The sequence below is a fragment of the Monodon monoceros genome, unplaced genomic scaffold (assembly GCF_005190385.1).
Source record: "Monodon monoceros isolate NGI ecotype Baffin Bay Population unplaced genomic scaffold, NGI_Narwhal_1 Super_Scaffold_20, whole genome shotgun sequence".
In the NCBI taxonomy this organism is placed as follows: domain Eukaryota; kingdom Metazoa; phylum Chordata; class Mammalia; order Artiodactyla; family Monodontidae; genus Monodon; species Monodon monoceros.
Window position 1 is genome coordinate 136,176,289 of NW_021703777.1, and position 56,644 is coordinate 136,232,932.

Here is a 56,644-nt window from a genome sequence, read left to right on the forward strand (position 1 = left end):
GCATGCCGCGGAGCGGCTGGGCCCGTGAGCCATGGCTGCTGGGCCTGCGCGTCCGGAGCCCGTGCTCCGCAGCAGGAGAGGCCACAACAGTGAGAGGCCCGCGTACCGCAAAAAAAAAAAAAAAAAAAGTCACAGAATAGAGTCCCATGCACACGTGGCCACCTGATTTATAACAAAAGTGAGAGTGTAATTCAGTGGGACAGATTAGTTATTTGCTTCTGTAACAAATTCCTGTAAACTTAGTGGCTTAAAACCACCCAAATTTATCATCATAAAGTTCTGTAGGTCAGAAATCTGCTAAAATCAAGGTGTCATCAGGGCTGCATTCCTTTCTGGAGGGTCTAGGAGAGAATTCATTTCCTTGCGTTTTGCAGCTTCTAGAGGCTGCTTGCGTTCCTTGGCTCAAGGCCCCTTCTCCATCTCCAAAGCTGGCAATGGCTGCTTGAGTCCCCTAATACCGTGTCACTCTGATCTCCTCCTTGTGGTCAGACCTCCCTCCGCCCCTCACTTCTTCCTCCCTCTTCCCTTCCTAAGGACGCTCATGGTTACATTGGGCCCAGCAGGATAAACCAGAGCAAACTGCATCTGAAGATCCTTCATATAATCCCTTTTTCTGCAAAATCCCTTTTTCTGTGTAAAGCTGCAGAATCACAAATTCCAGAATTAGGATGGAATGTGGACATCTTTGAGGACCATTATTCCGCCTACAGAAGGGGAAGGAAGATGGTCTTTTCAATAAACGGTGCTGGATCCATTCTGTAACCACAGGGGAAAAATAATCCTTGATCCCTGCCTCACAACACACAAAACAAACACCATTCCAAATTATCATAAACCTAAATGTGAAAGAGAGAACAATTAAGTTTCTAGAATAAAACATGAAAATATCTTCAGGACCTTGGGGTAACAAAGACTTCTTCAATCACAAAAAGCATTCACCATATAATAAATAAATAAATGAACCCCAAAACCAAAAAACTAAAAGCATTCACCAAAAAAGATATTAAAGCATTAAAATCAAGAGTTTCTCTTCATCAAAAGACACCATTAGGAATTTAAAAGGTAATCCTGAATGGGAGAAAACGCTTGAAATGCATATAATCTAAGGGTATACAAAGAACTCTTAGAAATCAAAAAGAAAAATGCAGATGACCCAATGGAGAAAGGGATAAGAAACTAGCCTTACACAGGCGCTCCAGGAAAGAGGAGGTCCAAATGTTCAAACGCATATGAAAAAGTGCCTCCAAATTCTTAGTCATGAAAGGAATGCAAAACGAAGCCACCCTAGGCCCCCACCTTCGGAAGTGATTACCATCACAGTAACCACAGCACCAGGGTCTTCGGGGATGCGGCGGAGCGCTGCTTCCGCTCTGCTGGTGGCCGGATAAGCTGGGAGAAACACCCTGGAAACCACCTGTCAGTACTTACTAATGTTGAACTTCAGCGCACCCTCTGACCCGCAGTTCTACTATCAAAAGCATACGTGTGTGCAGCAAAGCCACGTGTGAGAATATTAATGGCAACGTTAGTCAGAAGGGCCAAAAATGGAGGGTCCGTCAACCACAGCATTGATAAACTGTGGTATAGTCATACAATGGGACATTGCATAGCAATGACGAACAGCAAACTAACGTTACCCACAGCGCTGAAGAATTTCATAGACATAATGCTAAGTGAAAGCAGCCAGATTAAAAGAAAAGTACACACTATTTGATTCCATTTATATAGAGTGAAAGAACAGGCAGAAGTGATTTTTGAGGTGGAAGTCATAGTAGAGTTTATCTCTGAGAAGGGGGGATGTCGGTGGGGGGCGGGTATGGGGAGGCTGCTGGAGGGCTGGCAGCCTTCTGCTCTGACTGGAGTGAGGGCGGCGTGGGTGTGTGTACAGTGGAAAAACGCTTCAGACTGTACACCTGGGACATGGCCACTTCACTACACACACGTTGAAGTAACATTAATTTTAATATTAAAACTTTTAATTTTAAAGGTTTGCAAAAAGATTTTTCAGTAAACCCAGGGTTCTGCTATGAAGAGGCAAGAAGAGGGTGGGTGTCGCTGCGAGGAACCAGTAGGCGCAACCTTGGTCCATGGACCCCATCCTTGGGTTCTCGACTCAAATGCATGTCCCTCCCATATCCAGCCCACAGCCACCATCTCGCTTGATCAGCGCGCTCTGTACACCAACGTGGCTGAGGCTGCTGGGGGAAGGCACGCCTCTCCCCGTGGTGCTCAAAGGCACCTGGCCCCTCTCCTCAAGGACCTTGCCCTCCAGCCTCACCTCAGCCTCTTCTGGGCTCACACCCTACCCCTCGCCTCAGCCCACAGGTTCAAGCCACGCCCACCACCCCTGTTGTAAGCATCCCTCTCGGGCCAGCTCACTTGCTCTGGTACCCCACTCCAAACTCCCTTCAGGCCCAGCAGGCCCCACAGGCCGATAATCCTGCCACCTTCCACTGTCCCAAGCCGCCTCCACCTTCTCGCCCTTCCCCTCCTCCCCAGTTTGAGCTTCCTGATCGAGCCTTATATAAGTCACCCTATTGCACACACACCTTGACCCCACTGTCCCTTTCTTCCTTCATCACACCTCTGGGCCAAACCCCAACATGGTCCAATCCAGTTCTGCTTGCCCTGCACCTAGGCGTGGCTGGAGCACAGCACACAGCCCTGCCCAGGCCTCCTCTGGTACCCTGACCCCTAACCCGATTCCCTAAGCTGATCTATAATCTGAACCCCCTAATTGGGTCCCTAATTTCATCCCTAACCTTACATGATCTCTAACCTGACTCCTTAACCTGATTCTCTAACCTCCCTAACTGGGGCATTTGTGTTGCCTGGACATCCCACCTTGTTTCTCTCGACTCTGTCACTTGTGTAAATGCACAGCGACGAGAGAAGTTTATGTACAGTATGTGGGGATCACAGAGAAGAGGAAAAGAGAGCCGCCCAAAAAGAGAGGAAAAAAAGGCAGAAGGAGTTCATAATTTTAAAACAAACTCGCTGCGCCATGATTCTGCATTCTTCTTGCATGAAGGGACGCAGGGCAGGAAGGCAGCCTTTCATCACTTTAAGGGTGTGCGTGCAAGTCAGCAGGATGCCAGATTTCTACTCGTTTCTTTATACTTATTTTTATAGGCCTGAATGGCTACAGCGAGCATATGTTCTTCTGATAATCAGGAAACCCAATAAAGTTACTGATTGTTGAAAAATGAATTTCTCTAAAACTCCACCCTGCCCAGGTTGCCCAGAAGCCCCAGACACAGCACCCTCACCGCTCTACGAAGACCCGATTTTTGGTTTCTCCTTCCCACCCCACCTGGCTGGGCAGAGGTGAGTCACCCAAGGGCAGTGAGCAGTGTTGCTATTCAAAGTCCTGCAAACAGACGGACACTCATGCCCATTGGTCGGTCACTGCCTGCCTCCTGCTCTGCCCTGTCTCAGGCCAGCTGGAACCCTGAAGCATTATCAGGGACCAGCTTTGATCCTCGGGCCCCCTGTACGGCCTCCCTCTCTGCCCCTCGACAGCTTTGGGACAGAGCCCTCAGGAGCTCAGGGCTAATGTCAGTTACTAGTACTAAGACCAGCATACTCCTACACTTTGGACATTAAAAGTCCCGTCCTGTCCAACCCTGAGCGCCTGTTGGCCCTGGCTCAGGCCTAGCCCAAGGACTGTCCTTCCTTGTGACCCCCCCTTCCCCTCCCTCTTCCGAGGCTCATACAGCCAGGTAGGAGCCTGGCTTTATGGTTTGTTGGCAGTGGGGGCGTGGGTTTCAGGCATCTGTGAGCTTAGACTAGCCCTGCATTCTAAGTCTAGAGCGCTCACTGCCCAGGGCCAATACAGGCACTTCATGTCATCTTTAAAGTGCCCTGCACTGACTGGCGCCACCTGAGGCGGGGACTCCAGGCCTATCCCGGTCCAGCACCTGGCAGTTCTGGCTCAGGGAGGTTCAGGAAAACCACCGCAGGCAGGCTACTTCCTCCAGACAGTGAGGGCTTAGTGCTGCGGGAGCCTCCTAGGGAGACTGCCATCCAAGCAGCCCCTGAAGACGGGCGCCTGCTGCGATCAGGAGTTCCACACTCCCGCACCGCACAACACAGATGCGCGCTGAGTGTGCACTGCAGGACCTCGCCAAGCAGTGCCCTGGGGTCACATCCGCGAACAAGACAGGCAGAGGGCGAGAGAAGGACTGCAAAGCACTTCCAGGAGGAGCAGGGCCTGAGAGCGGCAAAGGCCGGGGGCTGGGAAGCAGGGTGGGGAGTCCCGGGGAAGGATTGAGGTGCAGGCCGGTGGGCGTGACCTGCTGGGGAGGCGACCACGGGGCCCCAGGAGCCGCTGAGCCCCACATTCCCCCAGCGTGCTTTCCCTGCATCACCTCATCGACCCTCCACGACCAACTGACCGCCTTTAGGGAACGGGAAGGTGGGGCCCAAAGATGACGGCTGCCGGGTCTTTCCCGCCCGGGGGCAGACGCTCGAGCGGTGAGCGGCACTGGGGGCGCCACCCGGAAGCCGGGGCCCTCAGCGTTACTAGAGGCGGCCCGGGGCGGAGGCCGACCGGGGGCTCGGCCAGAGAGGCCCGGCCGCCGACGCCCCTCAGCCCCCGGCGGGGACGGTCCCCAAACGTCCCGGAGGTATCTGCCGCCAGTCGGTGCGGGTCTCCGTCCCGCCGCACGCCAAGCCTTACGCAGCCGCCGCCGCCCGGACGCGGAAGGGCCCAGCACGCATGCGCCGCCGGCTCCCCGAGTCCCTGCAGCCGGCACGCTGGGCCGAGCGTCGAGCCGCGACCCAGAATGCAGCGCGCTGCAGGGGCAGCCGCCCGGGGCACGCCGGGACGGGCAGTCCGCGGCGGCGCGGGCCCGCCCCTCACCTGGCCGGCGCCGGGCGCCTAAGGGTCCAATGCGAGCGGCGGCCAGGCCGCCCCGCCCCGCGCCGCCGGACGTCGGCTCCGGGACATGGACGCCGCCGGTGCCGGGTCCTTGAGCTGAGCGCCCGCCACCTGCAACCAACTGCCGTTCTCATTCTTCCGCTGGCGGGCGGAGGCGCCGCGGCCGCCGCGGGGAAGGAGCAGCAGCATCAGAAGGCCGGCGGCCGCCGCGCAGGGCACATGGCGTCCATTTTACTGAGGAGTTGCCGCGGCCGGGGGCCCGCCCGCCTGCCGCCGCCCCGCGCCGCTGCTCCGAGGGGTAAGCGGCCGGCTCTCGGCCGACGACGCGGGGCCGGGGCCGGGGCCGTCTTGGGCGGACCGGGGAGGGCCTCGGGGCCGGCCCCCCGCTACCCCCAGGTCCGGGCGACTCCCCGCTGGGTGGATCGCGGCACTCGGACCGAGCCCGGAGCCGGGGTCACGCCGGGAGGGGCCTTGCGCGGCCTTGCCCGTCCGCCTCGCCCTGGCCGGACGGTCGCCGGGGGTGGGGAGCGGCCGGGCCGTGACTTCCCGCGGGGACCGCATGTGACTCATCCGCGCCGTGACCTTAGTCGCTCTGCCGCCGGCCGCTGCTTCGGGAGCGGGGTTGGGAAAGTTTTGAAGGGAGCGCGCTGACAGCCAGCCCTGGGACGGTGTCGGCGCTCCTCTCGTGGTTAAGCCCCGTGGACCTGGCGCCCACTCGCGAGGACACTCTTGCCCTCGGGCCACGTTCGGGGCTCTAGAGATGGCGGGGGCCACGGCGGGGTCTGGCACACACTGGCGAGCAGAGTCTGCCGGCTTGAAGGGCGGACGTTCCTGGGACCGATACCTTTATGGTGTTACGGGCGTCGTGCAGGGTCCCCAGGCCTTTTCGCGTGGCCTCAGGCAGGTCCCGCTGTACCTGGAGCCTCAGTGACCCTAGCTGTGATACGGAGATCACACATAACGCGGGGCTCTTAGGGGCCCGCATGTAGGGTGCCTGCAGTGACCCTCACTCCATGTCTCTTTTTACGTTAACCTTTCTGAGTTTGTGGCTTGTTATTTGTCCTATGAGATTGAGGTTGTCAAATAGAATTATGTGTTTCAAGGTGTTCACAGTTTGTAAAGGCACCCTGGAAAACACGGTTCTTGTCATTTTTTAACAATAATGGTTGATCAACTGCTTAGACCTTTGGAGCCGGCAGAAGGGCATGAAACAGCAAGCACTCCTTTGTGAACGGTAGTCTGGTTGCCCAGTCCAGCTTTTAGTCCTTCCCTCTGCTGTCAGGGCTCTCTGTATCTCTTGCCTCTTAAGTATGGTGATAAAAATACTTTGGCCACACACGTTTCTTTTTTTTTTTTTTGATATATATATTTTAAAATTTTATTTTATTTATTTTTGGTTGCATTGGGTCTTCGTTGCTGCACGGGCTTTCTCTAGTTGCAGCTAGCGGGGGCTACTCTTCGTTGCTGTGCACAGGCTTCTCACTACGGTGGCTTGTTGCGGAGCACGGGCTCTAGGTGCATGGGCTTCAGTAGTTGTGGCACGTGGGCTGGTAGTTGTGGCTCGCGGGCTCTAAAGTGCAGGCTCAGTAGTTGTGGCACACGGGCTTAGTTGCTCCGCGGCATGTGGGATCTTCGCGGACCAGGCTCGAACCCGTGTCCTCTGCCTTGGCAGGCGGATTCTTAACCATTGGGCCACCAGGGAAGTCCCTCCACACAGGTTTCTGTAGCATGTTTACAGTTTAAAAATCAGCTGAATTTGTTTTGTGGTTGTATCATTCCAGGAACACAGGTGTGTCCCATGGTTAGCACTGTTCTTTATACAGACACTAAGGGGCTGAGTGTTGGTCAGACGACTGATTTTCTGTAGGACCTACAGGGCATCCAGAGCCTGCAAGACCCAGGGCTGGACCGTGGGGAGCCAGTCTCTGAACCCTTGGAAATGAGGCTCCCAGCTGGGTGTGGCAGCCCTTTTCTGGAGAACATTTCCATCGTTATTAACATCTTACATCAATTTGGGTCATTGTCATAATCAGTAAACCAACATTAATACATTGTTATTAACCGAGGTCCACGGTGTATTCAGATTTCCCTTATTCTGCACATACTTTATTCTGATGTCCTTTTTTTGTCCCAGGACCCCATCCAGGACACCCATTACATTTAGTCACCATTTCTTTTTGGTCTCCTGGCTGTGACAGTTTCTCAGACTCTTGATAGTTTTGAGGAAGACTGGCCAGATATACTGTAGGATGCCCATCTATTGGGATTTGTCTGATGTTTCTGTCATGGTTAGACTGGGGTTAAGGGTTTGGGGGAGGAAGACCCCAGAGATGAAGTGTGTCCTTCTCATCACATCTGTCAAGGGTGCCTGCATGTGTTAAGACCATGGCTGTGCTGACCTCGATCACTGGGCTAAGGTGGTGTCTTCTCCAGAGTTGCTTCCTGCCCTTTGCACACTGTACTCTTTGGGAGGAAGTTGCTATGTGTGGCACAGACTTGGGAGTGGGCTGGGACTTGTAGAGGTGGGCTGACCAGATTTGCCAAGGACTGGGTGTGAGAGCAGAGGGCCCGGCCTCTGGCCATTATTGAAACACGGGAGCGCGGGGGAGGAGCAGGCTGGGGGGGGCCGGGAGTTCTTGGAGCTGTTGAGTGCGAGGTGCCCATCGGACTTCTGGGTCTCGTGTATCCACAGGTGTTCAGGTACGGAGTGCCTGGGGAGGATCTGGAGATGGGGCGGGGAGGATCCTCCCTGGAGCAGCTTAGGGAGGAGAACCCAAAGAGCCTGGTGTACCGGAAGCCAGGTTAAGAATGGTGTGGGATAGGAAGAAATAAGTTTGGTCTCTTTTGCCCCATCGTGGGTTCCTGGCAGAGCTCCTAAAACCCTAGGAATTTCTTGAATGATAAGAATATCTTTTGTTATTCATAATGTGTTCCTTTCCCACACCCCAGAGTTTATGCTAATGAGGTACCTGTGATTAGAGGATTGGACCTTCCAGACCCACACCCACACTCCAGGGAGGGGAGGGCGTCTGGAGATGGAGTTCAGCTGCCAGTGGCCAAGGATGTAATCAGTCATGTCTAGGCAGTGAAGATAGGAGCTCTTGAACCGGGAGGCTTGGGGAGCTTTGGGGTTGGTGGCACGTGCCGGTAAGTGGGGACAGAAGCCCCTGTGCTCAAGGACTCTCCCAGACCTTGCACTATATACTTTTCCATCTGGCGGTTCATCTGTATCCTTTATGATAAACCGCAGTAGTGAATAGAGTACTTCCCTGAGTTCTGTGGGCCATTTTAGCAAATTATCAAAACCGAGAGGGTCATGGATACCCCGAATTTGTAGTTGGCAGGAGTGTGGGTAGCCTGGGGACCCCACTTGCAACTGGTGTTTGAAGTGGCGGGCCGTCTGTGGGCCCAGGACTAACTCTGGGGAGTTAGGGTAGCAGTGAGTTGTAGGAGACCCAGCTGGGGTCAGAGTTCAGGGTGGTTGTCGGGAAAGAGACACAGAAGGGCCTCGGGAGGAGGGGGTGGCACACCCACCACCTTCTGTGCTGGGGCGGGGGGCGGGCAGAACCTGGAGCCCACCCCCGGGTTTGCTCTCCAGGCCTTCAGAGTGGGAGGGCATGGGAAGGGGCCGGCAGGGCGGCGTGCAGGGGGCAGGCAGGCCCGGGGGCTCTGGGCGCTGCGGCAGCTGGTCTGGTTGCCGCGGGGCCCGTTTCTGAGTTAAGGTCTCGAGGTGGGGGGCTTCTGTTGGGGGAACAAGGAAGGCGTATCCGCCTCAGCTGGAGGAAGGGCTTGAGAACTAGCGTTAGAGAAAGCATCAAAAGCGCGTGAAAATCCTGAAAACGTGCCGCGCACTCCTCAGTACTGTTTATCCAAGAACTGGTTCACTCTTGGCATCGGTTGTCCTGGCAGTTCTCACGGCCCCCACCGCTCGTGTGGGCAGGGGGTATGTTGGGACATTTGGACGGGGCCCTGGCTTGCTCTGTGTGCTGGGGATCACGTGCGCCCTGCGTCTGCCCGCCAGAGGCAGCCGGGGCTGGTGGGGGGTGGTCCCAGCTGGGGAGGCCTGAAGGGCCGCCAGGGCCTGGGCCCCCAGGTAGGCTGCGTGCGCCCAGGGACTGCCTCCAAGACACCGCGTTCCAGCTGGGGCAGAGCCTTCACTCAGCTTCCGGAGACTTAGCCTACAAAAGATGGTGCCAGTGTGAAGCTCCTGGTTTGAGGCTGACTTTTTTTTTTCTGTTTTCATCGCAGGTCGTGTGGGGGATCGTGCCTGCCTCAGTTGTGCCAGCACCGCGGGGTTGACGAGCTGCGTGTAAGTAGATAAACGTCACCCTCTGCCTGTTTGTAGGTGGGGGCTTGAAAGTGCTCAAGTGACGTGCGACTCTCGGTTTGGGGAGGTGGTAGAGCCTACGTTCCTGCTCTTTGTTCTTTTAAACCTGTATCTTTTCATCTTGAAATACGTAACCACATACATTAGTGAATATTTGGAAAATAAACACTCATAATCCCAGTACCTGTTACAGAAATTATTAGCCTTTTGGTATATTTTATTCTGGTTTTTTCCTTATGTATCTGTTTTTTGAAACATGCAGTGGTAACCACAGTCTGCGTACAGTATCGAGTCTTTTCCACACTCACACAGCTGCCATTTCCAGTGGCTTTTCGTGTGAACACACAGGCAAACCCTCCCTGGCACCGCGCTCGGTCCTTCGGAGAAGGCCATGTGGATGGACCGCTGGCCACGGGGCCTGCCCTGCTGGTCCTGGGGCCATATCTGGAGTGTGGTGGGAGCTCTGTGGTACTGCTGAGAGGCTGGAGGGCTTCCTGGAGGGAGTGGCACCCACACTCCCCTGTCACCCATGGACTTGAGCTTCCCGCAGGGCTGCTGTACTCTCCTCGCCAGTCATCATCCCTGCCCAGCCCCTGAGCTTAGTCTTCTGACGCCCTCACCTGTGTGGTGGGGCACCCAGACCGCTGTCGGCACTGGGTCCATGTCCACTTGCCCCGGGTACCTGGAGTGGAGCTCGTGCCTCTCGACACGCCCGATCCTCCCTCTGTGAGAGTGCTGGGCCCTTACCACCCCTTGTCCGTAGAGCTGTGGGCTCCTCGGGTTTTCTCATTCATTTGAGATCGTTGATGTGTTGCCTCATCTTGGCTATGAAACTTCTGGAGGATGCTCCCTGGGACAGATTTCATTCCCTAAAGCAAACAGTACACAAGCTGTACGTGAAGACTGGATTGCTGTTAAAACAAAAGTGTGTGTAAGCGGATTTCCAGTTTTCTGGCTCTTATACAGTCCTAAAATGAGTAGCCGGGCCCAGCCTTTCCACCCATGAGCAGGTGTCTTCGTGGAGCAGAATGGGCGCGTGGGCAGTGTTTGGCAGGGACACGACAAAGTATTTTCAGAAGCCCCTCCCAGCAGCAGCCTCTGCAGGCCCCCACCTGCTGCCGGAGCGCTCCCAGCCAGCGCTGGGCTTTGATTTTAATTAGGCTCCTCTTCTGACAGTCACCAGACTTTGTCGCCACGAAACCTCTTTTTGTGATGTGGAGGCATTAACGTATGAGTGTAGAACATCTTTACTCTTTCTGGACTTCAGAGTTCTAAGTGAACTCTGTAATCGGCGGCTGGCGTTTCAGGGGCTTGGGGCCCAGTGGGTGGCTGGAAACGGGTGACCGGTGACCTGGGGGTGCGGTCATGGTTGCCGTGTAGGATGTGGTCCCGCAGGGTCAGCTGTCAGGGTTTTTTCAGGAGAAGCTGGAAGTCTGGGTCTCGGTGTGAAGTCTCTGGTTTTAAAGTACTGAGCGCTGAGGCAGGTTAGTTCTGCTGTGTGGCCTAGCTCTTCAGGTGGTGGGGCGGCGCCACACGTGGGTCAGTGACCCCGGCGCTTGCGGGGCTGGCGTGCCTGCCTCTCCTGCAGGGGGCAGTCTGCACCTGTCACTTGCCGGGGGCCAGGCCTCCCCTGCCTCCTGTCTCCACAGTCCTTCTGGACCAACTTTTGAATTATTTCCATTCTAGGATGGTCTTTTGGGGATTGTAACTGGAATGTCGTTAAACCCATAACATCATTGGGGAATATTAACTTTTAAAATCTCACGTGGTCTTTCCACCTGTAAGTTGTTTTCCCTCTTTCGGAAAAGGGTCTGTCGTGTTCCTTATGCAGGCCACGTGCATGGCCTTTAAGACAGTTCCCAGATGCGCTGTACTTGGTGGGGTTGAGGGGGCTCGCTCTTCATTATCTTTTCTAAGTGATTGTTGGCGGCGTGGAAGTTACTGATTTGGGTACGCTTTCTTGTGCCTGGCCACTTCACACAGCTATGTTGATTGTTTTAGCTCTAATTGGCTGCTTAGTGCACAGTAGTGATTTTTTGTCTCTTCCATCCCAGTGCGTTTGCTTCAGTTTTTCAGTTTTCTTTCATCTCAGTAGCCAGCTCTGTTACCAGAGAGCTGTAGTCATTCACGCATTACCACGACAGCAAAAAATAGAGACTCTAGTGTTTTCTAAGTTCACAGTGTTTAGAAAGTTAAACACTTTGATTAGAAAGTGAAACAGTGAGAACTGTAAAGCTGTCGTCCTGAGCTCACACACTTAAGGTTAGGAATTATAGACGAGAGTTGAAGTCTTATGTCAGTCTCAGCATCCAGGAATTTTTATTGTTTATTTTGATCGCACAACGTAAGAAATCTTGAGTCACACAGATAAGTGGTTGTAAGTGGTACTCGTTTGTATTAGTTTTTTTTAACAGTCATTTTGCAATCTCGGGGTTTTTTTATATATAAATTTATTTATTTAAGTATTGGCTGCGTTGGGTCTTCGTTGCTGCACTCGGGCTTTCTCTAGTTGCGGCGAGCAGGGGCTACTTTTGCAGTGCACGGGCTTCTCATTGCAGTGGCTTCTCTTGTGGAGCACAGGCTCTAGGCACGCGGGCTTCAGCAGTTGTGGTGCGCGGGCTTCAGTAGTTGCGGCGCATGGGCTCAGTGGTTGTGGCGCACGGGCTTAGTTGCCCCTCGGTATGTGGGATCCTCCCGGACCAGGGATCGAACCCCTGTCCCCTGCATTGGCAGGCAGACTCTCAACCACTGCGCCACCAGGGAAGCCCTGCAATCTCAGTCTTAATGGAAACAGTCCAGACCCCTGAAGGGTGAGTGGGGGAGTTTCTGATCCAAGATAACATCGTGGACATTGTCTAGCTGCTCTCACCTCCCTTATCATAGAAACAAAGGCAGAGGGGAAGCACCCACAACTTGAATGAGCTGTCAGACCGTAAAACAGCAGGTGCCGAACCCCATTCAGTGGGAAAAGCTGAGCTGATGAGCTGCTTCTGTTTTTAAGCCTCCCTTAGCGGGAGCGCGTGCAAGGTTCGTTGCGGACACACTGAGCTGCTGGTGACGGGTGCTGCCCTCACATGGATGTCCTATGGCCCCAAGGGCTCCAGGTCCCGGCTGAGGGGCATGTTGTCCTGCAGGCAGTCGTGGGGTCCCCTCTTGTCTCTGGGCACCTGCACTTCTGGAACACCCTCTGGGTCGCAGTGCCTGTTGCTCCGTCCCGCCTTCCCTTTCCTGTCTGCCCTGAGGAGCTGAGGGGCACGTGGAGGGTCGGCGTCCTCCCTGGCCCAACCTCAGGCTGCTGTCTTGGCATGCTGTCCCCCTGGGAAAGGGACGTTCCCACGTGTTGGCAGTCAGGGGAGCAGGCACTTCCAGGAGGCTGACGCCTGGGCTCTGGTGGGTCAGGGCAGAGCAGGAGCTGCCTGCTCGAAGATGCTGTCTGTCCCAGCTCCCCGAGGAAAGGCAACAGTGCCCGCGTTAGTTTTGTTATTTTGTGCTTTTGGAATGTAGCTAAATCTCTCTGGCTAGATGGTTAATAGTCTCTCTAACATGCGTGAAGACAGCCAGGTTTGGGGGCCCTGATGGCCCTCGCTGGGTGCGCCCCATGTCTCTCTGCTTGGTCTGTTTTCATGGGTCTCTGTCCTTGCCTCTTGGCTGCCCCTCGTGACTGACATCACACCTCGAGGGAGCCACTTGCTTCCTTGGCAACTGGGCTGGAAAACTGGCTAATTAAGCTTGATGAAGACAGGAGGTGTGGGCATGATCATCTCCCGCTCTGAGAGGTGAGACTGAGGCACAGAGAGTAATGGCTGAGCCAGCGGTGCTGCCGTGCCCTGGGCAAGGCTGTTCCCCAGCCTGTAGGACTCAGGACAGGGCGGGCTCGAGGGACCCGCCTTTCCTGGCTTAGGTGTTGCCTGCAGGGCCGAGGGGCTCGGGACAGAAGAGAGGCCGGCGGGGGATGCCATCTGCCAGCTGTCTCCGCCCATACAGGCCAGAGCCAAGGTGGGCCGTCCCTGCTTGTCCTTCAGCGTTCCCCGTGCATAAAAGGAGCAGCTAGGGCTTCCCTGGTGGCTCAGTGGTTGGGAGTCCGCCTGCCGATGCGGGGGACGCGGGTTCGTGCCCCGGTCCGGGAAGATCCCACATGCCGCGGAGCGGCTGGGCCCATGAGCCATGGCCGCTGAGCCTGCGCGTCCGGAGCCTGGGCTCCGCAACGGGAGAGGCCACAACGGTGAGAGGCCCGCGTACCGCAAAAAAAAAAAAAAGCAGCTAAACTAGACATGTCCCAGCTTTCTTCCAGCCCTGACTGGTGGCTTCTCAACTGCTTTAATGGGGCTTGCTGTGCCCCAGGCACAGTTCTGGGTACTTCCTGTGTATTAGCCCACACACATCCACTAGGGGTGCTCTTGAAGCAGAGAGGTTGCTTGTCCAAGGTCACGGAGCAGTCAGTGGTGGAGCTGGAGTTTGACCTGGGATGGTCTGCTCAGAGCTCGGGTCCTCGCTGCTGGCAGCAGGCCAGGTGCGCAGGGATGACTGGACAGGTGGGAAGAAAATGGGGTGTGTCAGTGATAAACAGCCTCTCAAGTGAGTGGGCCTTTGGCCACCTAGTGGTGGATTCGTGCGTGAGCACGGAGAGGTTTCTGAAGGGACACGTGAGATGAGAAGATTGTGAAACACGGAAGGAGAATTGTGTGGGTAAATTGTTCCAGTGTTGGGTTGTAAGTGGCCTTCCATCACGTGTTGCCATTGAAAGGGGACCTCTTCGTCATGCCCAGACCTTGGGCTGTGCCAGGCCTAGTGGGCACCGAGAGCTGGGGAGGGCCGGGTCCTGGCTGCAGAAACTCAGGCTGCAGCGAGTGACCCTCCTCGAGCGGCTGTCCTGCAGGCAGACACCGAGGACACAGCTGCCTGGGGCCCGGCAGAGCAGACTGGCCTTCTCTGGCGGCCGGGGGTCTGGGCAGCCCTGTAGGCCTGCTATGCTGCCGATGGAGAGGACTCTGAGGTGCCCACTTCCGGAAGCCCCTGCAGCTTCCCGCTGTGGTGTGGAGGTGGCTCCCCACTGGGCCTCGTGGAGCCCATGGTCCAGTGGGAGATGGCCCGCGTGTGAGCATTTGAGAGGGGTGGGCACCAGGGTAGCCCCGCAGGTCGGGGGGCCCAAGGAAGCCCAGGGCGGAGCCAGCCCCTGTGGGGTGTCCAGGCAGGCATGGCTGCAGAGGCTCTGGGCCTGGGGTCTGCCGCCACGCGTGGGCAAGGAGGCCAGTGCGGGAGCCGAGTGAGCCGCAGGGGGAGGAGAGGGAGGCCTGGGCTTTGTGTCCTTTTGCCCAGAGGCCTTCGGTCAGCTGATGCACAGAGCTGGGTCACCCCGATTGGAACATCCTCCCTGGTTTTCATGACAGACTTGCTCAGGAACCACAGGTCTTTGTAGAAAGTCACCTGCTGGGGAGAGGGCTGGCCTGGGAGACCCACCCAGAGGTTGGGTCTGTCTTGTCTGGAGGTGAAGCCTTTGCTGGTTGTTTGTGTTTGACCTGCTCCTTTGAGGCCGTGGGGACTGGCTCCCCACAGTGAGTGTATTTCTCCGGCGTCAGGAAGGGGCAGGGAGTCTGTCCTACATGCTGGGACGTTGGGTGTGAGGTTTTGATCCGGCTGTGGCCTGTGCTGCTGCCAGGAGGTCATAGCAAGGCTGGCCCTTCACGACTGGCTTCTTTTTTCCCTCTTCAAGGAAACTTCTTTTTGGCGGCTGCAGTCCCATCCACCCCGTGTACCTTTCCTTGCGAGGCGATCCCCTCGGCTGCTGGACTCTGAGGCCCAAGCACACGTGCGTGGTGGTCGCAGGGCCGAGGCTCCTTCCTGTGCGCTGCTGGCACTCGTCGCCCCCGCTGGGCGATGACTCTGTGGTGGAGAAGTCCCTCCGGTCCCTAAAGGACAAGAGCAAGAAGCTGGAAGAAGGAGGCCCCGTGTACAGCCCCCCCGCAGAGGCGGCCGTGAGAAAGCCCCTGGGGCAGCGGGTCCTGGATGAGCTGAAGCACTACTACCACGGCTTCCGCCTGCTCTGGATCGACACCAAGATCGCTGCGCGCATGCTCTGGCGCATCCTCCATGGCCACAGCCTGACCCGCCGAGAGCGCAGGCAGGTAATGGGCGTGTGCCCCTGCTGGGGTCACCTGTCAGTTGCTTTAAGTGTCTAAAGTCACAGCAAGAGATTGTCCTGCAGTAGCTTTAGTTCTCGCCTGAGTTAGCTGGATGTTTCTTTTAGACGCCTCCGGGTTCCTGATTTTCCACTGGGGCAGTGTGTGGCTGACGCAGCTCTGTAGAGGAGGTGCAGCCATAACCACGTTGGTGGGCTCCCCGGGGCTCTGTTCTCTGCCTGAAGTGTGCTCACGGCTCCTCCTTTGGAGTTTGTGGGGGGGGTTTTGTTTGTTTGTTTTTTTAATAAACTTATTTATTTTTGGCAGCTTTGGGTCTCCGTTGCTGCGAGTGGCTTTCTCTAGTTGCAGCAAGCGGGGGCTACTCTTCGTTGCGGTGTGCAGGCTTCTCATTGCGGTGGCTTCTCTTGTTGCAGAGCACCGGCTCTAGGTGTGTCGGCTTCAGTAGTTGTGGCTCACAGACTCTAGAGCGCAGGCTCAGTAGTTGTGGCGCACGGGCTTAGTTGCTCCGCGGCATGTGGGATCTTCCCAGACCAGGGCTCGAGCCCGTGTCCTCTGCATTGGCAGGCGGATTCTTAACCACTGCGCTTCCAGGGAAGTCCTCCTTTGGAGCTTTAATTGCTTGCTTAAGGTGTAGCATGTTGAAGGATTGGCACCCTCACCATATAAGTGATTCTTTTAGAATGATTAAACTGCTAATCCATCCTTTTATGCCAAGTGCATTGTTGAAAGTTACCCCACAGTTTCTCTGAGTTGTCACAGATGAAGCTGTTGTTTTGTGACTTAGTTTCTGCCTTTGTTAAATTGCTCTCGTCAGATCCTTGATCCTTCATGCTGTCAAACCTTCTGCTCCCTTTCAGTCTGGGGACCCAGCCTAGCAGCAGTGACACCCCAGTAGCAATGAGCACCCCTGACTCCCAGCCCTTGGCATCTAACCACCCCCATGAAGAGGAACCGGGGCTGTTTGGAAGCATAACTGATCAAGGGCTGGGACAGCAGTGGTACTAGAATAACCTGTGTCAGAAAATAAGAAAAGGCTGGAAAATAAACAATGGGAGCCCTTCTGGGGATGGCCAGTGGGGAATAAGACGGGACTTTTTCCATTTCCCTCAGCAATAGTGTGTGGCTTCATATTTTTTATGGTATTGTGAATGGAATTTTTTCACTGTGGTGAAATACACAACCTAAAATTTACTCTTTTTAAGCATTCTAAGTATACAGGCTGTGGCATTAAGTACATTCACACTGGGGTAAAGTTGGTACCACCATCTGTCTCCAGAACTCTTCATCTCTTGTCATCTTCGTAAGCTGACACTGCACCTGTTAAATAACAGCTCCCCATCCCTTGGCCCCCAGCCCCCGGCATCCATCATCTACTCTCTGTCTCTCTTAATCTGAACCCTTCAGGGACCTCATAGCAGTGGAATCACACAGGATCTGTCCTTTGTGACTGGCTGGTTTCACTGAGCAGAATGTCCTCAAGGTTCACCTTCGCCATAGCAGGTGTCAGAATTTCCTTCCTGTTTAAGGCTGAATGATATTCTGTTGTGTGTATGGACCACAGTTTGTTTATCCATCATCCATCCATGGACACTTGGGTTGCTTCCACATTCTGTCTGTTGTAGGTAAATAGAATTTTTAAAATTTTATTTTCCATTTGTTTATTGCTCGTATATAGAAATACAGTTGATTTTTATATATTGATCTTGTATCTTGCAGGCTTACCAAACCCAGTTATTAGTTCTAGTATCTTTTTTGTAAATTCCATCAGACTTTTTATCAGGAACAGATTTTGGATTTTGTCAGATGCTTTTTCTGCATCTACTTTTTTTACTATTTATTTTTAATTTTTTTGAAGTATAGTTGATTTACAATATTGTGTTAGTTTTAAGTGTACAGCAAAGTGATTCAATTATGTATATATATTTTTCAGATTATTTTTCATGATATAGGTTATTATAAGATATTGAATATAGTTTCCTGTGCTATACAGTAAATTCTTGTTGTTTATCTTTTCTGTGTCTATTTAGATAGTCATATGGTGTTTTCTTTCTCTAGTTTTATTAACTAAATGGTTGATATTGTCAGATTAAATAAAAAAGCAAGACTGAACTCTGTGCACTCTACAAGGAACACATCTAAATGTAAAGACACAAATAGGTTAAAAGTAAAAGAATGGAGAAAGGTAAGTGGTGCTAACACTAGTCCAGGAAAGCCAACGTTAATATCAGACAGAGTCGACGTTAGAGCAGGATTACCAGGGCAGAAGAGGTCACTCATGGTGACGAGAGGGTCAGGTTGCCAAGAGGACATGATATTCCTAGACATTTATACACTGGTAACAGAAGCTGGACGCTGGCTCTGCGCATGGAAAATTTTCAGGAAAAGCAAAGCTGTAGAAAGAAATCAAATCCCTGCTTGCCTAGACCCCAGGGTGGGGATGGAGGCTAACTGCAGACGGACACAGTGGGGCTTGTTGTCACGATGAAAAGGTACTAAAACTGGACTTTAGAGATGGTTTCAGTCTATACATTTACCAGAATTTATTGAATTACATACTTACGATGAGCGAATGTTACGGTACGTAAATTAAACCTCGATAGAACTGCTAAAAATAATTTAATGGGAGAATGTTAAAAAACATAGGCACCAACTTGAAGGGTCATATCTGGGATCATTTGAGCATAAAAATATAGATGATAATGAATTATAAACAAATGAAAAACATGGGAATCCTTGAGTCCATTTTGGTAATAAATAGAAAAATGAAGGTGCAAAGCGAGGTCGATAAATGGGGAGATGGGCTTGAGTTAGGAAATTGTCGTTTTGTGGCCATCAGAGTAGAGGCTGGTTTGGGAGGAACCGTGATGAATGTGTCTAGGGAGAGAGGTGGGTGTTTATTTGCGCGCTCTCAGGGCGTTCCCTCACAGGTGGAGAGAGCAGCCTGTCCAGGTGATCACAGTGACCACTGTCGCAGGGTGGGTGACGCCTGACCCCCGGGGAGGGCAACCATCATGGAAAGTGGTGCCAGCCAGAAACGAGGCCCTTAGTAGAAATGACGTCACTCCTCCAAAGACAGTCTCGTCAGTCACGGTGGAAGCACAGCTGGGGATGCGGGGAGTGTAGTCTCGGCTGCCGTGCACCCAGGCGGTTCCGAGTGGAAGGAGCACGTGTGAGCAGGCACTGGCGCAGGGGCAGGTGAGCTGCTGGAGGCCTGGCAGTGTCCGCTGTTCTCAGGGGTTGTCGATTATTTCAAGTCGCACGTTTCTTTAATGTCTTCAGCAGTGGTTTGTTTACATCAGTGAGGCACTTGGATTTTTTCCCTGATCATTGCTGTGTTACATAGTCTTAAATCTAACCGATTGTGTCAGGGAACACAAGAGAAGTGCCCCGCCAGCACTCGGCCCTCCTTTCCGCAGAGCGCTTGGAGTGCGTGGTGTGGCCGCAGCCTTCCCCGGAGGCCCTCGCTGCTGCCAGCAGTGGCCAGTCCTCCGCCTGTCAGTCTTGTCCAGCTGTCTGCCAGGCCGGTGGGCACCTGGCAAACGCCCTGGGGGGGCGGCTCACTGGCAGCATCCAGTGATGGGTGCCTCTCCACTCAGGGAGGTAGCTTCCACCCAGCTTTTCCGAAGGCCGTCACCTTGTGGTTTGGCCTCAGGCGGCCTCCGGAGCCCTGTCTGCTCCCTGCGAGGCGCCTGCTGGTGCTCCTGCGGACGACTGTGCAAGAAATGCTCCCCAGTCACCCTCTGGTCCCTCCACCCCTTTCCAGTTCCTCCGGATCTGTGCCGACCTCTTCCGCCTGGTGCCCTTCCTGGTCTTCGTGGTGGTGCCCTTCATGGAGTTCCTGCTTCCTGTTGCCGTAAAGCTCTTCCCCAACATGTTACCGTCCACGTTCGAGACCCAGTCCATCAAGGTGACCGGCTCGTTTTGACCCAGTTTGAAAGCAGCTACAAGGCTGCATTGTTTTATGACTGACATTTCAGATGTTAGATGTTTTTAAATTTTATGTTTTCTTCATAATTCAGTCATGCTGTGCTGTGATTATTTAATAGGTGCTGGTTTCAGGTTTGCTTCTCTTTAAAATGTGTCTTAAATTCTAGTTTCTCTAGACCAGTGTTCCTTGAGCCACAGGTCGAGACCCATTCGTGGGGGACGAGACGGGTCTAGGGCAGGGTTGGCAGACTTCCAGCCCACGGGCCATTTTGGTCAGTAAGGCCTTCTGGGGACATGCCTGCCTGTCGTGTGTGTATTGTCTGGTGGCCTTCACGTTTCACATGGCTCAGCCCGCAGGGCCTGAAAGCTTTACAGGCCAGCCCTTTATGGAATTTGCTGGCCCTTCTCTGGCGGTGGGGGGGGAGGGTCACACAGAGCTCGTGGGTGGAGGAAGCGCTGTTCAGGAGGCATGTGGCGGCGCTGGGTTGGGTGTACATGCACTTCGTGCTGGGGCTCGAAGCAGCTGCCGGACCAGCGCCGTCCAGGAAGCCGTGCGGGGCAGGAACCCAGGAGTGCAGTGCCCTCTCTGACTTCGCAGGAAGAGAGGCTGAAGAAGGAGCTGCGGGTCAAGTTGGAGCTGGCCAAGTTTCTGCAGGACACCATCGAGGAGATGGCCCTGAAGAACAAGGCAGCCAAGGGGGACGCCACCAAAGACTTCGCCGTGTTTTTCCAGAAGGTGCTGTGATGCGTCGTCCCTTGAGGCCTTGCCCTGTCGGTCCCCAGTGCTGGTTAGCGCCTCGGGGCTGCCCGCCTTATCTGGGGAGCGTGCCTTGTCTCCTTTCTTCCCTCCTTTTCACTGTGCACGATGGGGGCAGGGCTACTGGAGGTCAAGCCTGCTGCCCCAAGAACGTGAACTTACGTTCACAAGCCCTGGCCTGGGTCTCCGGACTTTGCAGCAGCCCTGGGGGAGGTAGAGTTTGGCAGGGACCTAAGACCCCACAGTTGTGACCAGCAGGGGGCTGGGCTGGGAAGGAGGGGCAGACTGCCCCATAGCCATGCCCACGGTGCGGGAGGCCAGCCCAGCATGGAGAGTCCCCGGCCTCCTCCCGGCCAGCCGCCTCGGCTCCGCTGGCGTAGCAGACAAGGGCCAGGGACCGGATGCCATCCCCTGCGAGGACGCCTCGCTCGCAGGAGCCCAGCCAGGCAGCGCTCAGGGCTTTGGGTCGCAGGGGCCACTCCCGGTAGGAGATGTGAGCGGAGCTGAGGGAGGGTGTGGGTGGCCCCTTCTGCTTTGTTTCCTGACTTGAGGCGTGTGACCCGAGGCCATGGGGGTGCGGGGGACACAGCCCACCCGTGGTGACCCTTACCATGGCTCCCGCAGATCCGAGAGACGGGCGAGAGACCCAGCAACGAGGAAATCATGCGGTTTTCCAAACTGTTTGAGGATGAGCTGACCCTGGACAACCTCACGCGCCTACAGCTGGTGGCGCTGTGCAAGCTGCTGGAGCTGCAGTCCATGGGCACCAACAACTTCCTGCGCTTCCAGCTCACCATGAGGCTGCGCTCCATCAAGGCCGACGACAAGGTGAGCACCCACAGCCTGCTCAGGGCTCGTCTGTGTCTCCTGGGGTGAGTGCTGGGATCACACGGTTTCCAGCCGCTGTGACAGCACACCTTCCCGTGGTGGGACGTAGTCGCTGAAAAGGTGGATTTTAAAGGCAGCCTAATGTTTCATTATATGAACGTGTCCTAGTTTATTAACCGTCACTTTAGCTAATCTGCTACCCTAAAGAACCCTCTAATAAATACGTATTAATGTGAATTATGCCCCAGATCTTTGATAGGTCCTATAAAAATAGTGACCTAGAATTGCGGCTCCTGAGTAAAAAGGGCAGGAGGCCAAAAGCAAGTCCTGGCCCGTGACCAGATTGCTCCGGAGCTGTGCTGCCTGCCTGCCCCCGTGCAGTGTGTGTGTCTCAGGAAGTCACGAAGTGTCCCTCGTTCTCCCTAGTGACGCTGCTTGCGTTGAAGTCTGTGGCGCCTGGTCTTCTGATAGCTGCACCAGCTTGCCTCGGGGCTGATCTTCCCTCTTGTTACTTACGGGCTTCCTGAATCCTCTCTGCCTTGTGTTTATTACTGTTTTCATCTGCTCTGAAGACCCTCTGTCTTACAGTTGTAGTATTTAGTCCATACTCTTTTCCTCTTTGTCCTGTGTGTTTCATGTTCCACTTTATCTCCTTTCTTGCCTTCTTTTGGATTAATCAAATGTTTACTCTTCCGTCCGCTCTCCATTAGCTTGCTCCTTATTTATTGTTATAGCAATTTCTTTGGAGTTTACAACGATCTTCCTCGACACACAGGAGTCTAATGGGACTGAGTGCTTTTCCTGCCACGCGCCAGGTCCCAGCTGCACTCGCCGGCCCCGCCTCTGCGTTGCACGCGCTTTTGCTGCTGAGTTGATGTGTGTGCACCACGTATTTATCCTCCTGACCCCCTTCCTTCCTTCCTGCGTTTCCACCCAGACCGTTTCCTCCACTTGAGGAGTCCCCTCAGTGGCTGTTTGTATGGATTTGTCTGTATTAACCTTCCATTCTGCAGGGTATTGCTGGGTGTAGGACTCCAGGCTTGCAGTTCTTTTTTCTACATTTAAAGATGCCACTGAGGGCTTCCCTGGTGGCGCAGTGGTTGAGAGTCCACCTGCGGATGCAGGGGACACGGGTTCGTGCCCCGGTCCGGGAAGATCCCACATGCCGCGGAGCGGCTGGGCCCGTGAGCCATGGCCGCTGAGCCTGCGCATCCGGAGCCTGTGCTCCGCAGCGGGAGAGGCCACAGCAGTGAGAGGCCCACGTACCGCAAAAAAAAAAAAAAAAAAAATAAGATGCCATTGAGTGCATGTCAGCTGGCAGGCCTATTATTGTTCCTTTGAAGGTGTCCATCTTTCTCCGGCAGCATCCGAGATGTTTGGATTTTGTTACATCTTGTTTGGATTTTAGCAGCTATACAGTAACGTCCCTAGGCGTGTCTGTGTCTGTGCTTATCCTATTTCCTGGTTGTGGTGCTTCCATCATTTCATTAAATACCCCCCCCCCCCCCCCCACATGGGTTATGTTCCCCTTAGACTGCTCACGGTCCCTGCATCACATATGCTCTTCCTGTATTTTACATCCTTTTGTACGTGTGGTTTACTTATCCTCTCTTCTTGGTCTGATCACTCTTAAACCCATCCTCCAAGATTTCCGTCTGCAGGTAAAACTGTCTCTCTTGTTCTCCAGAAGCAGATCATCACTGCATTTTGTAAGGATGAAGAGAAGTTGTCTCTCTGCTCTGCTGGAGAATTTGCCGTGCGGCTGCCCCTCCTCGGGAGAGGCAGCATGAAGGCAGGAGGCTTGGGTTGTGTCCCGGCCACTCACTAGCTTTGTGAAATTGAACAAGTCACCTCACCTCAGTGCTTCAGATTCCTGTGAGGTGGGGCAGTGGCCAGACCTCTGCTGTCGAGAAAGTGGAGGGGGCATACTTTCCCGTGGACGTTAAATGGTAAAAAACATACATAAGAAGATTCTGAAAAGTGGAGAGAAGCCCCTGGGACCCCAGGAATGACACAGGAGGTCTTTGTGCTTCATAGATCCAGCCATGGGGCTGAAGAAGCCAGAATCGCCAACAAGGACAGACTTTAGAATCCCATCCTGTGGTCAGAGGAAAGGAACGGGGCCACCTAGCAGGACAGAGGACTTCAGAGAGTGATGGCTCTGCTCCAGCCAGACGCTACAGGAAACAGTGTCTCCCCACCCCGACCCTCCCCGGACCACCCCCACACACACAGGGGCGGTGGGGCTGGGACCGCCACCCTCAGGCTGTAGCAGCTGGGATGGTATCGGGGAAGGCTGCGAGGAGCTGGCTCATTCATCCCCGGCCCCCTGCCCCCTGTGGTGTCAGTAGAGACCAGCAGGGGGTCTGGCCTCCACCCGCACCCGACAGTCTCAAGGCACTCTCCATACTTCCCTGCTGGAGTGGTGTCAGGAGAGGCAGTAAGAGGTTCTCCCGCCCCTCCCAGCCAGGGAGGCATGCAGAGCCTAGCGGGGAGGCCAGACCCCTCCCAGTAGACTCAGAAGTACCTCTCCCCCTGGCCTCAGTGGAGGCCAGATCTCTTCTGTTCCGGGATGTAATTTACAATGACTGAGTGATGCCACAGAGAGCTCAGGGCTGTTGGAAGGAAGCTGTGCTCACAGTTCCCCAGAAGAGGGGACCAGGACGTGAGGGGAGGGAGGAGTCGAGACAGCCTTCATCACTGGTCAGCGGGAGTGGTCAGCTGGAGGCGTTTTTCATTGGGCAGGACGTGAAGCAGAGGTCAGAGTTTGTGGTTGGAGGATTTGAAATATGATTGTAGCACGCCCAGGAAAGCCAGGCAGCAGGGGAGACGTAAACAACTTTGTCCATTAGTTTGGATCCGTAGATGCCAGATCGTCAGTTACACCACCTGTAAGTGCTGGGTAGAACACCCCCATGCCAGAGCACTGTCAAGAGGAAGCCAGTTAGGACAGAAGATGGAAGTGAGCTCCAGGATCGCATAGCGTAATACCCAGAGTTATACCCAGAATGTCCAGCTTCAGCTGAGAATCACTCCTCGTGCTGAGAACCAGGAGGACCCCAAAGCAAATGAAAAGAAGACAAGCAGTGGGTGCCCGCGCCATTCTGACCGTGGGCCACTCCCCAGATTCGGTAGAAGGCATACATCTGCAGATTTAAGACGCTGAGTGAGCCTCAGAGCGGATAAACACAAAGAAGTCCACACAAAGACTCACAGTCAAGTGAACAAACGTGAAGGACAAAGAAATAATTTTGAGGGGCTTCCCTGGTGGCCCAGTGGTTAAGAATCTGCCTGCCAGTGCAGGGGACACAGGTTCGGTCCCTGGTCCGGGAGGATCCCACGTGGCGTGGAGCAGCTAAGCCCGTGCACCACGACTACTGAAGCCCTCACGCCTCGAGCCCATGTTCCGCAACAAGAGAAGCCACTGCAGTGAGAAGCCCACGCACCGCAACGAAGAGCAGCCCCCGCTCACCACAACTAGAGAAAGCCCGCATACAGCAATGAAGGCCCAACGCAGCCAAAAATAAAAATAAATTTATTTAAAAAAAAAAAGAAGAAGAAATAATTTTGAAAGCAGTGAGAGAGAATGGCATCTTACCTGCAGGAAACACAATTCAAATGACAGTGCATTTCTCATCGGAAACCATGGAGGCCAGAAGGAACTGGAAAGTATTTTTCATGTGCTGAAAAAAAAGAACTCGGTCAATTCAATCCTAGATTCAGCAAAAATAAAAATTAAAGATAAAAACGAGGGAGGAATCAAGACGTTCCCAGGTGAAGGAAAACAACGACAATTTGTCACCAGCAGAGCCTAGAGGAACCTCAGGGCGTCAGGAAGAAAGAACACGACAAGCACCAGGCTTCGCTTCTGCTCGTGTGTCTTCTAAGTAAAGTGCGATGGTGGAGGCAAAAATGGGGCACTGTGTGATGTGGCTCTGTGTCAGTAGGTGACATTAGGATGAGCTCGACAAGTGGGGGAGGATAAAGGGGGGAGGCCACCACGTTCCCTCCATGATGAGGTAGGTGCAGCATGTGATACCAGAGCAGCCCCTGAAAATGGACGCAGAGATGTGCTCAGAAGCGCAGGAGGCAAGTGCAGATGGGATCCACGTGCCCCACGGGAAGATGGGGAAAGGAAACAAACAACCCAGATGTCCTTCATGGGGCGAACGGTAAAACCAGGACGTTTGTACCATGCAGTGTACTCACTAAGGAAAGGAGTGGATTATCACTACACACACCGCGTGGATCCTCAAGGAGTCCCCAAAGGCTGTGCGCTGTGCAGTCCCATCCCTGTAATGCTCTTCAAGTGACAGAATCACAGGGATGAAGAGCAGATTGGTGGTTGGTTCCCAGGGGTCAAGAGGGGTTGGGAGTGTCTGTGAGGTCCTCGTGGGGACAGAGGTGTCTTCTGCCTGGACTGGCTCGGCATCGCGTTCCGGCGGTGGTTTGATACTGCACGTTGCAAGGTGTTAGCCACGGGGAGGAGCCGTGTGGCTGCATGTCCACCCACGGTTGTCTCACAGTTGATGCAGGTAGCGGTCGTGTCCTCCTCACAGGGTCACTGGGGGGTTTAAATGGGGGGAGCAGGTGGCACTGTTGCCCTTTGTTCCTCCTCTTCTCTCCCCTCGTCCCTGCACAGTGCAGGACGGGAGAAGCGTGGGGTTCGGGCAGCAGGGCTGCTCCCTGGGCAGAGAGCAGGCCCTGAGTGGGTGTCTTCGCATCTCGGGGTGGGTCCTGGCTGTTGACCCTAAGGTCCCACCCTCTGTCAGAAGGTCTGATCACTGCAAACCTGGAATCGGGGCCTTGGTAGTGGGGGTTTATCTTGTGTTTGGCAAAGCATAGTAGGAAGGTGGTTTCTTTCTTTTTTTTATAAATGTATTTATTTTATTTATTTATTTTTGGCTGCATTGGGTCTTCATTGTTGCGCATGGGCCCTCTCTAGTTGCAGCGAGCGGGAGGTTGCAGAGCACGGGCTCTAGGTGCGCAGGCCTCAGCAGCTGTAGCATGCGGGCTCAGCCGTTGTCGCTCGCAGGCTCCAGAGCGCAGGCCCAGCAGCTGTGGTGCACGGGCCCAAACGCTCCGTGGCATGTGGGATCTTCCCGGACCGGGGCTCGAAGCCATGTTCCCTTCATTGGCAGGTGGGCTCTCAACCACCGCGCCACCAGGGAAGCCCAGGAAGGTGGTTTCTAATCAGACACTTAGTTCCCAAGCGTGCGAATGCAGACAGCACAGACCCGTAGTGACCCTTCAGGAGGTAATTGGCTGGCTTCCTTTGACAGCTGATCGCTGAGGAGGGTGTGGACAGCCTCAACGTCAAGGAGCTACAGGCAGCGTGTCGGGCGCGAGGCATGCGGGCCCTGGGCGTCACGGAAGACCGTCTGCGGGGCCAGCTGAAGCAGGTGCGTACCTGCGGTGTGGTGGGGGGCCCTTCCGTCCCAGCAGGGGGCGGGAGGTGCTCCGGCTCAGCTGCCGCCTGGGCCGGGGCCTGTGTGAGCTCCGCACGCGGTGGCTGCCCGCCACTCCTGGGCGCCGCTCCGATCTCCCTCCCCGGCTCTTGGTCGCCTTTGCTGTGCTTGCTCTTCCCTCCGCCCCGTCTTCTGTGGACTCACGAGGACGAGGTCAGCTTCCTTTGAAATTCCAGTACGACTCTCAACTGAGGCCAGGGGTGTTTGGGGAAGTAGGACCCAGGCCAGGCCGACCTCCGAAGTTCCTGCTCTTGGCAGCCTGGGTCTGAGTGACCCTGCTTCTCCGGCCGCTCAGAGGGCCCTCGGGCAGAAGCCAGGGGCCAGCTCTGCAGGGCCACAGGCCTGCTCCGCCGGCATGGGTCTGAGTGGATGCGATGATGGGTAGGCAATGTTCACAACAACTCAGCCTTCGTATCAAAAGGGGCAGGGCGCCAGCTGGGCACCCCCTCGGGTTGTCTTCCCAGTGTAGACAGAGATCTGTTGACACCCGCTGCCCCCCCTGCTGACACAGACGGTGCTTAGTGGGCAGTGCATTCTTGTCCTTGTCTTCACTGCCCTTGTCTCTGACAGGGTCTCCTCGCAGACCCTCCTCTGTGGGGTTGCCCTGGGTCCGCCTGGTCTGGAGCACACTTGGGGCACTCGAGTGTGGGGCACTGTGCCCGAAGGATGTCAGGACTCGAGGTGTTTCGGTTTCCAAGGCCTCAGGTGTCTTCCTTCTCTCGTCATTTAACCTGTGCTCGGCATTTTCTCCCCATTCTGAGAGTTCTTCTCGCCCCATCTTTTGTTCTGTGTCTACCTTGTGTCCAAGCATTGTCGGGGTTTCTTTTGTCAGTTTGAACATTGTCTGTGTCACTAAAATAGCCTCAAACAGTGCCCAGCTCATGGTAGCTGTGCAAACCTCAAACACCGAATGAATTCACCAGCGCACCTTTGGAGTTTCTGTGCCATTGTTAAGTGAAGAACTTTGGGAACAGGACCTGGCCGTCTCGCTCAGTGTTTTACAAGCCCTGCGGCCTCGCTGCGGGGTGTCTCCTGCTCCCATGACTGAGGTGGGCAGTGGGCGTTAGCACAGCGGCCTCGCTGCGGGGTGTCTCCTGCTCCCGTGATTGAGGTGGGCAGTGGGTGTTAGCACAGCGGCCTCGCTGCGGGGTGTCACGTGACTGAGGCGGGCAGTGGGCGTTAGCACAGCGGTAAATAGGCCCTTCGGAGCTTGCGGGGTCTCTCCCAGGAGAACTTGCTCGGGGTACATACGGGTCCGCCCACTCAGGTGCCGCCGTGGTTGTTGCCACCAGTGTCCTCCTCCTCCGTTTCCCTACACAAACCAGGACAGAGAGGGAAGTTCCAGGGCCAGAAGCCCTTGCCCAGGTCACAGGAAACGTGGGTGGGACGAGGCCGGCAGGTGAGTCTGGGTCTCCACCTCCCACTTCCAGTGGCTGGAGCTGCACCTGCACCAGGAGATCCCGACGTCGCTGCTCATCCTGTCCCGGGCCATGTACCTTCCTGACACCCTCTCTCCCGCCGACCAGCTCAAGTCCACCCTGCAGACCCTTCCGGAGATTGTGGTGCGTGTTGCAAGGCCCCCTTCTGCTGCTCACTCTGCCGGGGGCCCTCTCCCTTCTGGGGGAGCCCCCGGACCCACCACTCGCCCCCTCCTTTCTTGTCTGCCCTCTGCACGCTGAGGGCCCTGCGGTGCGTGCAGAAGGTGGCCCTTGGGGTCCTCAGGGCGTTTCCCAGCAGCCGGGGTTCCTGCTCCTCGGAGAGCAAGCCCTGATGGCCAAGACACCCCGAGACCCGGGCCGGGCGCCGTGTGGGCTGCTCTGGCGGGGGCGCGCCTGCCCCGCTTCCAAGCGTGCTCACGGGTGTCCCCTCCCTGAAGGCGAAGGAGGCCCAGGTGAAGGTGGCCGAGGTGGAGGGCGAGCAGGTGGACAACAAGGCGAAGCTGGAGGCCACGCTGCAGGAGGAGGCAGCCATCCTGCAGGAGCATCGCGAGAAAGAGCTGCAGAGGCGGTCCCAGGCGGCGGTGAGCGGGCAGCGGGGCGGTGGAAGGGCTGGGCCCATGGGTGGGGTGGGGTGGGGGCACGGGGAGGCAGACGCACTCTTGCGGCTCGGGCGCCAGTCAGCGCAAGCGGCCGGCCCTGAGGCCCTGAAGCTGGGGTTCGAGGCTGTGGCGACCTCACCGAGGCCTCCGGCAGCCCGTAGATGCTGGGGCGTGGATGCAGAAGCTGCGTGACTGCGCTCGTCACGCGCTGCGCCCACGTGGAGGGTCCTGCGGCGGAACCTGGCGGAGGCAGACCCCACTGCCAGCCGGCCGGGCTCTGTAGACCTTGCCCCTCGCTTGGCGGCCCTCTGGCCAGCGGCACGTCTGCCGGTGTGGATGCCTGGGAAGGCCACGGTCTGACGGGTGGTGCTGAGCCGGCAGCGGCCTTGCGTTTCAGAAGGAAGTGGAGCCTGAAGTGGTGGCAGAAGGTGCCCCTGGGAGGCTGGTGGTCGAGCCGCAGCCGGAAGAGCCTGATGTGACCCTGCCGTCCGAGGCCCTGATGGACAGCGCGCCCGTCCTAGAGGGCTTGAAGGTAATGGCGCCCGCCTGGAGGGAGCGGTGTTGGAGCCGCACCGCAGGGCCAGCGAGCCCGCCTGCAGGGTGGGGGCTCCCGAGGAAGCGGGGCCGGAAGGCCGCAGCCTGGCTTCTCAGGGTGACGATGGATGGTCGAGGGGCGAGGAGAGCGAGGCCGGGGAGGGTGAGGCGGCCCTGCCCTGGCTGCAGCCCCTGTGCTCCGTGTGGCAGGGCCCCCAGCGGGGAAGCCCCCCTTGCTGTCCCCTTCCCAGCTGCCCGGCGCAGGGGGCCCGATGTGCGGTGCGCGCTGGGGGTGCTCGCTTCTGGCAGCCTTGCCGTCATGGTTGTAGCTCATGTTCCTCATGAGACGCCTTCTGCCAGGGGAACCGCCAGGTGGCCCCTGGCACACGGAGCATGATGGGCAGAGCAGCTTCTGAAGGCGTGTTGGGGGCAGGAGGTGTTTACTAGATGGGCGGCAGCAGCGTCGGGCAGCTGGAGTAGGAGACAGAAACCAGGACGGCAGCTTTATGTCTGGGGATTCTCAGCGAGGTCCCGGGGTGGGGCGGGTGGGGGACCACCGCATTCAGAGGGGGTCAGAGGGGGGACGAGGCTGTGGTGGGGGGTGCGTGTGAAGTCGAGTGTGTTGACACCTGGGTAGAGGGGTGGGCCTCGTCACGTGTCCTGAGGGCCGGGTGGATGGGGACTGACCCCTGATGGGCCCCGCGGGGTCATTGGAGGTGGAGGGAAGGGCCCCACTGCAGGGCCTCCAGTCCTGTGCGTATAAGAAGAGAAATCATAAAGCGTCAACACCAGGGGTCTTGGTGAAGGGAGCTGTGGGCTGCAGGGCTGGTGTGGTGTGGTGGGAAGGGGCTGGCATAGCCTGGGATAAGTCCAGTGAGCCTCTGTTCACCCGGTGATGGCCCAGGAGACAGATGAAGACCCACACGCTCTTGTCACTGATAAGAGGCTGAGAGGAGGAGGGTCCCGGGAGCCTGGGCTGACCTAGGCTTGAAGGGTGACCCTGGGAAGGGTCAGGAACTGAGATACCAGGGTCATTTTGAAGGCAGTTTGGGGCTGAGGCCCGGAAGCTGAACAGAGGCGGGGCCTGGTCGGGCCCATGGAGCGTGGTCTGGGAGGAGGGGTCACTCATCAGCAGTAGGGCCAGCATGGTTGGCTGTCTCCATGGAAACAGATGCATTCCATTTCCAGTGGATTCAAGACTTAGACGTGAAAGGACACTTAAACTCTCCGGAGAGCTTATGAACTAAGGATCGCCAAGGATTTCTTAGCAAGGAGCACAAACCTTTAAAAACTTACACTGAAGAACCTTGGTTTGTTGGAAAGATGCCACAGAGAGTCGGGGCACCGCCGTTTCCTATTTGCAGCACAAGGCTGGGTCTTATCGGTATTGACCATTTACTCGAACAGAGACCTGAATAGCTCTAGGAAATTGAGTTGGTAGCTGAAGAACCTCTCCACAGGGAAAGCCCCAGACCCACATGGCTTCAGGGGTGAAGTTGCTGGTGAGTCCAAACATGTAAAGAATAAACCCTTCCCGTGCTACACAGGCTCTTGGCAGAAAGTTGAGAAGAGGATATACTGAGATGAGCATCCCCTGATGCCAAAACCAGATGGGTACGAGACAGCTACAGACCAGTATCTGTCCTGAACACAGGTGTGAAATTCTCAACAAGTTTCTAGTAAGTGAAATGCAGCTGTTCTGTAGAAAGGATAATACACTGTGACCTGGTGGGGTTTGTCCAAGGAATACAAAAAAATTAGTCAATGTAACGAGCACATTAACAGCCTCAAGAGAAAAACCATGTACGATCATTTCAGTAGATGCACAAAAAGCGCTTGGCAGAAGCATCTCTTCTCAATTGAAAAGGTCTCTCAGCATCTCTTCTCAATTGAAAAGGTCTCTCAGCAAACCAGTGGGAGCGAACCTTCTCAACCCCACTTAAAGCAGCCAGAGTGGCACCTGCGGTCACAGGATCCCTAACGGTAGCACGGGTGTCTGCTGTCACCACCGGTTCAGCATCGGACTGCGGGTCTGGCCAGGATGGTTAGAGAAAAACAAGTAAAATCACACAGAAGCGAAACTATTCACGGATGACGTGAGCACCTAAAAGGTCATTGTACTTGTTTGTACTAGTAATGAACAATCAAGTTGAAATTCTAAGAAGCATATCACACAATAGTATCCAGAAAGTGAACTACTTAGGGATAAGTTTGAAAGTAGATATGAAGAGCTGTACAGGATGCTGTAAAGTGCTGCTGAGGTGGATTAAAGCAGTAACTAAATGGAGAGCTTCACTGCACTCGTGAATGTGAAGACTTGGTGTTGGTAGGCTGTTAATTCTCCCCAGCCGATCTGTGGATTCAACACCATCAAAATCCCAGCAGGCTTTGTTGTTGACATCGACAAACTTACTCTAAAACATATATGGAAATTCAGAGGACCTAGAATAGCTACGACGATGGAGAGAAGCAGGTTTGGCGTATCTGCGGATGGAATCGTACACGGCGGTCAGAAGGAACACACCGTCACGTGGGTGAATCTCAGGGTGACGGAGCTCAAGCCACGTGATACCGTTTGTCAGAATTCCAGCAAACGAGGCTGTCGTGGCAGAAGGCAGGCCAGTGGGGTGGGGGTGGGGATGTGGGCACGAGGAAACCTTCAGGGTAACGATACTTCTCTGTCGGGTGGTGGTCGCTCCGTGGCTATGCACGTCTGCCGGACACATTTGCACAGGTGCGCTCGGGTGCAGGAGGCCCCTCGGAGAGCGAAGACGGTGACTGCAGGTGCCTGTCGCCTCGCCCAGAGCCCAAGACTGGCACGCGCAGTGTGGACACGGGACACGGATAGAAAAGTGGCCAAGCCTTCGGGGGAAAGCCAGTTACTCCCCTTCATGTAGGGTTTCGGTTTGCTTGTTTATTTTCTTTCCAGGAAGAGGAAATAACTCAGGAGGAAATTGACATACTCAGTGACGCCTGCTCGAAACTGAAGGGTCAGAAGAAATCTCTGACGAAAGAGAAGGAGGAGCTGGAGCTGCTGAAGGAGGACGTCCAGGACTACAGTGAGGTGCGGCGTGGGGGGAGGGGCGGCGGGGGCGGGGCTGAGGCTACACACAGAGTAAACCCAGGCTGCATCGGCCCCCAGTGTTCAGTGATGCCTCCATCAGATAAGGGAAAAGCTGGCCAAATGGTCTTTGGAGAGAAAACTGAATTTAAGTAAATCTTATTCAGTAGCTTTTCTAGTCATCCCACTCTGTCACTTTCCCCTGGAATGCCGGCCATTCGCCCTTGTCGATGACACGCATATATCTTTTTAGTTTCTAAACACATGAAGGTATCAGATGAACAGTCTGGTCACTTGGTATATGAAATCTTATTTTTGTTCATGATTCCCCGAAAGAGACTTCTTTCTTACATACTATTTATTTATTTAAAGATTGGTAAAAATAATCTGTTATTTTCTGAACTTTGTCGTGGCAGCCCTCTTGTGTGGGTTCTCCAGTCCCCACCTAACCTCCCGTTCTTCCCTGTAACGCTTGCTCGTAGGGAAAACCACAAGTTGGAATTTAAGAAGGCACTCACCATTCCTGGATTCTTTCACCGTCAGGAAGAAAGTCGGGGTTCAGGACAGAGTTCATTTCCTTTGCTACAAAAACAGTGCTTGAGTTTGCAATGAGAACCAATTTGCATGATAGACAGCAGTAAGCCTGCTGCTTTGTGGCTCGAGTTCATGGGACTGCTCCGCGCGCAGCCTAGACCTTTCCACCTTTATGATGGAGTCTGGGTTAATCCAGTTACTTCTGCAAGGTGAACTTAAGGTTTCTATTTTAGTTTTAAGGCAGTCTTTTTACAAGCAAATAATTTTATTAGGACTTGCAGGAGATCAAGAAGGAACTTTCAAAGACTGGCAAAGAAATCTATGTGGAAGAGTCTAAAGCCAGCAAGAGGCTGACGAAGCGGGTACAACAGATGATCGGGCAGATCGACAGCCTGCTCACGCAGCTGGAGGCCGATCAGAAGGCTGGCAAGCTGGGCGTGGCCGCCGAGGGCTCGTCTGCAGGGTGAGTGTGCGACGTGGTTGCCAGGGGCCTGGAGCCCGGGGGGCCCAGGGCCTTTCTGACCAGAGCACGTTTCTCAGCTGTGGTGACCAGCTGCCCCGCCCTTCTGACCTAGCGGCTGCAGCCAGAACCCAGGTGTCCCCACTTCTCCACGACACTGTCACTGAAGCGGCCCCAAGTTGGGTGTTCCCTGCACGCGTGCGTGCTCACACACATAAGCACACGCACACATGGTGCAGCGCTGTCAGCCCACGTCTGGAGGACCTCGGCTGCGGCTGCCTGCTCTCCCTGTGCCCACCGCCCCTCCCCCAGCTCTCTCCAGGCTGCTGTCACCGGTCCTTCCAGAGTGTCCTTCGGATCACAGCTCCCTTGGGAACCACCAGCCTCTCCCTGTCCCTTCTCCCCTTCCTCCAGCCTCCTTCCTCTTCCTGAACCCCTACACACAGGCAACTCAGTAATGACCCCCTGCGTGGGGGCCGGCTCTGCACTGGTGTGTCCCACATGCCTGGGACAGCGGCCAGCGGGGGCCAGCGTCGTGTGAGTGGCTGCCGGGCAAATGAAACCCCCCCAGGTGGTAGCGACTGACGCTCGGCGCTCCCGTGGGCCAGACAGCGCACCACGAGCGCCCACGTCTCCAGGGGGCAGGCAGGCGGGCTGGCTGCAGGGCCCCCGCTGTCCTCAGGTCAGCGGCCCTTCCCCCCGGGCGAGGCCAGTGTCCCCTCTTGGATTGACCTGCTGTGCTGTGTGGGCCCACTGCCCTCCACCTGGTCGGAGGGCAGTGTGGCCATACTCAGCCCCTCCCACCCTGTCCAGGGCGCAGGCAGGCCTGAGGGACCCACTGGCCTCGTCCCCACTGGAGAGGCCGGGCTCGCTGGGCGGCTGCGCACGCACAGGAGACCCTGGACGGGGCGGTGGTTTCTGTTTCTGTGTCCAAGTTGGCTGGGTGTTCCCAGAGGACGGGGCGAGGGAGCTCTGGAGGGAGGGGCTGTCCAGGGCAGGTCTGACCCACGTGGCCCCAGTGAGGCTGTAGGGGTGCCAGCTGTGCCGCGTGCGGGCTGTGTTCCCCAGGGAGACCGTCATCAGCGTTGCCGAGCTCATCAGTGCCATGAAGCAAATCAAGCACATTCCCGAAAACAAGCTCCTCAGCTTGGCCTTGGCCCTGGACGAGAATAAGGATGGCAAGGTCAACATCGACGACCTCGTCAAGGTGGGTCGTGGGGGTCTTGGGGAGCCTTTTCCACCTGTGCGTCCACCCGAGAGGCCCCTGGGGCTGGTCTCGCCCTCGCCGCAAACAGAGTGGAGTCAGGGCAGTGAGGCCGTCCGTCTGGAGCAGGTCACCGGCTCTTGCTTGGCCTCCCCTGGCCCAGCCCTGGCCGGGTCTGCGGAGCACAGTGTTGGGGGGGCTGGGCCATGGCAGCCCGGAGGGGACACGTGTGGTCCTCGGGGCTGGGCCTCGGGACCCCTGGGGGTGGCCGGAGGCCTGAGAGGGTGCCGGGAGCTTGGGCAGCCCAGGCGACCTGCACGGGGCTCCGCCTCCACAGGATGGCCGTGGGCTCTGGCGTTCCAGTGGAGAGCACGCCTTCGCCGGCAGCTCTCATGGCTCCAGGGTCTCTCCAGCCCGTCAGGGACTTTCCACTCAAACGTCTACCTAGAATGTCAGCGGACGTCACTTTGGTCGGGAGCACGGCCTTCCCCGCTCGTGGGCTGAGCGCCATCACCCTAGCGGCAGCAGTGGCTGGGCGGGGCCTGTCGTCTGGGGCCCCTCCTTGGTGCTCACGGCGCTCTGCCCGAGCAGGGCCCGGCCCGGCAGCCTCTCTGTGTCGTCCATCCCACCTTCCTGCAGCCCTGCGACCGGAGGGAGGCACAGCTGGCGCCCTCACCCGGGCCCGCTCCCTGGCGGCTCATAGCCTGGTCTGGGGCTGTGGAGCCTGTTGGCTCCGTGCGGGTGGGGGTCTGGCCCTCAGAAGACCGGGGCAGATGGAGGACCCAGGGCCCCCGGCGGGACAGCGTGGCCTATGGGTGTCAAAGGCCATCCCAGCCTGGTGGCCGTGTGCCGTCTGCCCTCCGTGTCCTGAGGGGAGATTTCATGCTGTGAAGGGGCAGAGCCACCTCTGAGGCCCTCGTCCCTTCCCGTGTGTGCAGGTGATCGAGCTGGTGGACAAAGAAGACATCCACATCTCTACCAGCCAGGTGGCTGAGATTGTGGCCATGCTGGGGAAGGAGGAGAAGGTGGAGGAGAGGGAGAAGGCCAAGGAGAAGGCCGAGAAGGAGGCCGCAGAAGTGAAGAGTTAGGGCCCGCCGGCTCTCAGGTGCCTTGGTGGCCCTTCGTGCGTCTGCCGCAGTGGTCCTAACGTGACAGTTATTGCTTTGAAGTGATTCTTAGAGACAGATCTAATATTTTGTCTGGAATAAATCAGAAACTTCATAATCAGTAATTTTTAATTTCCATCATTCCACGAAGATTCAGCCAGTCTGGATCCCTGAACCCCTCCAGGGAGTCTGCTCTGGATTCACGCGGTGGCCCAGTGCTGGTGTGGTCCCAGCTGTGGCAGGCAAGCGTGAGGCCTGCCGGCAGCGGGGGGTCGTGGCCCTGCACAGCCCCCTGGGCTCCTGAGGCGGCTCGGGCCTCCCCGCGTGTCCCCTGGCGGTGTCTGCTGTGGGAGGAGAGAGGACCGGCCGCGTGGACTCCCCGTGCCCGTGGAGCCCCAGGCGTGGGATTGGGGTCGTGCAGACACAGCCGCCTCGGCTGGAGAGGACGCTTCATGAGTCGTGGGCCTGGATTCCCACAGATCAGTGTGAACAGGAGCCACTCGTGCACGCTCCCAAGCTCACACCTGCAGCGAGTGAGCGAACACGCCCGTCATCTCCGTGGCCTCTGGAGGGCCACGTTCTCTGACGCGGATGTCAGGTCTCCTGGAAGTTCGCTCTGACGTGTGTGTCCGAGCTCTTTCTTGAGTTCTCTTTGATTCTCACCTAACCCTAACCACTTAACTGGTACAGAATTTCCTCACATGACAGTCTGCCCACCTGAGTAAATCCAATGTAAATTATGCCAGGAGAGGTGCTAATGAAGCCCTGGAAAATGAAGCATCTCGGGTGCAGTACTTTGTTGTGCTTTTAGAAAGTTTCCTCATTTCGGGTGTTAGCGCCTCACCGCTCCCTTGGGTGTTCGGAGCGGGTTTCACCGCGTGTCCGGTGATGGGTCCACAACCGGCAGCTCGGGGAGGCCAGTGCTCTGTGGCGGGGGTGGGGGTGGGGGTGCTGGGCGGCCTGTGGCCCCAGCTCTGTCCGGCTGCCCACGCAAAGGCTGGGTCAGGTACGGCAAGAACGTTCTTTGGGGGAAAACAGACATAGGAATCGGAAGACGTGGGCCTAGAGTGGCCAGATGAGCTGAGGGAGGACGACGACGAGATGATAGCTTCCAAGTTACTTGAAACTTTTTACCCAGCCGATAAAGAAGAAACTCGACAAAATAAGATTCTGTATTCTCAGATGTAAACCTTCGTAAAGGGGCAGTGGGTTCTGAAGGGTTCCTCGTTCGGTTATTCAAGAGGCACGTTCCCCGTGCTTAATTGATACTTATGAGTCCTCTCACACGTGTTTTAGTGGCCTGGTTTTCCGCTGCGGAAGCGTGCTTGCTCGTGAACTTCGTGGTAGCCGGCGTGCCGCGGATGGGGTCATCCTTCCCGCCTCCGTCCTCACCTCGCTGCCTTCGCCAGGCGCCCGGGGCATCCCCGTCGCTGCCGTCGCACACCCACCCCGCCCCCCCGCCCTCCCAGATCGTGTGTGTCTGCGCCCCCAGTGCAGCGGGATCCTTCGCTGGTGTTTGTACCGTGGGCCACGGTCTGCTGCAGGCTTCCCCCTTCGCGTTGCTTGTTTTTACTGTCCTGAAATTTATTTATTGCCGCTGACAGGGGTGCCCGGGTGCAGGTGTATGGAACGCGGCTCTGGGAACGAGAGTCTTACGTGACGAGCGAGGCGTCAGGGCCGCCGTCTGTGATGTCCTCGGGATCTGTGACGCGGAATGGGAATTCTTCCTTCGCTCCCCCTAAACACCGGTTTCTTCATTAGGGATTCAGGAAGTTGGCACGTGGCTTCCAGAGTCGCTTTGGAATATCCAAATCCAGACTTTGAGAAGGAAGGGCACCTGGTAACTTGCAGAGAAGAACCTCTAGGCGGTGCTCCTCACGGCGGGCCCTGGGCCGCTGGCGGCTCTGTCTGCATGTCCACCAGGGGCCCAGGGCCGGCTTGGCCTGAGGGCCGCCTCCTCGGGCTGTGTGTAAACACCTTTTTTAGAAATAGTGTTTTTATTAAAATATCAAATTCGTGCTCCTGTAACAGCTCAAAACCAGATTTGTGAACCGTGTGGCCCACCGGCAGTCAGGGCGGGAAATGGCAGAGCTGTCTGAGCATCTGGTCCCAGCCTCGCGGCAGGAGAGCGTGACAAGAGGGCCTTCCAGCGCTCTGGTCCTGGCCTCTGGTGTCCCCTTGTGCTGTGACCGCGTGCCCTGCCCGTCCCCTCAGACTGTGCTGGTGACTAGGCACTCGAGTTGATGTAAGGAGAAGGTTGAATAAAGCGCTGTCGTGATGGCCTGTCTTCCCTGTGACGGTCTGTCAGGTCGGCGAGGCAGCCACTGCCTGACCAGGCTCTCCTCTCCCCGACCCTCAGAGGCCCCGGGGTGGGGGGTGGTCCCTGGTGGGCAGGGCTGGGACCCTGGCCAGCCCTAGGGGGTGGAATTCTGTTCTGAGAGACTGAGGGCCCCTGGGATCAGGGACAGCACTGCCTAAGGGCTGTGCCCTCCACTGTCTGAGGGGGCCCTCAGGAACTGCGGTCTCCCCGACACCAGGGCAGGGCCTAGAGAGCTGACGGGGTGTGCGGACCGGGGGCCAGCCCGCAGCGCCCCCCCGCCCCGTGCCCACTGCCTCCCCGGCCCTCATCTCTGGGCTCCAGGGGTGGGGGGGCCTACCCTGGGCAGAGAGCTGAGGCCCAGCTGGGACGGCCGCCAGGCAGAGGGTCCTACCTCCCCATTCTCCCAGCGTGGACAGACCACCCCCAGTGAGCTGGGACGTCCAGCCTGTCTCAGGCGGCCTCACCCCTGCACTGGCCCCAGGTCCTGTGGGGGATCCTTCTACCCTTGCTGAGCCCCGACCCCTTGCCCAGGGACGTCCTCACCTGCACCCCATCTCTCCCTGAGCCTGGCCTTGGCCACAGTCTGCCCCAGGGGTTCTGCGGGCTCGCACGTGGGTCGTGACCCGTATGGAAGGGAGATGTTCCTGGGGGTGCAGGCACGGGCAGGGGGCTGCTGGGCCTCAGTGGCTCCTGTCCAGGTTCATCTCACCCCCGGCAGGCACCCAGTCCCCTCATGCTGAGGACTGAGTGTGTCCACTGTACTTGGACCCTCCTCAGGCCGGGCCCCGGGAGAAGGTGGCCGGGGTCGGGGCCGTGCGAGTCTTCAGGTACAAGCCGGTGCCCCAGGATTCGAGGCTTCTCACTTCTGTGGTTCAGAAGGTCACATCGAGGGTCACCAAGGGCTCTGGCAAGGCTGACCCCGGGCGGGGGCGGGCAAGAGGGCTATATATAGTCCAGGGACACCACAGCCAACCTAAAGGGACACTTCGGGCCAAAGCAAGGACAGAATGAGTAGCAAAAAAAGACAAAATCGATCATAAACAAAAATCCACACACCCAGTTGATCCTCAGGAAAGTCTTTCCCTGCTGATGGAGATTCTAAAACAGCGAGAACAGGTGACAGGAAAGAATTGGGGACTACCCTGTTTTCTCAGGAGGAACTAGAGCCCATCCCAGGAAGCTCTTCAGGGAGAATTCCAGGTGGTGGACAGACGGTAGCCGGATGGCTACCCTGGGGTCACGGGGGTGGGGAGCTGGGTGTGCGGGGCCACTGGCTGTGTGCCCCAGGCACTGCCCCAGACACCCAGCCGGGGAAGTCTCATGACCCCCCACAGGAGCCACCAGCACGTCCATGGCCATCCCCCTCCAAAAGCCACACGTAGCGGGAGGAGGGACGGCCAGATGGGGTCCTGATTTAAAACCTTTAAAACCTGCATCAACCGTGGTGGGGGGGGGTGCGTCTGGGGACGTTCTGTTCCCGGTGGCGTCATGTGTTTTTACACGTGGTGATGCGGCCCCCTGAAGACCATGGGGCCGAGAGGAGTGTATTCAGGCACCCGCCTGGGGAAGAGGACACCGAGAGGTCGCTGTCCAGCCTGGCGACACTACAGGGGGGGAACAAGATTCCGGAGGCCAGGGGGCCAGGACAGAGGTGCAGACGCACACACCAGGTGAGTCACCCCAGGCCGCGAGGGGAAGGCAGAGGGCAAGGCCGGACCTAGAGGTCCGAGAATGGGGGCTCCGGACCCTCTGAGGGCGGGCGGAGTGTTGGCGCCTTGCTCCCTAAGCCCCGCAGCAGCCCGCCCCCGGGCCTGAGCCGGACCCCACCGGCCCTGGGGCTCTGAGAAGACGCCGGGCCGCGGGTGGAGGCGGGGCCGAGGTGAGGGGCGGGGCCAGGCGGGCGAGGGGGCGTGGCAGTGTTGGGGAGGGGAGGGGCTGGGCGGGGGAGGGGAGGGGAGGTTCCGGGGAGGACTGAGCGGCTCCCCTGTCGGGCCCCACAACCTGCCCACCTGGGCCCGTCCCTCTCCGGCCAGCGCCCCGCCCCGGGTCTCCGTCCGGTGTCCCGGAAAGCCGCGCCTCGCCCGCAGCCAGTCCCCTCGGTGTCCAGAGCGCACCCGGAGCCCAGCCGGGTTCAGGCAGGAGAGAGGCCGGGGGCAGAGCTGGGGCTCGGCCCGGCCAGCGCTAGAGGGCCCCGCAGCACGCCCGCACTGCGCCCGCCTCGCCGCCTCCCCGCCTCCTGGCCTTGGCCTCCCTCCAGGCTCTGGCCTTCGCTGGCCTCCTTGCCATCCCCGTCACTATCGCTGCGTGTCTCCCGAGCGTTGGACACAAACGCGGGGTCTCTGGCAGGCTGGAGGGGCTTGGGGGCTGGGAGCGCTTTCCCGAGTTGGGTCAGGTATTGGGCGGCATCGTTATCCAGAACCAAGCTTCTAGTAACCTCCCCTGCTCTCCAGAAAGAGGTCCCAGAAACCCCCTCAGTTGGAAGGTGAGTTGGACACAGCAATAAGGGGAGCGAGTTTCTTAGAAGCCAGAGTAAAAGTTCATACTGTCCAAGACCGTGAGGCACGAGGGACAGAGGCAGGGGCACCAGGTGGCAAAGCAGGGGCTAGGGGGGGAGGGACAGCCAGCCCTGGGCAGCGCTGGGTCCCAGGGAGGGCGTGAGTCTGCATAGCCACCTGTCCCTGAATCCACCCGAGTCCGCCACTTGGCCTGGGCACTGCTGCCTTCTCCACGAAGCCTTCCCAGACTTACTCCCACCACTGCTGGGTGGGTGCCCTGCTCAGTCTTCCCTCTCCCTCGGGCTGTGAACTGTGCAGTAGACGGGCCCAGATGCTGTCACTGGGTCCTCAGCACCCCAACGAGCCGAGCATCAGCATGCAGCACCTGCCCAAAGTTGAAGGAGTGGCGGCGGCGGAGTGCAGGGGGCAATGGTGGGGCCCAAGGCGGGTGCCAGGCCCGGGAGGGGGTGGGAAGCCAGCCAGGAGCAGGAGTGTGGCCAGGAGTGCAGATGGCTGAATCAGGGCGCCAGGTGAGGGCTTTGTTTACATGGGGCTCCATGGGGGGGACCCACCTAGAAACGTCCCCCTCCCCTAGCTGACAGGGTAGGCAGACACCAGGAGGCAGGGTGAGGAGAGGGAGGCCTTGGAACCAGCAACAGGTACCTGGATGTGACCCTCAGGGTCCCTGAACTCCACTAGCTGGGGGCAGATAGGGGATGGGCAGGCCCAGAGGATTTCCCCATTGCCCCCTCCCACAAACACATCACCTGCATTCCCTGCCCTTGGAGACCCCCGACCAAGGCAGTGAAAACCACTGGTGACCCTGAGGTTCCACCCTGCCAGCGTCGGGCCCCCGTGCAGCTGGGCACACCGGATCACCCTCACCCTAGCTCTGCCCAGGACACATCGTCTCTGAGCCAAAGACCTGGGCTGGAAAGCCTTGGAGAGCGCAAGACCCAGGCAGCCAGTCTAGTCTGGGGCCCCCACCCCTGCAGCTGTTGCTCCAGCAGCAAGTAGTGACCCCTCCCTCCTCGGGGGACAGATGACAGGACTTGTCCCAGGTGGGCAGTGAGTACCCGGGAGCTGCCTGGGACTCCAGGACAGGAGACAAGAAAGCATGGATCTGAACCAGTTGTCTTTATTTTTTGGAAAGCACGTCTGCTGGTTTGGGCCAACACCTTTGGCCCCCACAAGGCTGGGGGCCCTGAGAACCGAGACCACCCTGAGCCCGCTGACAAGCAGAGAATAGCCGCCCAAACTCAGGGCCATTAACAGTACAAAAAGTAACAAAACTGAATTTGTGGCTTTCTCTCCCAAGCTTTGAAAGGTAGCAGTCCGGGCTACAAAAGTCTAGAAGCGTTGCGTAAGAAGTGTTAAATCTACAGCAAATACGTCTTGTAAAAACTCAATAAATTATATATATAGATATATATAAACTTGTAACATCTAATAACATCTGAACCTGCATGCAGGGCTGCCCCCCCCACCCCGAAACTGCCTCCCCGCCTGGAACACATGGCAATTAGAAGAACCTGTATGAAAATACCAGCTTGCTTTGAAGTCTAAAAAAATAAATCTCCTAAAGAAAAATCCTATAGAAATCTACTTCTCTTGCAAAAGAAGGCCAAAGGAAATAAAATATCCCCTCGGAATCATCTCAAACTATTAACGACCCTTTAGGGTATCAGGGGGCTGGCTCTGGCCTTGGGGTGTGGGCTGGACACACCCTCAGCAATGCCCCTAAACAAAGCATAAACCATCTCACTGTTAATAAGTTAAAACTTAAGCCTCTGCCGTGCAGCTGGCTGAACGCTAGGAGCCTGGGGAGTGACGGGGACACAGGCTCTGGGGGTCGATAAATAGCTTTACAAACATACAGGTCCAGGAACAATTTTTAAAACAAAACTGCGGTGCCAGAAAAGCCCCTCCAACCTCTGCTGGTTTTTGCGTCTCAACAGCGAGCCCCCAGGGCGCCTCCCTCGACTAGGGCACCCCGGCCCCTGCACCCTCAGGGCCCCATGCCTCAGTTGTACCAGCCTTCCTTCTTCCATATAGATATTTATATATATATGTATGTGTATATCATATACACGCATCTATTTATATAAATGTACACTCATTTCTGGAATAAACCTTTCGGATAGAAGTTAAAGGCTCCCGCCTTCAGGTACCCGTAATTTCAGTCTCTGAGGGTCAAGGTGGGAAGTGGGGAGGCCTGGAGGTGGGGAGCCGCTAACACTCACCCCAGGCGCAAGGTGCCGCTTGGGTGGGAGGTGTGCCACACGGGGGCTTCCCTGTAGGCTCAGCTTGGGCACTTGGAGGGGGGGGCTCAGCCCACTCTGGACACTGGAGCCCGGCCCACCCCGATGCTCCCTGTGGGGTGGCAGCGGGGGTCAGGGGAGCCTGGGGAGGGCCCCGGCTCCCTGCCCTGAGGGGCCCCACGGGAGAAGCCCCTTACATTCTACGTCCGGTCCACCGGTGCTGCCGGCCCAGGTGGCCAGGAGGTCACCGTACAGCAGGGCGGGCATGCTGGGGACCCCAGAGCACACACGAGTGCACACATGCACACATGTGGAAGTTGTCTGTCCATCTGTCCACCAGTTCCAGGTCTTGAGCCCAGGCCGGTGAGACCCGTTGGTCACGGCACACCAGCGGCAGCACGGCGGGCTGGGGTCCGCTCTCACGTTGATGGGGGCTTGGCCCGCAGGCCGCGGCCCTTCACGTCCGCGAGCCCCCGCTGCCTGGTGGGGCCGGGGGCAGCAGGTCATGGGCGAACACGGAGTCGTCCCCTGAGGAGCCGGAGCTGGGGGTGTCCTGGCCACCCGGCGAGTACTGCTCGAAGGGCACCGACAGGTCGAGGTACTCCTGCGAGCGGGCCGGGGTGGGGGTGCGGTCAGTGCTGCACCACCTCCAACGCCCGAGCCGTCCAGGCCCGGGGCGGGGGGTGGGCGGGGGGCGGCAGCGGGGCCCGCACTCACGTCGGTGGATGTAACGGTGAGCACGCGGTCCAGGTCTTCCACCAGCTGCTTGAAGGTGGGCCTCTGGGAGGGCACGGCGTGCCAGCACTCGCGCATGATCATGTACCTGGGGGCAGCACTCAGGTGGGCCCTGCCCTGCGCCCGTCCCCCTCCCTTGGGAACAGCCTCGAGGCCGGCCCTCCCCCTGCCCGGGGGCGGGGCTCAGTGGGGCCCAGCGGGGTCCCGAGGTGACAGGCGGGCGCGCGCTCACAGATCGTGCGTGCAGTTGGCCGGCTTGTCCATGCGGTGGCCTTCCTTCAGCAGCTTGAAGAGCTCCTCCACTGGGATGCCGGGGTACGGCGAGCCCCCCAGCGTGAATATCTCCCAGAGCAGGACACCGAAGGACCAGCTGTGGGCGGCGGGGGCGCGGCACCGTCAGCCCACCCTGCCGCCCACGGTCCCCCGTGCATGCGGAAGCCACAGGACAGACCCCAGTGGGGTGCAGGGGGGCTACCGATGGTGCCCGGCTCTGCCCCACAGCTCCCCGGCCCCTGCCCTGGTGTGGCCTGTGCCCCACCCGGCTCCCCACCCCACCCCCGCCCGGGTCTGGGGGCCACATACACGTCACTCTGGTGGGTGTAGACGCGGTCAAACAAGGCCTCGGGCGCCATCCACTTCACGGGCAGGCGGCCCTGGGAGGAGGAACGGGGTTTGTTGACCGCCAGGCGCCCTCCCAGCTTGAGTCCCCCACCCTCCCCAGGCCGGGCTCACATTGGTGGTCTTCTTGTAGTAGTCGAGGTTGTGCACGTCGCGGGCCAGGCCAAAGTCCGCGATCTTCATCACGTTGTCCTCGGTCACCAGCACATTGCGGGCGGCCAGGTCCCTGTGGATGCACTGGGGACAGGACCGGGGTTGAGGCGGTCGCCACCGGCTGCTCCCTCCGCCCCCCGCCTGGCCCGGCCCCGCCGGCGGCGCTCACCTTCTGCGAGGCGAGGTACTCCATGCCCCGCGCCACCTGGTAGGCGCAGGAAACCAGGTCCTTGAAGGTGAGCTGCTCCTCGGGCAGCCGGCAAGTGTCGAAGGAGTAGTCCGTGCCCGGGGGCCGCCGCGCCCGCAGGTACTCCCGCAGGTTGCCCTTGGCCGCGTACTCCACCAGCACGTACAGGGGCCCTGCGAGCACCGGGGTCTCAGCGGGGGCTGCACCTGGGGGCCGCCCGCTGCCCGCCGCGGGCCCAGCACCCACCGCCCTGCGTGCAGGCGCCCAGCAGGTTGATGATGTTCTTGTGTTTCCCGATCATTTTCATCATCTCCATCTCGGACACCAGGTCCGACAGGTCCTTATCTGTGGCGTCATCTGTGCGGGGAGGGGGTTTGTCAGGCTGGGCCACCCCAGCCTTGTCCAGGCTCCCCTCGCCACGCCCCTCCCTCACCTTTCAGCATCTTCACCGCCACCGTGACGGGCTTGGCAGCCCGGTCCTTGTTGATGCCGATGGCCTCCGCCATGACCACTTGGCCGAAGCAGCCCTCCCCGAGAGGCTTGCCCAGAGTCAGCCTGGCGGCAAAAGCAGAGAAGCGATGAGCACGCCCACCCGCTCGAGGCACTGTCCCAGGCAGCCTGAGGTGCAGTGCCACCGCCTCCAGGAAGCCCACCACCCTCGCCCCGGCGACCGTGCTCATGCTGGTGGAGGACCTTGCCCCACCCCCCACCCCACCCCCCACCCCGGCCTCTGGGCCGGTGAGAGCACTTCCTGGGGCAGGTCCTCCCCGCCACGCCCCAGCCCCATCTCCAGCAGTGGCCTGATTCCCATCTGAATGCAGCCGGGTCTGAGTGGGGCCCCTCCCCACCACCGGCCCCCACCGTGTGTGCGCCCCCCCGCCCCCCCGGGCCAGGGCCCCAGGCCTTCGCACACCACTGACCGGGCCCGGGACAGCTCCCACTTGGGGTCGGCCGGCAGCTCGAGCTCAGAAACGTTGGCCAGCGCGGGGCCCTCCCCCGAGGACAGCCGGGCGATCCGCACCAGCGGCGTGTTGGAGCTCATGGACGAGCTGGACTCCAAGGACACCTGCTTGGGTCAGCAGGGGCAGGTTGGTGCTGCGGTGCCGCACGACCGGGGCGCAGGGGCGAGGGTGCGGCCCCCTTGGACCGTAGGCCGAGGCCGGGCCTGGGATGGCTGCCTGACTCCTGCACAGCACTGAGCGAAGACTTCTAAAATGTTCTGTGCCCAGAGTGACCCGGCTCTGTGCGGTGACCACAGAGACCAGTGAGGGCTCGGCGCCCCCCACAGCAGAGGGGCTGTCCCTGGGCAGGCCCCAGGCCCCAGGCCTTGACACTAGGAAGGGGACTGAGCGTGGGAGCCCGGGAGGCTGGGGCAGGGGCACGGGCGGCTCGGAACCTGGTATCTACTTTCTGTTACCTGTCGCTTGAGCGGGAAGCGGGAGACCTTGTGCACGGCGGGCGAGCCCAGGCCCTTCTTGGGGGGGCTGTGCAGGCGGCAGAGGGTCACAGCGGCCACCACCAGGATGAAGAGAAGGAAGCCCACCCCGTAGCTGAGGACACCTGCGTACACACTGCCAGCCTCACCAGCCTCCACCAGCTCCTCCTCAGCTGCAAAGACACGGGCGTTGGGGGCCTGGCCCAGCCTCTCAGGAGCCCCCGCGGGCCGCCCTGGGCCGGGCCGGGGGCTCAGCTCCCCTGGTGCGAGTGCTGAGGCCTGAAGGGCCTACTTGTTGAAGGTCCAGCAGCCAGAAATACCTGGGCCAGGAGGGGCAGACCCAGGACAGAAAGAGCCCAGCGGAGCCAGCAGCACCCTCACCCGCCACCCGGGAGACACCAAAGCCACCGCATCGGCTGCTGGGGACCCCGTGGGGATGGGGCGCTCGAGGGAGGCCCTCTGGGCCAAGACAGGGCCGTGTGGGCTCTGTCCCCATACCGGGCACAGGGCCTGGCTCGAGGGCTCTGCAGTCCCCTGCCTGTTCCCGATGGCGTTGGCGTGTCCCGAGCTGCAGCCCCGAGAGGACAGGCGCAGAGCGAGCGCAGCAGGAGCTGGTACCTGGCAGCACCACCAGCCACGCAGAGTGATGGGAAAACCCGATAGAATTGCCCGCCAGACACGTGTACTCCCCCGCGTCCTCAAAGGTGACATTGCGCAAGGACAGAACCTCTAGCTCCTTGTCGGTGGTGTTAGCGCCCGCCGTCTACAAAGAAAGAACAGAGCGCGATAGGAGAGCGCCAGCACCTCCCGCGGGCACCACAGCCAGAGTCCACGCGGCGACGATCCAGCCAGGCTGCAAGGAAAACGCCGCCACCACCACCACGGCCACGGCGGCCGAGGGCCCCCTGCCTCGTGCGTCCACACCGAGCCTGAAGCCAGTCCCTCCACCGGCAAGTCCTCTGTCCCAGGTGAGCCAGGCGTGCGACCGGCAGCACAGCAGGAGGGGTTAGCGCGCACCAGGAGGGGCAGGCGGGCGGGCAGGCGACAGAGAGACGGGCAGGAAGTGAGCCGCAGCGGGAGCAGGGGCCAGAGAGAGGGATGGAGGGAGAGCGCGAGAGCCAGAGCAGCGGAAGACGGGCTCTGGCCCGGCCTCGGGGCTGAGGTCCTCCGGGCGGGGGGGGGGGGGGCACGGGGGGGCAGGCGGGTCAGCACAGGCCACGGGGGCTCAAAGCAGGCGGTCACGGCGGAGGCCAGAGAGGCGGCGGCGCAGATGTGGCCACGCGAGGAGCAGAGTGTGAGCCGGGGACGGGGCACGAGCGGCGGGGCGTGCGGGTGGGCGCAGGGCCAGGGCGTCGGAGCTGGAGCTCGGCGTGCCAGGCAGGCGTGGGACAGAGTTGTTACCTGCTTGGGGCCCGTGAACACGCAGCCAAAAGGCCTTCTCAGCCACGCCTATGAAATTGGAGGCTCGACAGAGGTACTCGCCCCCGTCGCGCTCGGACACATTGGCCAGGCGGAGGCGCGCGTCGGCCTCCACACTCTCACTGATCCACGACTGCAGGGACAAGAGACCCGGCTCAGGCGCGGAAGCCCCGCCGGGCATGGAAGTGGCCGCGCAGGAGCGGGCCTGTCTAGACCCCAGGCTCTGAGGCTCTGAGACCCCCAAGGAACGGATGGGCAGACTAGGCTGTGCCAGCTAGGAAGGCTGCCTGGAGGCGGCTTGCAGGCACCTCACAGCGGCGGCTGTCGTCTCAGCGGATGCGCCTTCCCCTCATCCACCCCAACAGCCCGGAGCGCAGCCCTGGCTGGTGGTGCTCAGAGAGGCCCTCCCAGGGCACTGGAGCTGCCCACTGCGGGGGCCCCGGCTGCCACACGGCTGGGCCGAGAGCACCCGGTACCGCCCCGCGGCTAGTCTGGACCCCTGCTCCCGCCCCGCAGGCCCATCTCGTCTCTAAACAGATGTTTCTCTTTGGGCTGCAAGTGTCGCAATCACCCCAACTTGGGGGGGCCCCCACCGCCGGGGCCGTGGGAACAAAGCTCAGGCGGTCCTGCCCTGAGGGCCCAGCGAGGTGGGCGGGTGGCCGTCTGAAGGCAGACAAGGGCGCAAGGACACAGGGCTCACTGTAGGTCCTGGCGTGCCGGGCCGGGCCCCACCTCCCGAGCCGACCCCCCGCTGCTTCTCCCCGCAGGTCCAAAGCCTGTGCCCCGACCCCCGTCCCTTAAACACGACAGGCCTCCTGCCTGGGATGCCCTCCCTGTCCCCGGCGAAGGGGGCCCCCGCGGGGCCGGGCCTGACGGCTCACCTGCAAGGAGTTCCCCCCCCCGGCGCCCCCCCCCCCCCCCCGCCCCAGCCCGCCTGCCCCACCCAGCCAGCGGCGCGGCGGGGCCCACCTTGAGCACCGTGACATAGGGCGTGCCGTCGGGCCCCACTTTGCTGCCATTCACCTCCACGTGCTTGAGCCACTGGATGTGGGGCTGCGCGTCGCTGTACACCTTGCAGTGGAATTCCACGTCGCTGCCTAGCACCGCCGTCTGGTTGGCGGGCAGCCCCGCCTGCAGGATGGGCCGGTGCGGGGAGCGCTCTGCGGGACAGGGGGTGCTCAGAGGCTGCCTGACCCGTGCCCGCTTGCCGCCCGCACCCGCCAGCCCGGGCCTCACCCAGCACGTCCAGAGTGTATGTCTGCCGGATGCTGCCGAACTTGTTCTCCACGACGCACGTGTAGTTGCCGCGGTCCGAAGGCACCACGCTTTCCATGACCAGGCTCCACTGCTGGTGCCGCAGCTGCAGGTGGACACGGGTGAGCGGACGGCGGGCTGTGCCCTGCTGGCCGGCGCCGAGGCCCCAGCGCCCCCCGCCGGGCCCACCTTGATGCCCCCGATGCGGTGCTCGCCTCGGAACTCCTTGCCGTTCTTCAGCCAGGAGATGGACGGGGTGGGGTTGCCGGCGGCTGGGCAGCGGAAGCGAACCGTGTTGGCCGCCGGCACCGCCAGCAGCTTCTTGTCCATCCGCTCGGGCCGCGTCCAGTAAGGGGCCCCTGCTGGCAGAGGGGCACGGGAAGGCTGTGACCAGGGTGGGAGTAGAGGCCTGCCTGCCCCGCGCCAGCCTCAGTCTCCCCTCCTGTGTAGGAAAGGTCAGCCTTTTGAAGACCCCTGCCTGGGCTGGACGAGCCTTCGGTGGCCTCAGTGCCACCTCCCAGCACTCAAAAGCCAGGTCCCCTCCCTTCCCGTCCACTTCCCTCAAGCGCCACACCACGGCCCAGGAGCCTTCACGACGCAAAGGTGTCCTCTCAGGGGAGCACCCACCCACCCAGGCAGGCCCACCAGAGGGGAGACGCAGCCCGCAGAGGGACCAGGTCACGCTGGGCTAGGAAGCCCGGCTGGATGCACGGGCAGGGCCAGGCCTTGGGAGCTTACCAGGAGGCAAGACCCAGCCACCCGCAGAACCCGGAGCCTTGAGACCGGCCAGGAGCCACTCTCCACACCATGGGCACCAGATGGGGACGCGGTGAAAGGGTATCTGGGAGGCCCTGCTCCCCCATCCTGTTTTCCAGGACCGTCCCACCCCCACCCTCACAGCCCAACTGGCTTTTCTCCCTTGGGGCTGGGGTGAGGCTGCATTCCCACCACGGGGAGGCTGGGTGGGTGTCCCCAGGAGGGAGGGAGCCCTTCCCCGCCACCCTGCTGCCATCCGTGCAGCCACCTCCGAGAGGGTGCTGAAGCCCGGGTGGGGAGCAGTGTGGGCAGGCACCGGGGGGAGGCGCCTCCAGAGCTCCGGGGGCCGGTGTCGGAGACCCCAGGGTGGCCCAGGGAGCCCGGCAGGGAGGGGCTGTTCCCTGGGACTGGAGACCGCGATGCCTTCAGGAAGGCAGCTCTGCCAGCAACCCTGCTGAGTGGCCCCTGAGCCCACTCAGGAAGAAGAACGCCAACCCCCTGCCTGGGACGGCCAGAGTGAGCGGGACACACAGGGGACAGGCGGGAGGCGGCGGGGCGCCCGCCGGGGCCCTCACCCCACTCCCGCATCTTGGGGCATCTCAAACTCAGCTCCTCCAAAACCAGACGCCACCTCCCTGAACCGGCCCCCGCCCACTGGGCAAAGCCCATGCTGCTCACTGTTCCAGGCGCTGTCACCCTCAGCCTGTCACCGGAAAGCACCACCGCAGCCCCTTCACAGTGAATATGCCGGGACCTGCTGTCCCTGCTGCTCAGCGCCACGCCCCTCTCCCACCCGCACTGTCTCAGTCGCCCCCCACCGGCCCTAACCCCTCTGTCCGCTGCCGCCTGCCCTGTCTCAGTCACACGTGGGACGGGCCACCTCGCCCACAGGCCTCACTGCCCCAGCCCCGGCCACGCCGGCCCCCCGGCTGCTCCTGGAGCCCCGGTCCCCGGTCCCCTCCCCACAGCACGGTGCCCCATCCCACCCGTCACCTGCCACCCGGAGCCCAGAGCTGGGCACGCATCGCCGCCACCCCACACTAAGGGGCCCCCACGGAGGTGGCCCCCAGACCTCGGTCTCTCCCCTGCCTGGTGAGCAGGGCCCCAGTGGCACGTCGGTCCCCAGCCCTGGGCAGCCCTGCGTGCCTGGAACCCGGTCTCACCTGTGTCTTCAGCCTCGTCTTCCCCATCTTCATCGTCTCCTGAGGACGGAGCATCTGTAGCGCAGGCGAGAGGGAAATATGGGAGGTGGCCCTGCAAGCAGGCGGGGGCCCCTCACTCCGACGGTGCCTCCCGGGGGCCTCCCCTCCCCCAAGACCACCAGGACCCTCGGGAGCGTCGTGGGCCCCAGCAGGCCCTACCTGTCACGCGCACGGTGAAGTGGCACAGGACACTCTGCGTGAGGCGCTGGCGGCAGCTGTAGGCCCCGGCGTCCTCATGGGAGGCGTTGAGCACCTGCAGCCGCTGCGGCCCCACCAGGATGCGGTCTGAGGGCGCCAGCCCCACGCCGTCCTTCACCCAGACCGTGGGCCCTGAGGGAGCCCCCGCGGGCCAGTGGCAGCTCAGCTCCACGGTGTCCCCGCTGCCAAAGACCAGCTCCTGCTGGCCAGGCTCAGGGCCCGGGACCCCTGCGGGCAAGATGGGGGCCCATGAGGCAGGCGCCCCCCAAACCAGGGGCGCCGGGGGCTCCGCACCCCGCGCTGTGGCACCGCACGTGCCGGGGGGAGGCTGCAGCCGGGGGCCGTCTGGGGCCTGTGGGGGCTGAGGTGGGCCCAGGAGACGGAAGAGCCTGTGGTCCTGCCGACTCTCCCACAGGGCCGGGGCACGGGCACTGTTCGTAGTGCCACCAGGTCTCCGTCCCGAGGACGACCCTGCTGTGGTAGCGCTTATGTAGAGAACACGTGAGGAAGCGGGAGGGGCCGCTCCAGTCCAGCACTGTCTGTAGACACGGAACACTCCAGTTTCCGAGTGTCCAATTTTCCTTTGATTCTTTTCAGTGATTTAGAAATGCAGCATCCGCTCCGACCTCACGGGCAGCAGCGAAGCAGGAGGTGGGCGTGCTGTGCTTGGCCGACCTCAGCTAAAACAGAGGCTCGGAGGTGGGGACGAGCGGGGTAGTGACAAGACAGTTCATCCCAGGAGGGGATTCCCACCTGGTGCCCCCCACCCCTCATCTTGGCTTCAAAACCAGTTCGGGACCTGCCCAGCCCCAGAAGGGAGCGCCGCAGTCAGACAACACCCCCAAGCCTTCCAGAAGAGCCCCAAGCTGACGCCGGCAAGGCCAGCCCAGAGTGGAGGCTCTCAGGGGCATGGACGGCCTGAGCCCCGCCTCCGACTACACCTCCGCAGTAAATCAGAGAGAACACATACCCGGAAGGAGACTAGAAATACACAGACATGGTACCAGTTGTGGCCAGTGGGGCCTCACAGGCCAGTGGGGTGAGGGGACCTAGGACCCCTCATCTTACAAATGAGGACACAGGTGAGGGGAGGAAGACTGCAGACTCGGCTGGTGGCGAGGCCAGAGCAGGCACCGCCAGGCCAGGCTGAGGAGGCCCGGCCCACCTCTCCCCGCAGGTGCCGAGAAGTCGGGGTGGAGGGTCCTTGCCGAGGGCGGATGTCCACTGTGGCCCCTGCGCCCCTCCCCTGACCAGTGGCTGCCCAGATCCCAAGGGGCCAACAAGGCCGGGGACCCAGGGGCTGACCAGCCCCCCCAGGTCTCCCTGCCAGAGCTGGACAATGCACGGCGCAGGCAGGCAGCCCGGGCTTTGGGCCCGGGACAGGGGTGGGTGGTCCCACCACGCAGACCCAGCTGGGTTGGTCACACCGTTACTTGTCATTCTGCCGACGCACGGCCTAGATTCGAGGGCCCAGCTGCCCGTTCTGGCCACGCCAGTCCCTGGCTCCTCTGACAGGCCCCATTCTGCCCCCCACCTCAGGGGGTTCCACAAGCTCGGCGCCCACCAGGACGGTCCCTGAAGTGCCCATGGGGTCTGCATTCCCAGGGTCCCCACAGTCAGAGGGCTCCTGGCCTGACTTTCAGACCCCCAGTCCCGGCCACGGTGTTATGTGGGGACCACCCAGGGCCGGGAGCCGGCTGAGGCCCCCCAGAAGGCCGAGAACAGGCTGGCTGTGGCTGCCTCAGCCCCAGGCCCTGGCCCAAGGGCAACAGTGGTTGGTTCCGGTTTGGTCTGGGTGGCAAAGGCAGGTCAAGCCATCCGCACAAGTATTCACTTCAACCTGGTCCAGCAGGGCTGGGAGGACCCAGCACTCCGCTGAGGGCCAGCCCCGGACCTGCCCAGGACCCTGCCCCACTAGGTGGCCGTAGAGGCCAGGGACCTCCGGACCAGGGCCGGGACGGCAGGAGCACCTCCACTTCCTGCAGATCCAATCCACTCTGCGCCACAGAGGACCCGGGGGAGACCAGGCAACGCCGAGGGTGGGCGGCGTCAGGCGGGGGGACACAGAGTGACGGGCAGGGCCCGAGGGGGCACTCTGCCTAGGGGCGGTGAGGGCACATGCTGTAGGCTGCTCAGCTCCCACCACAATGGCCGCAGGAAGGAGGCTTTCTTGATCAACACAAGGGGGCCCGTCCACACCCACACAGGCACTGGCGCCACACACGTCGGAAGACAAATGTCCTCTGTGCCATGGTGGGTGCCCACGTGCCATGTGGGGGTGGGCAGAGGTGGAATGTCCGCCCCCGTGGGTCCCACAGCACCTGTTCCAGCCTGCACCCCCGCCAAAGGCCTGACCTCGGTGAGGGGGCCGCCAAGGGGTACTGTGTCCTGGAGGGGCCAAGCCGGGCCTTCGGGCACGTCTCCCAGGCCCCTCCTGAATCTGCCACTCACGGGCCCCGTGACTCAGTTTCCCCCACTGGCAGGCCAAGGGGGCCACCACAAGCAGTTAAAGCACTGGAGCTGGTGAAAATAGGGGGCACGAGACCCCCCCCTGCCCCAGGGCTACACCCCAGGATTGATGTCCACCAGGCCACAGCCGGAGTGGAGCCAGCCTGCTCCGGGGGGCCGTGACCCCTGCTGGGGGAACTCGCTCCTGGTTTGGGGTCACTACAGTTGAGACCCGCTCAATGCATGTGGGGTGTGCAGGGGTCGGGCCACCCTCCACGAGAGGGGCCTGGAGGAGACCCCAGGGAACAAGCATCAAATCCAGACCCGATTCAGAGGAGGCGCCTGGACCTGACGACAGAGGAAGAGCAAAGCCCTCTGGCTCTGGATGTGGGTGAAGGTCTCTGATGCCAGGTACATGCTTTAAATGGGCGGGAGGCGCGCCCCAAAGGGACCGTGAAGTCATGGCCTTCCTGCCTCCCCAGTCCCCTCCCCACCCGGAAACAATATGAAAAGTTTCGTAACAAAGTGAGAAAAAGAAAGGGGTGGGATCCGGAGGCCTGGCGGGCTAATGAGGGCTTACAGGATTATCCAGCCTAATCCTCCAGCAACCCTTCCGTTATCCTGCACAGGCGAGGAAACTGAGGCTGCAGGAAAGCAACCAGAACCAGGCTGGGCAGCCAGCAGCCTCGGGCCCAGCAGGGCCTGGGGTCAGGGAGCCCCCCGGTCCCCCAGCCTGAAGAGGCTCCTCACCGTTCATTCACTTGTAAATCACTCAGGCCGGCCTGGCCACCCGCTCCCCCAAGCCGGTACCTGGGCAGACGCCCCGCCTACTTCCTCAAGGAGACCCCTAGCTCCTCTCTAGGTTCAACTGTAAAATGGGGCGCACCAGGCCCCAGATAGGGCCCCAGGTGGGACTTGAGGGCCTGGGGGGCGGGGGCACCCTTGGCTCAGTGCAGGGGCTCAGAGGCCAGAGGTCCAGCCTCAGGCTCAGCGCAGGTTAATGAACCACCCAGAGGCCTGCGGGGCTCAAAGTCCAGCCCTGAGGAGGAGCAGGTGGGGGAGGGTGCCGCCAGCGCCTTCCTGGGAAGTGCCCTCACCCCCCCCCCCCCAGGCCCCTCCTGGCCGGGTGGGCCCCCATCAACCTTCCTGCCTGGCGGGGGCCCCCCGCCAGTGGCTTCATGCGGAGATGGAGGCCGCCCTGGCGGGGTCTGGGGTGGCCAGGGCAGTCCAGCGGCGGACACCTTCCCCAGTGTCCGTGACCCCTGCCAGCTCCGGCTCCGTAATTTATGTTCCCCGGGAAAGTGCCAGGCTGGGACCTTTGTAAATTTCACGAGGCCTTTGTATTTTTACTGCCTGGCCCGTGGCCCAGCTCCTTCAGGAACCGGATTAGGTTTATTGACCTATCAACTCACTACCTGTTTCACCAACTTTACTGCGGGGACAGGGGCCCCGGTGCGCGGGCACCCCAGCCCCTGGGGGGGTCCTCAGGACGCTCTACCCCAGGCCCGCATCTGGTGGGGGCGCTGCCAGTTCCCCGAGGCGGGGAAGGAGGGGGCCACTGCCCCACCTCCGCGCCGCAGGGGGTCCGGGAGGTCTGGAGCTCCGCCCACCGCCCCCTCCCCCGGGGCTAGTTGACATTCCCCGGCCGTAGGGAGTAATATCTTTATCTGAATGCGAATGCTAATTCGGGGCTCCCCCCGCGGCCGCCTATTCTGCGCCCCTGGAAGCGGGGGCCGCCCTAGCAAGCGCTAAAAGCGCGCCCTGACCTCCCGACGGCCTCTGTCACGCCGCTGAATGACACGCACATTCAAGCGCCGAGCCCACTTTCATTCATAAAAAAATGACATTGTTCCGAGAGGCCGCAGCCGCCGCCGGAGGAAGGGGCGCGGGGGACGCAGGGAGGGGCGAGCCGCCATCTGCCTCCGTCCAGCCCGCGGCCGCCGCCTCCCTGGCACTGCGCGCCCGCAGCCGCTCGACTCACACCTCCCCGCGAGGCCCGGCCGCCATCAATGCGCGGTCTGTGGCCGCGCCGAGGTACAAAGGAGCGGCTGTTCGGGTCTCGCCCGGGTGGGGCGTGAGCTCACCGGGCGAAGGCCTTCCTCCACGCCGCCGCCGGGCTGGGGACAGCGGTGCGCGCAGCCCCCTCGCCCGCGCCGGTCCTCGCCAGCGCCCCGGAGTTGGCGGTCTCCAGGGGGCGGGCTCCCTACGGCCTCCCCTCTCTGCCCGGCCGCCGCCGGGGGCCTGGCAGCGCGTGTGCGGGGCGTGGGCACCCGGAGCGCTCGGCCGGGAGCAGCGTGGGTCAGCGCGCGCTGCACCTCGAGGGCCTTGTGCGTGTGCGGGTCAGGGCCCGGTGCCAAGACGCGCTCCCGCCCCGCCCCTGCCCAGGCTCTACGGGCCCTCCTCGCAGACCCTCGACGTCCTGCTGGACCTTGACCGCCAGCGGGGTTCCGCGGCTCCACATCGCTCGGACATCCGCCCTCTCACCTCCCGGCCCCCGCCTGGCGTTCGCTGCACACCCCTGGGGGCAGTCATCTTAACTCACAGGGCATGAGAGCTGGGTGGGGGGAAACGGAGGCACTAGGTGTCACCTGGTCATGCAGGCCACTGAGGGGCTGGGGCCCGGCCCCGGGCTGACGCACTCTCATACCCTCCCTCCAAAGTCCAACCTCTCGCTTTGGCTGAAGCTGGCCACGAACTGGGGCCCGAAGGGGGTTGGGGGAGAGGCACCAACAGCAGAAACTGTCCGTCAGTGCAGAACCCGCGGAACAATGGGAATCGTGGAAACGCAGTCCCCGAGCCCTCCCGACAGCGCCCAGGAGCAGGCTGCGCCCCACTGGGGAACCGCTGGGGGCGGGGGTTGCGGACGCCACCGCGGTGCCCGGCTCGCCTCCGCAGCCTCGCACTTGGGTGGCAGCCCTGCGGCTCCAGGCGCCCCACAAACTGCCGCGCCAGCTCTGGCCCCGATCCCCGGGGAGGGAGGGCGGCAGGAGCCCGGACGCTGGCCCCGCTATGCCAGCCCAGAGCAAGCCCTGGGGCCCACTCAGATCTCCGGCGCCCCACACCCACCCAGGCGCCCGTTCCCCGGCCCCGACGCTTCTGCCTGCCGGGGTCCAGTGCCCTCCCCAGTACCCGTCGGGTCCTCCCGTACCTGCTGCTCTCCGCACGACGCGCTGCTCCATGCCCGGGGACCCGGAGACGGCGCCGGTCATCACGACTGCCACGGCCACAAAGAACGCGAGGACGCAAGCCGGAGCGCCCATAGCTGGGGCGGGTGTTACGACGTCCTCAGGCGGCGCGCGCCAGCATGCTGCCCCCCATGGCCCGGTTCTGGCACCGGCGGGAGGGCGCCACTCGGGGAGTCTGTTGGAGGAGGCAGGCAACTCGTTACTCGGGCGCGCAGGGGCGGAGGCGGCGGTGGCAGGGCTCCTGCGCCCCGGCCCCTCCGATCCCCGTCCGCCCCGCCCGCCGCCGCCGCCCAGGGCTCCCGGGCCGCCTGGCGCCGGCCGCCGCCTCCCCGCCGCGGTCCCTCCCTCCCCCTTCCCTCCCTGGCTGCTGCAGAGCCCTCCCAGGGCGGCGGCGGCGGCGGCTGCAAACTTTCCAGAGCTGGAAGCCCGCGCCCCGGCCGGGCCCCGCCGCAGAGACCGCTCGGGATCCGAGCCCGCCGCGCGCTCTGGACCTGCCGCGCGCCCGCCTGGTCCCCTCGCGCCCGCCGGGTCCCCACGCACCGACCTGGCAGCAGCGGGCGCCCGACTCACTGAGCGCGGCTCTGGCTCGCGCTCGCTGCCCGCCGGCCCAGCGCCTGCGCCCCGTCCCACCGGCCGTCGGCTCGGCGGTGCGTCCGTGCGCCCGGCCGAGCTGGACCGCGCGGCGCCAGCTGCCCGCGCCGCCGCCGCCGCCGCT

At 59.9% G+C, this 56,644-nt stretch overlaps 2 protein-coding genes across 11 annotated transcripts; one reads left to right on the top strand and one right to left on the bottom strand.

The window, feature by feature from the left end:
* Window positions 1-4,911: 4,911 nt before the first annotated feature.
* On the top strand, window positions 4,912-37,542 carry LETM1 (leucine zipper and EF-hand containing transmembrane protein 1). Of its 3 annotated transcripts, none has more exons than XM_029235393.1 (14): window positions 4,912-5,180; window positions 9,131-9,191; window positions 14,920-15,331; window positions 19,110-19,253; window positions 19,872-20,009; window positions 20,655-20,858; window positions 26,141-26,260; window positions 27,757-27,888; window positions 28,203-28,346; window positions 28,765-28,896; window positions 31,828-31,962; window positions 32,766-32,956; window positions 34,022-34,160; window positions 35,096-37,542. In XM_029235393.1, exons 1-14 carry the CDS (start codon window positions 5,102-5,104, stop codon window positions 35,243-35,245), a joined length of 2,181 nt encoding a protein of 726 aa, XP_029091226.1. In that variant the 5' UTR covers window positions 4,912-5,101; the 3' UTR covers window positions 35,246-37,542. The 3 variants fall into 3 exon arrangements, with proteins under 3 accessions (XP_029091226.1, XP_029091225.1, XP_029091227.1); XM_029235392.1 differs by having other exon boundaries at window positions 4,913-5,180; window positions 28,762-28,896; window positions 35,096-35,384; XM_029235394.1 differs by lacking the exon at window positions 14,920-15,331 and having other exon boundaries at window positions 4,979-5,180; window positions 28,762-28,896.
* A 3,658-nt stretch (window positions 37,543-41,200) lies between these two features.
* FGFR3 (fibroblast growth factor receptor 3) lies at window positions 41,201-56,604 on the bottom strand. Of its 8 annotated transcripts, none has more exons than XM_029235649.1 (18): window positions 56,474-56,604; window positions 55,893-56,104; window positions 50,258-50,524; window positions 50,060-50,113; window positions 48,330-48,502; window positions 48,123-48,246; window positions 47,856-48,046; window positions 46,869-47,019; window positions 45,450-45,640; window positions 44,953-45,101; window positions 44,466-44,587; window positions 44,279-44,389; window positions 44,015-44,205; window positions 43,807-43,929; window positions 43,657-43,727; window positions 43,307-43,444; window positions 43,057-43,162; window positions 41,201-42,943 (listed from the first exon to the last, which is right to left on the bottom strand). In XM_029235649.1, the coding sequence occupies exons 2-18, from the start codon at window positions 56,002-56,004 to the stop codon at window positions 42,797-42,799; spliced, it is 2,421 nt and encodes an 806-aa protein (XP_029091482.1). In that variant the 5' UTR covers window positions 56,005-56,104; window positions 56,474-56,604; the 3' UTR covers window positions 41,201-42,796. The 8 variants fall into 8 exon arrangements, with proteins under 8 accessions (XP_029091482.1, XP_029091481.1, XP_029091480.1 ...); XM_029235648.1 differs by lacking the exon at window positions 46,869-47,019 and adding an exon at window positions 46,086-46,230 and having other exon boundaries at window positions 44,953-45,098; window positions 48,330-48,499; window positions 56,474-56,583; XM_029235647.1 differs by lacking the exon at window positions 46,869-47,019 and adding an exon at window positions 46,086-46,230 and having other exon boundaries at window positions 48,330-48,499; window positions 56,474-56,583.
* Between the last annotated feature and the right edge of the window lie 40 nt (window positions 56,605-56,644).

Coding starts and splice junctions, on each gene's coding strand:
- FGFR3 (XM_029235649.1), bottom strand. CDS start 56,004: ATGGGCGCTCCGGCTTGCGTCCTCGCGTTCTTTGTGGCCGTGGCAGTC. Junction 44,390..44,465: donor GGCGGTGAAGATGCTGAAAG/GTGAGGGAGGGG, acceptor CTCCCCGCACAG/ATGACGCCACAGATAAGGAC. Junction 44,206..44,278: donor GGGCGCCTGCACGCAGGGCG/GTGGGTGCTGGG, acceptor CGGTGCTCGCAG/GGCCCCTGTACGTGCTGGTG.
- LETM1 (XM_029235392.1), top strand. CDS start 5,102: ATGGCGTCCATTTTACTGAGGAGTTGCCGCGGCCGGGGGCCCGCCCGC. Junction 19,254..19,871: donor TCGAGACCCAGTCCATCAAG/GTGACCGGCTCG, acceptor CTGACTTCGCAG/GAAGAGAGGCTGAAGAAGGA. Junction 32,957..34,021: donor GCCGAGGGCTCGTCTGCAGG/GTGAGTGTGCGA, acceptor TGTGTTCCCCAG/GGAGACCGTCATCAGCGTTG.